The following is a 72,089-nucleotide window of genomic DNA, read 5'->3' as shown; positions in this document are numbered from 1 at the left end:
GTCAGCCCTGGTACGCAAGTGTAGCGGAGAGCATCACCCATTGGTGGAGTAACGTGATTTGAATAAGTAAGCAACATAGAGATTGGTGCTGCTACTGGACTTGCATTCCTTCTTTTGGGAAAAGGGGAGGAGGGATTGTAGGGTTTATAACTAAATACCCGTGGGTATGTTCGAAGGTTGTCACCGTCTTCACCACTTACTGGGAACTGCCGGAATTTAGTTGAGAGCCTTTCCGGTTATCGACAGGAACTGCAGTACTATCAAAGATTATAAACAACTCTTTTCTGATATAAAAAATTAAATATATTTGCCTTTTCCTTAATGATCTGGTGATGCATCTGCAACACCTAAGGGAGGTGTCTGAACGTTTAAAAAGGTTGGGGTTCACCGTGAGCCCACAAAACCACTAAAGGTTTAGTTTCCCTGATACATAATGATGTTTTTAGGCCCAGTGGTGTCAAGTGAGGTAATCTAATCCTTCCAGAGAGGATAGAAGCGATTAAGCAATTAAGCAGTTTCCTTAGCCATGTAATGTCAACGAAGTAGCTCGATTTTTCGATGTAGCTAGTTTTTTTTATCAATTTGTCAATGGTATTTTGGGTAAAGCAGCACCACTGAACGAGAAGTGGAAAAAAGACTGCAAGTTCGCCAGGGATGCATCCCAGCAGGCCTCCTTATTGGCGCAGTAGGAAGCCTTACAATCGGATCTGGTATTAGATTTGCCATATTTCAATGCTGAGTTCATATTGCAAACGGATGCCTCAGTCATAGGAATTGGAGCTGGTTTGTTACAGGAGCTAGGAAGGGCATGGGAAGTTCCTGCAAGTGTCTCACAGGGGTTACATCAGGGAGAAATGAGATATTCCTTCTATGAACCAGAGGCACTGGAAGTCTTGTTTAGAATGGAAAGATTTAAACACTATCTAGAACACTGGCCATTCACCTTAACAATCAAGTCCTCAGTTGGGTGCTAGCTCGACCTAGAGACGTGAGAATATTGCCAGGCAGGCTATGAGAATTTTAGACATTCCCCGTGAATGATGTTAATGGATTTGAAAATGTGGTCGCAGATGAGTCGGGTCTTCAGTGATCACAAGGAGCGCGTAGGAGGACATCAAGTGGAAGGAGTTGGTTTAACTCGACTAGTGATTTGTAACGTCAGGCATATACTTCCATACTTACTTAGAAACCATGTCTGCTCCTAGACATAACCGAATTGCGGGACGGGGTGCCCTTATTAGAGTGATTAAGGAAAGGCTCCAGAAAGGGGATGCAGTCAGATCATATGTCGTAAGAGATAACGTAGTTAACTTCGAGGCATAGGGTAGTGGAGGACGTACGGTGGTAGTATCCTGAGAATTCGTTCCTCTATTATTTAAGTACTTCGTTTTAAAACCCGAGAAAAAATTAGATACCAGTTAATATGTACGAAGATGAACGGATAGCTACGAAGCAGTTTAGCTAGATGCGAGGCATGTGCCATCGTCAAATCTAGTTAGATTGGCAAAACAGGGTACCCATGTAAAGAAAGTATACTGACTTCATAGGACTGTTGCCTGAATCGAAGGTGGTAAATAAGTTAATTCTGGTTTGAGAAGACACTTTTACTAGGTTTTTCTGGTTATTGCCCACCCCCTTTACAATCATGCAGGTTGTAAGTCAAGGTTATTTTTGCCATCTTGGGAACCTCACAAAGTATAATCACGAATAAGGAGACTACATTTATAGCTCATAAGTCCAGGCCGCCCGGCTTGGAAATTTATGTTTCTGATCGACCAGCACGGCATATCGCAGTAAGAATCAGAGTGAGTGGGACAACTCTCTTCCACCACTAACTATGGCATTCAGTACCGCACGCCATGAAAGTCATCTATCCACATCTGCCAGTTTCCGAATAGGGTACTGCGTGGCAACTCCACAGTGTCACTTCTGGTCCATCATTGTCCTTCCGCCCGAGACGCGCGATGCTCAACAGTGGTTTCACAGTCGAGGTGGACTAAGCAGAATGCAGAGAAGACAGCAGGTATAATGAGGAGCGTTGGCCAGATAACTACTAAATTGGTGGTAGGGGTGTTTGTATGTAGTTTTAAAGGTGTCTGTAGGGCCTATAAAAATTAATCGAAAAATTGCTACTCAGCGTTAAGCGTCTATAGTAAATGCATGAATTTCTAACACCAGCGACGTTTCTATTAAAACATCTGAAAAAGCACATGGTGGTCAAAGCTCACTTATCACAACTCGAGCTGGGTTCTCCAGACAGACTGGGAGTTGCCAGCTGATTGCCGAATAAAAGAGGGGAATATGTGTACGGCAGGATGGCCTAGGTTGGCACTGGCCGACCTGGGTTGACCGCTTCTCTACGAGGACGTGGTTTACATGGAGGTCGGGCATGCTTGGGAATAAGAAGGAAGTCGGAGTAAGTAACAGAGTGCCGACGGACGGAGACTAGAAGAACCGTACCGTTGTGGTGACGCTACGGTGCTGTTGTTTACTTGGTCAAGGCTAAGCTGGGGACAGCATTTTGCTTCCTGCAGTGGGTGTGTAAGAGGCACTGTGACTCGAAGCAGACGGCGAAGGCTTGCTCGGCGAAGCGTAAATGCGGCAGTTGTGTTTATGTGAAGGGTTGCATCGTGCTATCACTCAGTACTAATGTATTGTCAACATTTTCGTGGAACACTGCTGAACCCTGTGGTTAAGACTTGTGTTCTGTTGATCGTGCACGCTTTTACGAGGGGCGTTCAGGAAGTAATGGAACACATTTTTAGTCTCTGATAATTTCGATTGAGAAAACATGGAAATTGTTGAGAGTCATCATACAATATACCCGTTGTAGCCGGATATGTGGCGGGGCTATATGTAGCCTTCAAAATACCGTCTGTAGTGGAGGTGTATCCCAAGCAGAGAGCTGTCATTTTCTATTAGAGGAATACCAAAGCAACATACTGTAGATGTACACAGGCGCTTGCATAGTGCCTACAGAGACCTGGGAGCGAAAACAAGCTCGATAACTAGTGGCGCGAGGCGACTGTCACCGTCAGACAGTTCTTCGTCGTCCATCCTACAGCACAGATCTCGCAACTTCCGACTACAATGTGTTTGGCCTAACGATGGATGCACTCCGCAGCGAAAAGTACCTGTAAACTGTGGAGGTTACTGATGCAACAAGACGTTGTCACCGACATCAAGCAGCCGTACTATGAGGGCGTACAGGCCATCCCAGTAAGGTAGCTACGGTCGTCGGGGATTATGATGAAAAATAGGGTTTTGTAGAGTAGGAAATAATTTCGTGTACTGACATACTGAAGAAGCCCAACATGCTTTCAGAACAAAATGTTTTCCACACTTGCGAAATAACCCTAGTTTTTATGAACTAGATAGCTGTCTAAGTACGTGTTTTGCAAAAGGGAATTAAGAAGTATGGGTCGTTACTATTTGTGGAACGGCTGTATTTGATGCTCACTTTTGTCAGATTATTTATTAAAAGCTCTGGTGTAAGACATCTGGCCCTATCTATAGTGTCAAGCGGCTGAAGTCCAATTATGCCTAACCTACTTGGCTTTGTAAGTTGTTGTTAGTCTGGTCTCCAATACTGAGCTGCTTCAGGTGCAAGATCTGGTATTGGCTTGTAGTTCTGTGGGCAAGACGTGCACAGACTGATGGACACATTTTGTGACGAAGCATGTGCAGGGATACGACCGAATGTTACTAAAAGGGAATCTATGTTCTATTTCATATTATGTGCAAATGTATTTCCATGAATATCACTATCAGCTACTTGCCGTTTATTCCTAGACGGATTGTGAAACAAATCTTCTGTCTGTTCACTAGATATTGTGAGTTATGGTTTGTAATCTTAAAGATTTTGTCTTTGGTTTGGTTATGCTAATTTGTGACTTGTGAGACTATGTGGGAAGAGGCAGTTAATTACTGGTTTACGTAAGGTGGGAGCAATTGAAATTTATTTAAAAACTGGCATGAGGAGTTGAGCCTTCGATGTTCAACCATGAATATTTTATTATGATTATTGGTATGGCGTTGTGTGATGACAGCATATACGTTATCACATTGACTACACTCATGTATTTGGATACTGCTGCAACGTAAGCATTACATTTTGTGATGCAGTTTAGATTATTGTGACATCACCTATGACGTAAGGTAATTAATTTGAGCCTTAAGTCAATTTCTCTTCTATTTAAGCTCAAGTAGATAGCAGACAATCGATGCAAACATTGCACTTTTTATGTTGCCAACGTATACTGCAGACATGTTGAAGTAATGTCATATCTTAGCTGTGGAAACTAATCAGTTTAACCCTGTGCTTATCAGAAAATCGGCGTAGCTTTGCCTACCAATCGGGCCTTTCAGGCCTGTGTTGTTTAAATTGACATCAATGGATACTATTTTGACTACTTGTGAACGACTTTTGAGCTGTAAATACCTTTAAAATAATTTTATTTATTTAATGTTTACATTTAAAAAACACAATTTTTATACTTTTTATGGTGGCTTTTAGACGTACGGCAAAATTGCACAGGGTCTACCGACAATAGCAGAATATTTCGAGCATACAGGTTTTCTTCTCTACACACTATGACATCATCTCCTTTCCTTAGTTGATAGTTTCACTGCTCTTCCGGGATCCGGTATTACTAATGAATTCACTGACTTCTCTACCCTAGATAGTTATTTTCCCAAATTGATGATGGAAGTCCGACGTCTCATTTTGTATTGGTAGCCAGCATCATTTAAATTATGTATGCATTCATTATACTTACAGTGATCGTGTTGAGGAGAACCACCAATGGCCAGCGACTTATTTTCCTCTTCACATTGTAGCAGAGCGTCTTCTGGTCGATGGTGTCAACGCCGCCCTTAATGGCGTCGTATACCCTAACTTCAGGCTTCTTTCTTTGTGGTGATGACGTCGTTGGTTGGTCATGAAGAAAGCTAAGACGCGAGCAACTTTGCTTCTCTTAGTAAAATAAGAGGTAAGCATCAAATATGATTTAAAGCATAATACACACCGTCCACCTTTGTGTTTTCAGATATTACCAACTAGTTACAAATCTCTTGATAACAAATAAGTTAAATTGAGAGATGTAAAGAAAAAATCACAGGTGATGTTACGTCCAAACATTTCAAGTTGAATAACCAGGGCTTTTACAACATTCTCTCGAAGTCTCACGGCTCTGGTTTCTTCCTCCATAATACACTTCCATCTTCCGCCAGTAGCTTGTGGCACTCTCACTCACAAATTGACCAGAACTTTATTTCGTATCTACCATGTTATGATGGGATATTCTGTCGAAAAGACAGCAATCTTAAAATGTGAGCAACTGTTGATCCACGGCTATTCACCATCCTAGGATGCAGACATTCCTAAGGGTAATTTTCCACATTTCGAAAATTGTTCCAGTTTGCCACTTGACCTATGTTCAGGTAAGGCTGTTCCACTTTCAGAGCTCAACACACGCAAGACAGCATGGAAGCGCTTGCGACAGCTAATGTCATTGAACAGAGGTTTGTCTTTCTCAACAGTTGAGAGTTGATTGTGTTTTGTTTTGTTTCTTGACTTGTAAAGCCATAGTAATTGATAACGCCTTTTTTCGTTAACCACATTTTATCTGCATTCGCCGGATCAGGATAACCTACACTATTGGCCATTAAAACTGCTTTACCACGAAGGTGACATGTTAGAGACGCGAAATTTAACCGACAGGAAGAAGATGCTGTGATATGCAAATCATTAGCTTTTCGGAGCATTCACACAAGGTTGGGGCCAGTGGCGACACCTACAACCTGCTGACATGAGGAAAGCTTACAAACGATTTCTCATACACAACCAGTGGTTGACCGGCGTTGCCTGGTGAAACGCTCTTGTGAGGCCTCGTGTAAGAAGGAGAAATGCGTACCATCACATTTCGACTTTCGGACTGTAGCCTATCACGATTGCGGTTTACTGTATCGCGACATTGCTGCTCACGTTGGTCGAGGTCTGATGACTGTTAGCAGAATATGGAATCGGTGGGTTCAGGAGGGTAATACGGAACGCCGTGCTGGATCCCAACTGCCTCGTATCACTAGCAGTCGAGATGACAGGCATCTTATCCGCATGGCAGTAACGGATCGTGCAGCCACGTCTCGTTCCTGAGTCAACAGATGGGCACGTTTGCAAGACAACAACCATCTGCACGAACAGTTCGACGACGTTTGCAGCAGCATGGACTATCAGCTCGTAGACCATGGCTCCGGTTACCGTCCAGGCTGCAGCACAGACAGGAACCATTGCGATGATGTACTCAGCGACGAACCTGGTTGCACGAATGGCAAAAGGCCATTTTTTCGGATGAATTCAGGTTCTGTATACAGCAACATGATGGTTGCATCCGTGTTTGGTGATATCACGGTGAACGCTCATTGGAAGCGCGTATTCGTCATCGCCATACTGGCTTATCACCCGGCGTGATGGTATGAGGTGCCACTGGTTACACGTCTCGGTCACCTCTTGTTCGCATTGACGGCACATTGAACAGTGGACGTTACATTTCAGATGTGTAACGTTCAGTGGCCCTACCCTTCATTCGATCCCTGCGAAAATCTACATTTCAGCAGGATAATTCACGATCGCATGTTGCAGGTCCTGTACGGGCCTTTCTGGATAAAGAAAATTTTCGACTGCTGCCCTGTCCAGCACATTCTCCAGATCTCTCACCAATTGAAAACGTCAGGTCAATGGTGGCCGAACAACTGGCTCGTCACAATACGCCAGTCACTACTCTAGATGAACTGTGGTATCGTGTTGAAGGTGCATGCCCAGGCGGATCTAGACCTTTATTACGGCCAGAGGTGGTTGTTCTGGGTACTGATTTCTCAGGATCTATGCATCCAAATTGCGTGAGAATGTAATCACATGTCAGTTCTAGTATAATATATTTGTCCAATGAATACCCGTTTATCATCTGTATTTCTTCTCGATGTAGCAATTTTTCTGGCCAGTAGTGTATTTCCCTACCATTGTCGCTACGACGGCGTCATGGTAAGTAATTCATCTCTCATTGGCGACCCTCGGAAAGTCCTTTGTGGGCTGTAGGACAGGTTGTTCGAGATATTTATCATAGCATGTATTTAGTAATCCTCCACAGTAATATTAGTCATAACCCTAGATGGCCTATACTTAGTTCTCCGTCCATACTTTACAAGTTCAAGTCACCATCTACTACTTAGCGCATATTTCCGTATTGTCAAGTTTAGGTTAGTACTTCGTTAGATAAGTGGAGGAATGGAACATGGTTTGCACTTTGTTCTTAATTCCTGTTCAGTGCAGTTTGTGCCCCATCATTTCAAGTGATGTACAAAGAATGTTCCCAAACATCAAGAATAAGATGACACACCAAAGAAAGGAATTTTATCGTAGAATTTCCGAAAACATTTATCAAAATATTGTAGCAGACGTGGCAAATAGTCGTACGTATTTGTTTGGATAGTATCTCCACGTAGGCATGGCACAAGGAAGCCAGTAGTGTATATTTTCCCCGAGATCAGGAGAGGGGCTGATGAGCAGGGCACAGCGGTGCGGCACGCCTCGCGATAACGCATGTGGCGGTCACTCTCCCGCAGCTACCAATAAATGACAAAATGTGTCCGAGTTCGTACGTGCCCCACTATTTGTCATACATACTTGCTTACTGTGAAATAACAATTAATTGTCAATCATTATTTGTGTTATCTACAGCGTCCACTACGACCAAAAAACTGTAAAACTAAATTCAGTGACGCAAAAACCTTTAATAGAGGATGTAAAGGCTATCCAGGCATTGCCAATGCTTATCCTTTCATTGCTTCTTTTCATAGGAATAACACTAATCCATTATTCAAAACAACGAAAGCAACGGGAAGCAGGAAGTCATGGCACATATTACAGAACTTATGAGTTTCCGTAAAAGAATAACAAAAGTTGTTTGTGTCTGTCCTTCGAAGCTAATTTTAGAAATGGACTCAGTCAGCTGCACGGCACGGTCGTGAGCCACGATACCACGGTCCTCTGACCCGCCCGCATACTTCAGCGTCAGCTCTAATGGTTGTGACAGCTTTTTGGACTCGCTTCATCGTCGCTGACGTCGTAGAGGAGCTCATTGCCGCGCCCCCAAGCAGTGAACATCCAGTGGATCTAAACCGATGGATATGAGCGGCCAACACGCATTGCTTCCCTGGACAACTAATATGTTGTGAAACTGGCGATCTAAATACCGACAATCTATTCTATTCTCATGACAATGGCCTTGCCGCAGTGGATGCACCTGTTCCCGTGAGATCACCGAAGTTAAGTGCTGTCGGGCATGGCCCGCACGTGGATGGGTGACCATCCAGGCCGCCATGCGCTGTTGCCATTTATTGGGGTGCAATCAGCCTCATTACTCTAATTGAGGAGCTACTCGACGGAATAGTATCGGCTCCGGTCAAAGAAAACCATCATAACGGCCGGGAGAGCGGTCTGCTGACCACATGCCCCTCCTATCTGCATCCTCACTGAGGATGACACGGCGGTCGAATGGTCCCGATAGGCCACTTGTGAAGACGGAGTGCATTCTATTCTCATGAGGAGGTGCCTCATACTGCATAAACTACATCTCGAGACGATCTTGAAAAGGAATGCCATCCAGACTATTAATAAAGTCTGTAATGGGTGAAAATGTAGGCAGCTGTGATGGCACCAGCAACTTATCTGCAACGACCCCAACCCACATGTTTAGAGAAAATCAGGCTTTAAATCTGCCCAGTTGATGATGTCAGGTTTTCATCTGCGAGATGTGCAAATTATACATATTTACCTGTCACCAGTGCTTTGCAATAAAACTCTGTATTGTTTTCACACAGTTCCATAAGCCAGGAGCAGAACGTAGCGCATTGTGGGTAGTCACCTTCGTGAAGATGCTGAGCTGGCTCGTACTAAGCATGCAGTAACTATTCACGCTACGTGCGTCTCAAATGAGATATTCCTGACTTGCCGCGACAATCGGTTGTCCTTCAACTTTACGTAGAATTTGCTCCTCACGTCATAATACTGCAACGTCACGTTGCGACCCACGACCTTCGCACATAGAGAGATCCCGTGTCTCTTAGTCGACGGCGCTCTGCAACGAAGGTTTTTGTTTTCGGAATGCAATGAGTTGGGAACCTGAGATGATAGGATAGATTTTCCTCGCCCGTAACGCAGATTGCCTAGCTTACCCTTAAATTGTGTATCAGATATTGTGCAAAGTTCTACGCGTCCATCAAGTCAGAGTAGCGTTTGCGAGCGTTCTACTAGGCTAATGACGCTCAACTGTGGATGGTCTATACTGCGCGACGTCGTTCACTTTGCGGCCCAGCTACGGCCTTGCAGAAAAATATCACGTGGTACAATTTTGACCAGTTTGTGGGAAGACTGCTTGACGCAGGGAAAAGAAAGGACACTGATGTGTGCACATACGAATGTGTCGCATATGAAACTATCTGCACTTACACCCATCACACACCGTATATCGGAATTTTTGCGCATATTTATGGCTTCTTTAGTGTACACATGCATGCGTGATTCGTTTACTTCAGCAAAAGTGCTTTGCGTTATCAAAATCATTTAATAATGACTTGCGTTCTGTACTCCGTATCAAATGCATTGACAGAAAAAAATCTCAGCACCAGAAAATAATATAGAGTTATGAACCATAGGGGATTGACTAGGTAACATATTTAAATGATAAACGCTGCAAGATCAGTTTATTGTAAACGCGAGATAAGCCATTGCTGACGTGAAATGCTGATATAGTAACTACCAGCGTAGCCGCCAAAATCTTAAATGAAAGTACGCAAGCATGTATGCATTCTGTTGTACAGGAGCCGGATATAGGTTTGCGGGATGGAGAACGATGCCTATTGCACATGGTCGTCTACACAGGGACGGTTAATTCTTTTTGTGGAAAACACTGCAGTTGTCGTCCGATGAGCATTTCTAGGCGCTTCAGTCCGGAACCGCGCAACTGCCTTGGGCATGGAAGTGTGTGATGTCCTCAGGTTAGTTAGGTTTAAGTAGTTCTACGTTCTAGGGGACTGATGACCTCAGATGTTAAGTCCCATAGTACTCAGATACATTTGAACCATTTGTCGTCGGATGATGTCCCATATGTACCCAATTTAGAGATAGGTCTTGTGATCGAGCAGGCCAAAGCCAAATGTAGCAACACTGTACTGCATGTTGGATTACAACAGCGGTATGTTGGCGAACGGTATCACTGACGGAAAACTGCCCTGGAATGCTGTTCATGAATGGCAGCACAGCAGGTCAGATCACCAGATTCACGTACAAATCTGAAGTCAGAGTTCATGGGATAGTGAAATAACTGACTCTTAACAGTTTGTTTTGTCATTCCGGTGCCAGCTGCTGCTCACATTGGTGATTTATGTCGCATGACTCCTTAATTGTAATGTGAGTTCTCTCCGTCAGTGTAGATGAGTGGAAACTAAACATTAATATTGCGAAGTTTCAGTTTTACACAGGATCAGCCTTATCTTCTTAAGGATCATCCCAGTAACTGCTCCATATTGAACAAAATCACACCGCCTGCCCAAAATGGTCCCTGAGATAATAAGGAACGAAGGGGGTCATACAGGCACATGCTCGGAAATGCGCTCCAGGGCAGATGTACCAAGTTGTGGTTGAAGATAAAAGATCACTTGACAGTGTAGGTTTCACCGATTTAAAGCATCCATGAGAACACACCAGGTAAGTAGGAATTTTCTGTGTGCAGTAGTGTTTTAGTACCAAACTAAAGATAATCAATCTTCTCAACGCCAACAGCCGAGACCTGCATCTCTTACGGACTTGCCTGTTCGGCTTTTCTGCAGCGTGGACAGTATACACGCTCTTTTTAGTGCGGAGTTGAAACACTAGTATAGGCGGAAAATTCTCACTTTCCTGATGTATTCTTACGTGAACTCTGATACCTACACTGTCGAAGATCATATATCTCCTCCTTCAAGTGGGAGTATGCATTTCCAGTCATATGCTCACATGACGATTTTTTACTTCTTGTCCTTTCAGTTGCCGTTTCCTGCAGTAATATGCATTTAGCATAATCAACCTAAAAATTTAGGCACAATTTGTTCGCATAGTTTTCATAAAATTTCAATTTGTAAATTAGTGATGACAGTGTAATTATTTCATTCTACTGTATACTTTGTGCTCTGCTTCTCTCCGTTCTTCGACGTGTTCTGAGAGGTTATAGTCCTACAGAAATCTACAGGCTCTTCTCAAAAATTTTAAGGCGACTCTATTATGAGGTACTCTTGCATGAAATTAAATAATATAGTCGGTAACTTAATTATTGTCTTTGTTGCAGGAACGATTTGTGTTTTTTTTAATTTTTTTTTTTTACGTGGAAAATTTCGATTTCTACAATTCGGTAAGTGTTAGTTCTAATTAAATTCTTAATAAATATCCTTACATGTAACTGATTTGCTGTGAGAGATATTCCATGAAGACGACGGCCTTGAATATTTGATGTTAGCAGAACTTAGGAAAAGTAACTCGAGACTACATTTAACCTGAATTACAATGGTGTCTAAGACTTCAGGACGAAACAAATTTTTGCATGTTGTGTTGTCTTGACAAGTAAAACAGCTCAGTGGGACTTGCGGCATGAGCAGCAATAACTGATACAGTATAGTACAGAAGGTAAAGGAAAAAAAGTGTACAATGTAACGAATAGAAATTATATTTTAATTCAAAGGCAGTAGTTACCCTGAAGTCACTACGATTCATTATGGGCTTCTGGACAGTTCAAACGGTGCGACATTAATAATATGTGTGATCACTACGGACGGCAATGCATGCCCTGCAGTGTGTTCCCATGCTAGCAGTAAGGTTCCTAAAGAGTTCATAGGTAAAACTTTACATTCTTTCACCAGTGTGGCTGTAATTCATATGATTGCTGGGATTCGTTTTCCCAACGTATATCTAGACATCCTCGATGCGTTTTAATTCGGGGAAACTGGCAAGCTGGTCCTTTCAACAGGTCTACTTCCGTTCCATAGCTCTTCCACCTACGCAATTCGATGCAGTTCGCGAACTGTCACCCATAACTTTTAAACTCGGCGTCGAACGCGCTACTGAAAGGGTGCGCTTGGGGGAAGCAGAACAGTTTTGCACTAAATTTGACCAGCGTGTGCCGTGTTCAAATATTTGGAGGTCGGTACACACATACAATATTATGCTTCTCCACAGAGTAACACCTGGACCACTAAAAGTATCAAGTCCGACACTGCCTGGAGTAGACTCATTTGACGAGAGATGTGATGCACCAGAGAATTGGAACCTTGTAACATGAACGCTTCAAAATTTATTGAATTATTGGGTCTGACATTACCTTCGAAATGTAATATTACCTTCTTCCTCCCACCCCCCCCCCAACCCCCCATGAACCATGGACCTTGCCGTTCGTGAGGAGGTTAGATATAGTGGGAATTAGTGAAGTTCGGTGGCAGGAGGAACAAGACTTCTGGTCAGGTGACTACAGGGTTATAAACACAAAATCAAATAGTGGTAATATAGGAGTAGGTTTAATAATGAATAGAAAAATAGGAATGCGGGTAAGCTACTACAAACAGCATAGTGAACGCATTATTGTGGCCAAGATAGATACCAAGCCCACACCTACTACAGCAGAACAAGTTTGTATGCCAAGTGGCTCTGCAGATGACGAAAAACTTGAAGAAATGTATGTTGAAATAAAAGAAATTATTCAGATAGTGAAGGGAGACGAAAATTTAATAGTCATGGGTGACTGGAATTCGAGTTTAGAAAAAGGGAGAGAAGGAAACATAGTAGGTGAATATGGACTGGGGCCAAGAAATGAAAGAGGAAGTCGCCTGGTAGAATTTTGCACAGAGCTAATCATAGATAACACTTGGTCCAAGAACCATAAAAGAAGGCTGTATACATGGAAGAAGCCTGGAGATACTAAAAGGTATCAGATAGATTATATAATGGTAAGACAGAGATTTAGGAACCAGGTTTTGAATTGTAAGATATTTCCAGGGGCAGATGTGGACTCTGACCACAATCTATTGGTTATGACCTGTAGATTAAAACTGAAGAAACTGCAAAAAAGTGGGAAATTAAGGAGATGGGACGTCGATAAACTGAAAGAACCAGAGGTTGTACAGAGTTTCTGGGAGAGCATATGGGAACAATTGACAGGAATGGGGGAAAGAAATTCAGTAGAAGAAGAATGGGTAGCTTTGAGGGATGAAGTAGTGAAGGCAGCAGAGGATCAAGTAGATAAAAAGACGAGGGCTAGTAGAAATCCTTGGGTAACAGAAGAAATATGGAATTTAATTGATGAAAGGAGAAAATATAAAAATGAAGTAAATGAAGCAAGCAAAAAGGAATACAAACGTCTCAAACATGAGATCTACAGGAAGTGCAAAATGGCTAAGCAGGGATGGCTAGAGGACAAATGTGAGGATATAGAGGCTTATCTCACTAGGGGTAAGATAGATACTGCCTACAGGAAAATTAAAGAGACCTTTGGAGATAAGAGAACCACTTGTATGAACATCAAGAGCTCAGATGGAAACCCAGTTCTAAGCGAAGAAGGAAAAGCAGAAAGGTGGAAGGAGTGTATAGAGGGTCTATACAAGGGCGATGTACTTTGTCAAATTTTCACGCAATACCATATCTCCCATTTCATCTTCATCTACATCCTCTTCCATTTCTATAATATTGTCAGAGCAGTGAAAGATCTGAGTCGAAACAAGGGCCCGGGAGTAGACAACATTCCGTTGGAACTACTGACGGCCTTGGGAGAGCCAGTCCTGACAAAACACTTCCATCTGGTGAGCAAGATATAAGAAACAGGCGAAGAACCCTCAGACTTCAAGAAGAACATAATAATTCCGATCCCAAAGAAAGCAGGTGTTGACAGATGTGAAAATTACCGAACAATCAGTTTAATAAGCCACAGCTGCTAAATACTAACACGAATTCTTTACAGACGAATGGAAAAACTAGTAGAAGCCGACCTCGGGGAAGATCAGTTTGGATTCCGAAGGAACACTGGAACACGTGAGCCAATACTGACCTTACGACTATCTTAGAAGAAAGATTAAGGGAAGGCAAACCTACGTTTCTAGCATTTGCAGACTTAGAGAAAGCTTGACAATGGTTACTGGAATATTCTTTCAAATTCTGAACATGGCAGGGGTAAAATACAGGGAGCGAAAGGCTATTTACAATTTGTACAGAAATCAGATGGCAGTTATAAGAGTCGAGGGACATGAAAGGGAAGCAGTGGTTGGGAAGAGTAAGACAGGTTTGTAACCTCTCCCCAATGTTATTTAATCTGTATATTGAGCAAGCAGTAAAGGAAACAAAAGAAAAATTCGGAGTAGGTATTAAAATCCATGGAGAAGAAATAAAAACTGAGGTTCGCCGATGACATTGTAATTCTGTCAGAGACAGCAAAGGACTTGGAAGAGCAGTTGAACGGAATGGACAGTGTCTTGAAAGGAGGATATAAGATGAACATTAACAAAATCAAAACGAGGATAATGGAATGTAGTCGAATTAAGTCGGGTGTTGCTGAGGGAATTAAATTAGGAAATGAGACACAAAGTAGTAAAGGAATTTTGCTATTTGGGGAGCAATATAACTCATGATGGTCGAAGTAGAGAGGATATAAAATGTAGACTGGCAATGGCAATGAAACGTTTCTGAAGAAGAGAAATTTGTTAACATCGAGTATAGATTTAAGTGTCAGGAAGGCATTTCTGAAAGTATTTGTATGGAGTGTAGCCATGTATGCAAGTGAAACATGGACGAAGAGAATAGAAGCTTTCGAAATGTGGTGCTACAGAAGAATGCTGAAGATCAGATGGGTAGATCACGTAACTAATGAGGAGGTATTGAATAGGATTGGGGAGAAGAGGAGCTTGTGGCACAACTTGACCAGAAGAAGGAATCGGTTGGTAGGACATGTTCTGAGGCATCAAGGGATCACCAATTTAGCATTGGAGGGCAGTGTGGAGGGTAAACAACAGAGGGAGACCAAGAGATGAATACACTAAGCAGATTCAGAAGGATGTAGGTTGCAGTAGGTACTGGGAGATGAAGATTGCACAGGATAGAGTAGCATGGAGAGCTGCATCAAACCAGTCTCAGGACTGAAGACAACAACAACATATTACCTTCGTATCATATCGCTGCTGCCTGGAAACGTGCTAAAGAAATAAGTATTTGCACCCTAAGAGCGGCGTTGGAAAGCGTGTGCTACTAGCAAGAACAATACACTCATCTCGACATTAGTGTCACAAACTGTTGGTATAGTTCTGATTTCTTCTTGTGGCGTTTACGTGTACTTTTAGGCGATAATTTAGTGTCCGTGACAGATACGGCCACCGACTAGTCTTAGAAAACTAATCTCATACGACTCCATGCAAAAAATCTTACTAGCTACTCCTATGTTAATTCACAGCCTGTAATATCTTCTCCTTTTCATAATTGGTTTATTCCTACCCGTTCAATATTTGGGTATGTTGTCAAGAGTTCCTGCCTTGTATGTTAACTAGTTAGGAAGTCTTTCTGGTATTAGGAATACAAAATTTATATCTCCTCATCTACTTCTGGTATTCTTCCAGCACCAATCTAAATGATCAGAGAACAGCATTCTAAACTTAGTCACTCAAGAAACGTATTTCCCTTCAAGAGTTGATAAGGTTGAGATTGTAAATCGATATATTCAGGGTATAGTCTTTAGAAACTTGATATAGCAAATAGTGTATTTCACGCACCACACATTCGCAGTGTCATCACACTGCACATGTTTAGGACCACAAAGATCCGCGTGACAATACTGATACCAATTATCGAACAGTAACGCACCTGCGACAGTTTGGATGTGCACCATCATCTGAAGAATCACAATATTTTGTCATTAAGTCACAATGTGCCCACTATAAAACATGAAAGTGGTCATTTTAACGTCTCAGACTGAAATAATTGTTATAGCTGACAATTCGTACGTATTGATTACGTCAAGTATTGCGACCCGTTCTGGAAAACAATGTTAGAAGTACTTGGCAGGCAGACCAATAGACGCCATCGCATTTGATACCGGGGTTGTTAGGTAACACCAGCTTTGCATTGCCAGCATGGAAGTGTCACCAATGTGCAGGTTACTAAAATGCGAATATTCTTAAGGAACACAATCTCATTCTCGTGAGACACTTGTGATTTGTTATGAGGAACCAGCTAAATTATCAAGTTCCACTATGCAAAAACTCTACTGTAACTATTACTGTCTGTTTGGCATACAGGCAAACTTAATTCTTCCCCTATCTCAATGGGGTGTAACATTGGACTCCGCGACGCACTTCCTCGTGATTTGGTGTGTGTGTGTGTGTGTGCGCGTGTTAGTAATAGTATCACCTGGTATTTATTACTTGCTTCGTTTAATTAAAAACAGACAGAACAGTAATTTATTGCACTCTTTGTCACGTAAAGCTTAGTAACTTCCTTCGAAATAGCTCTAGACTGTAAAAATTAATGTTACTCCATGCAAAGCAATATATGTATGATTATTGTAATATAAATTATTTACTTGTTGTAATATGAGATGTTCTTTCGTTGTCCTGTAAATTATTGACTTTAAAAGCAACTAATTTTAAATTTATTTATAGTCATCGTATCGGCTTTGAGAAAATTACGAAGATTGGAGAAAATAAAGCGTTTTTGGTTGCAGTATTGTTTATTTTTAACTCTAAATAGCAAGCCTAAGTCACAAACGTTGTTTACTAAGTTTGCTTCTTTGGCTACCACTTTTTCCTTTTCAGTAACTTATAAGTTTATTCATATCCGTTTGTTTGCATTTCTAAAACTATATCCAAATTAAGCAAGCATTGTTGCCGCGTCGCTTTATCACAGCACCTGATTAAGTGAAAAGTATGCGGAAATCTAACTCGAGCCATCGCGGTAGTAATAACAGTACGGTGAATTTTCTGGTTTGTTGTGCACATTTCAGAAATTTTCGCAGCGAATAGCGCCAACAGTCAGTAGTGCACGAAAAAAAGTCTCAAACTGACAGAATTTTCATTTAACCAAATTATCGTTCTGTTCAGAATTATAATGCTGAAGAAAAGGTGATGCTTTAATATTAGTGAAGGCGCATACAATATCTACAATTTGGTCATTGGAGAGCATGTTGAAAACTACGGACATTGTGGGGGCAAGGGCACTTGCATTTGTCTGCCTGGGATATCCTTTGACAATGTTAAACTGACGACAGCGACTCATAGGAACCTGATGATGTTCATTTTCATCACGACTTTGCCGTAAATTCATCTCCTTAGCGGAATCCCCACAAGATGTTTCACCGTCAATGTCACACGTTTCTGAAGTCACTTCCAGGTTACCTACAGATTCTGCCGCAGCTTGTTCTGGGGTAATTTCTTTATCAGGTTCGCTTCAGACACCTTCTGGGTCAGTGTGGTCACATTCATCCAGCATCCCAAAAAAGCCATCATCTGGGATTTGCTTCGAAGCGATTTTTTAAAATGTATGGCATTCACACTATGGAAACTAAATATATAAACCTAACAAACTATGTTAAATTGAACTTTAATGAACCTGCGAACAGCTGTTAAGTGAAGATTTATTCACGACCGGTTTCGCAGAGTTAAAGCAGTATCTTCAGGTGGTCACAAATGTATCATAGATTAGGACACAGAGATGCTATCAACATTCTTAGTCACTAAGTCCAACTCCATGAGGAAACCTCTGAGATGCTTCTTTAACGCAGCGAGATTGGTCGTTAATAAATTATCACGTTACAGCTGTTTATGGTTTAATAAATTACCACTTGACAGCGAGTTCAAATTACCACTAATTTCAACGGCTAAGGCTGCCCATATCATAAGACGCACGTGCTAAAAAAAATATGTAACATAGTAATCGAATTAGGGTCTTGTCATGTCCCAAAGTGTGTTTAAACTTTTTATATATTTAACTAACACACCATAGATTAAAGATGTAATATACATCATGTATCAAAAAGAATCATCCGATTTGTCATGTTTATATTTCTGAAATTAATAAACATTCACAATGAACTTTGTTTTTTGATTACGTGGAAACTGATAAAGTGTTTTGTCATACCTTTTCATAGGTGTTCACTATGCTCCACTTTAGATGAAAGGCGCATGTCATAGTGGTATTGATACTTTTCCTATTGTGTACCGAGTACGTCTCTATGTTACGCGGTGTCTCAGTTCATTCATTGTCTGTAACGGAGGAACATAACCAGAATCCTTTATAAACCCCACACAAGAAACAATAACATACAGTCAGGTAAGTAGACGCTGGAGACCGGTAGTATAACTCTAAATCATTCGATCCAGTACGACCGATCCATCGTTCAGAAATCCTCCGATTTAAAAATTCCCGCACTTCCAGATGCCTGTGTGGCGATGCTCTATCCTGTTGGTAAATGAAGTCGTTCGAATCAGTCTCCCATTGGTGGAAAAGGACGTTCTCAAACATATCAAAGTATGTGCTTCATGTAACAGTGTTCTGTGCAAAGAATAATGGACAACACACCTTTTCCCGTGAAACACATTTTGAAGAGCACCTCTCAGTTCTAAAACTCAGTGTGGTTGTTCCGTTAATTTTTCCATTTAAATGGAATCTTGCCTCGTCACTAAACACTAAACGTGGAAGAAAACTGTCATTCTCTATCTTGCCAAGAACGAAATTACGGAACTCCACAAGTTTTTGTTTGCTACATTCACGAAGAGCTGAATTTTGTATGGCTTCATGTGTAAACGTCGATGCAACACACGCCACACGGACATCGGGGGCATGATGAGTTTCGAACTGCACGGCGAATGGATTTCTGCGGACTCCTTGTGGAACTATTGCAGATGCTTCCGACGTCAATGTGAGACACTCGGGAATGGCCTGGCCATTATCCTTCATACAAACAACGTTTCTGGGAATTGATCACGCAATCGTCTAATGCTCTGTGCTGTAGGATGATCCCCACCGTAGCTGGTACGAAAGTCACGCTGAGCAGTTGTTACCGACCCGCACTGCCACAAAAGTATTACACAAAACGCTTTCTGTTGTCCCGACACCATTTTTATTAGAACTAAAGTGAGCGCACACTGCTCCTACCTGGAGTTTAACCATGTAAAACTCTTGAGTCTGCGCTTTCCAATAGTACGGTGTTCACGTAAGTATCTCAAATAACATAACAGTTACGAATTTTTAAGTCAGATGATTATTTTTGTTACACCCTGTGTGTCTTAAACACACGCAGGAGAGACAAAAATTAATAAATATGTTCTTACAGGTGCAATAGTATCACCAAACATAACTTTCTGGGGTTCCCAGAGGACCCTATTTGGTAAGCTGCAAACGTGTGACTTAAGTATGATATCGTTGCTGGTAAAGCACGGTCACATCTGTTATTAGTAATAGATTGGCAAAAAGTGAAAAAATTTATTTCTTTTCCGGGTTATCAAATAGTTACAGTGTAATAAAGTAACTAAATGTACAAAGTTAGTTAATTCATTTGGGTGTATTATTCTCACAATTTATTAACATATTAAAATAGGTTAATTACGATCGTTAGGCTATTTCTACGTGCTGTCACATGCCAGCAGGTGAAGGCCCTTCAGTGTTGCTTCAATAGCATTGCAAGAACCCTGGGTTGCTGAGGACAGCGCCTGTACAATAACGGGCACAGTCTCGCTGCACATATCGCTCCACTCTTCAATGAGAACGCGGTAGTTTCTCATGTCGTCCAGGACTGGTAACAGTGAGCCTCTCATCAGCTTCATCTCCGACTCCCAGCTGCTCACCCCGGCCACACTAGCGTCAGGTCGCTGAATGTAGTCCAGGAAGCGGTCTCCGGCTGCCGCAATGTGGCGGAAAGCGACGGTGCCGCGTGGCTGGTAGCTCCTCATAACGTGCAGGTCACGCCACGCCGCGTGCAGGGCTTGGCTCGCCTCCCCGTGGAGTCGAACCGCGTCCTCCGCGTCGCAGAGCGCCTCACACGTCCACTGTGCGGCGGCAGACGCTGCGTCGCTGAACCTGCTAAGCTCCTTCCCTTCCAACTTTTGCACCGCTTGCTCCATGATCCACGTCATCACTACAGCTGGTTCCACTACGTTCACTATAGTCTTTAAACAGTTGAGGATCACCTGACAGCTAATTTCTGTCCTTGCTACAATTTTCTCAGCTACAGCGCACAGCTTGAACATTTTCTTGCGCTGCCGTACGACTACGTTCCGCGATTTTCGAACAGAATTGGATGCCTTTCGTAAAATGTAGTTGTGGCGCACGTCTCCAACCGTGACAGCCCTCCTTACATCGTCTTCACTACTGGTGGCATCAATCCGTTCAGATTTGTCAGATGCAATTGGCTTGCGACATACCTGCACGACAGGCTCTTCATGGTCTTCTGATTTTGCCTGCCTTTTGCCTACACTGCACACGCCAAGCACGTAGGCCTTTACGGCTTCGAACCTCTGTTCAAATGGAGAACTTGTGGGTGCTTCTCCAAGCACTCTCCAACTTCGCAAGCCCTGCTTTACAATATTTGTTACGAATTTACGAATGGGAGCCTTGACGACGCTATGGAAGTCAGACGTCAGGTGAGAGACTTTCGTCAGGTGTCTACTAATGACTGTAAAGACGTGCTCTTCTCTTTCCTTTTCCAGCTTCACTGATTCTGCTGCTCTATCGTAAGATACTTCTAGTGCCACCAAAGAAAACCATGAACCTCCAATGTCTGATAAGCAGTCGAGTGCTTCACTTGCAGTGTCTGTCTCAGAGAGTGAATACTGAACAATCACCGCTTCATTCGACATAACAGTGTCTTTATCACTCGTGAAACTTCGCTCACTCCTGTTGCAGCTCTGAGGCGACCCACCGAGAAGGAAGCCATCTTTCTGCTGCTGTTCGTCACCGGACACATGTGCTGAGTGTCTCGGGGCTGACATCTTTCGCCATCGACAGCTATCCGTGCGCCATGTTTTCTCAGTGACCCAGTTGTACAAGTCGCTATCAATGATAGACACATTTGCGTATTCTGCTAAGATGCCGTCAGAACTTTCGGAATCCTCTGTTTCAACCTTTAAGTTTAGATCTTGTTGTGAGGTGAGAGTCAGTTCGACGCGGGTTTCATTGCAACTCAGACCGTATTTGTTAGTTTCCTCTGGCCTGTGACACTGTTCACGATCATCTTTCCGTCGATGTCTGACAGCGGTGAAGTGGCCTTCCATGTCTACGCGTCGTCTGACCGCTATAGGTTCTCCAGTAGAGGAATCTGACGAATGTGCTGAGGACCTTTGTCTGTCTCTAGTGTCCATCATGAAGTCGTCCTCGCGGCGGCTTCAGTTGACAACAGAGACCTGCAGATCATACAACTTGCATAAGTTTTACAGGTTGTGACAGTATTTGCGTATGTGCATGATATTGCCAGAGGGAGGGAAAAGAAGAGAGGAAGAGAGGAAAAGAGAGAGGAAAAGAGAGAGAGAGAGAGAGAGAGAGAGAGAGAGAGAGAGAGAGAGAGAGAGAGAGAGAGGACTAGAGGACTTTTAAAACATTTGGGAAGACAGGAATGTGCCAAATGTGTCGTAATCCTAAACAAAACATTTCTCTGTAATCAAGGCACAGTTAAATACCAATGCTAATTTTAAGATATTTTAACGCTTATTACTATCGTTTAAGTTTGTGTACTTGTAACCAGCGACAAGAACTGCCAAGAGATTTCTCATACGATTCTCGATTCTTGCGAAGTCAATTGCGAAGTGAAACTTCTTGACAGGTCAAACTGTGTAACGGATTGGATCTCGAATATGAAAACTTTGTCTTTCGCAGCCATGTGCTCTACCCCCTGACTCTTCCAAGCATGACTGACAACCCATCCGTTCAGCTTTACTTCAGCGCTTACTTCATCTCCTGCCATATAAATTTAACCGAAGTCGTCCTGCGTACCTTGCGGGACTAGCACTCATGGAAGAAAAAATGTTCCAGCTACATCCAGCAGGATTGTTTCCAGAATGAATTTACACTGTGTGCGCTGACATGAAACTGTCAGGATGTTTCTCATCAGCGCACACTCCGATGCTGAGTGACAATTCAGTCTGGAAACAAGTCGTCAGGCTGTGGCTAAGCAAAGTGTTCACCATGTCTTCGTGCTTTAAGTTTCTCAGGAGATATTCTGTGAAATTACGAAGGTATGAAATGAGATACTGGTAGATGTTAGTTGGTTGGAGATTAAAGGGACTGAACTGCATTGTTGTCAGTCCCTTTTTCCTCTGTCGAACATGTCTCAGGTTAAAACCATACCGTATAGGAATCTTATCACTTGAAATCTTGCGAAGGAACAAAATGTGTTAAAGTGTGTGTGCAACCACACTAAAGTATAAAACGACATTATCAAACCGAAAGTGGAAACGTTAACGAATAGAAAAACAGCGGTAAAAAGTGTTAAAATAAGATGGCCTTGACTCGCTGATCGTAAGAAAAAAATGTTCCAGCCACTATGCAACACACTAAAATCCCCAGTCCAAAAGCACAAGGCAAGAGAAAAACAAATGGTGACATGATGAACACCGAGTCGAACAGACAGCACCAGATGCCGCGAGCACGAGTTAAAATGCAGGTAAGATGAGGGCCTGAAAAATGAGGGTACGGTGCCTGTCCTTAAATAGATTGTTAAAAGACCCCTTGAAACTATGTTATCCACGGAGGCATTGTCACCTAAAAGTCAGGGAGAATAGAAGTCCACCGTAAGGCGGCCAAATGCGGACAATCCAACAAGATGTGAACCACTGTCAAGAGTGAACCACAACACAGACTGGTTCTCTTACACAGGTTATGACCTAGAGGCAGCCAAAATGGCTGACGCCAAACCAGTAAAAAGCATTGGAGTCTTTGTGATACGCTCCCTTGGAAGACCACACATTCGACGTCATCTTTACCATACGAAACACATTCGGCAAAGTCAGGGAGCGCCATTCTATATTCCAGAGCCCAAAAACCTGGACGCGTAATAGTGATCAGAGATCAGAATCCAGTATGCCGATCTCCAGACTCTGTTTACAAGTATCCTCTTTCGCTAACCTGTCAACTAGTTCATTTCCTGGGATTCCAATGTCCATAACTAGACCACTGACCGTCCATGTTCTTGGAGGACATAAACGGACTCTTGGGTGGCCATTACCAGAGGATAGCCAAGATAGCACTGGTCGAGAGTTTTAAAGGCTGTCAAGGGTCCCTACAGACGAGGAAGGACTCCCTGGTGCAGGGATGGACAAGCCTAAGACTGCGGGAGATGGCTACCGGCTTAGAAGTGAAAACACGACAGCCATCCGGCACGAAGCGCTGTTCAGTATGTCCCTCATGACCACAGGAGAACACAACATGGCCATCAACCATCAAGCAATCCTTGTAAACTGTTGGGATGGGTCAAGAAAAGAGAAACAGGCGGCAGAGGGCGGCAGGATGAACTGAGTTTTTTGGAACTTGTGATAAGTCAAGATGAAGCTGTGGTCGAGATGTACATCACGAATGTGACGTGAGTTGCCCTGGAGGAGAAGTGGTAGAGGGAAACACTCCCGTGAGACAGGACGAGACAAGGACTGCAATGTAATCTCCGATCTCGGCCGTCTTTGTGGGAGACGGTGCTCCGGATGTTTAGGCGAGCTGCGAATGTGTGTGGTATAACTGGCAAGAAGCAGTTGTCGCCTGATCTGCAGTGAAGAAACCCCAGGACTAGGCTGTTCACAGGGATCGTTCGGAAAGCTCCCGTCACCAGTCAAACTCCGCTGTGATGTATAAGGTCCAGCATCTGCAATGCCGAGGGCCATGCTGAACCATACGATACGCTCCCGTGGTCAAGACGGACCTATACAAGGGCTTTGTACAGCTGCAACAGCGTACGGCGATCTGTACCCCAGTCAGTGTGACTCAGGCGTCGAAGAATGTTTAGGTGCTACCAGCACTTTCGCTTAAGCTGAGGAAGAAAGAGAAACCAAATTAAGTGGACGTCGAAAACGGGCCCTAAAAAGCTATAAGAGTGTACTGCATTAAGGAGATGGTCACCAAGATAAAGTTGTGGGTGTAGTTTAACTGTACAACGGCGGAAGACGTACGCAACGGAAGTCTTGGCGGCTCAGAAGCCATGAGTCAGGGCCCTTAACTGCGTCTTTCGTATGGCCTCCTGCAGTCGATGTTCAGCCACACCAGTAGTAGATGAACAAAAGGAAATGCAGAAGTCATTAGCCCGTAAGAAGGGTGATACTGTGAACCCCACAGCTGCTGCGAGCCTAGTCAATACAGATAGTCAGTACAGATCCCTGCAAAACACCATTCTGTTAGGAATGGGGAAAACTGAATTACCAACTCAAACTAATATTAAGAGCGCCTGGGTTGGTACTGAAAGCGCAATTCGTGAAAATACTATGTACACCTGCAGAGCCTGTTATCCATAAAGACGTGGAGAGATTCGTGTTTCAGTGGTGGAGATTCACCATTCCCAGCACTCTTTCTTCTGTCGTTTGATTATTTCCCACGAAAAAAAATCCATTTTTCTCATACGATTTTGACGCTCTGTGAGTTATGTAGACACATCACAGGTCGCCGTTCATGGTGCACGTGACTACTATCAGATCATCGATCGTTGCCGTTGGGACAGGGGCTTCAGGGAACCTACTTTATCTTGTCTGCAAGATGACATCCACCACCTGCCTGAATACTTCACTGCTCGCTAGTAGTGTACATCACGTCATGTCGATTTTGCCGTGTCCAAACAACATGTACAAGTTTACACCGCGTCTACTTTTATCCATGCCTGAAGAGTCAAATGGAGGTGTTTCTGCCCTGAGAGGTGTGGTCAGCGACGGAGCAAGTGTTTCGTGTATCATACCAGCTTCTACACCTCGCGGTAAGTGATACAAACGCCTCTCCTCAATATGTTATCAGCTCAAGTGGGATGCAGGTAGCAGTTTCCACAGAATATATATATTCCGCGTACGATCTTCACAGGGTGAAGTGTGAGATATGTTGTGTTGCTGAGACCGAGCGTCCACTATCTGCTTCACCATGACGTCCTGTCGAACCTGGCTTTTAAGTGAAAAAACATTGGAATTTCAACGGATGAAAAGCCAAAACTAACGATAAACAAATGCTGTTGAAAACTGTGAGGTGGAGTTTGAATTAACCTTACAGCTAAACAGTTGTGTAACAACACAATTCACGAATATCAGCTCACAGTAACGATTTTAAGTAGGCTGTCATAATCAGAGTCAAGGATAGGTATATACTTGTAACCGCGGCTACTTCCCTCGCTACGTTCCGGCTACGTTTTAAACATGGATGTCCGATGAAAATAATTCCAGATATACCCTGAATTAAAGCAAATGGTCCGGATGTACAGTGATTAAGCCCATGAATGACGTACCGCAGTCGAAGGAGCATTACCTAGAACGAGAAAGCTTACGTTGTGCTACCATACATAGTCGGAATAGCAGAAGTAAGTTGAATTTACACGTAATCGCAATGAAAATCAGACTGTCTGAAAATGAGCATGTCATGACCATTTGGACGCCGCCTGTTATGGTACCACATCACTACAACAAAACAATCAATCATATTTCCTACACCGAACAACCTACTACTCGGCGAGGTGACTCAACTCTAGCACGTACCTGTTACAGTGAAAATCATGCATAGAAACGTTAAGATAATTTTCACAGTTTTGGTATCAAATACATTAGAAACAGTAGAATAGTTTTACCATTGCTTAAGGCATGTAGTACGCTCCGCATCGAGAGCTTGTACATCAGCTGCGGTGGGCAATTTAGCATAAATTCGTGTACGTAGGACAGTGATGGAAAGAAAAATCGGTGCAGTTGTCTTCGAATGTAGCAAAACCACTATAGTACGTACAAAAAAGTTCTGGAAACAAGTTCCTCACATAGTTCTGCCAAGAAAGAAAATCAAAGGGTAGTCTATGTTACTCCCTCTGTTGGTAGGGAGTGTGACAGTTTAATTGCACTATTGTTCCGGTAAATTAACAGCAAACAGTCTGTACCAAGTACCCAAAACTATTCTCCTTATAAAGGCACAAAGACCCTATCTGCAAATGAAGTCGCATCTACAAGTCGTGAAAGATTCAATGAAAGCTAAGGCTGTATCTCACCGCTCCGCTTAACTACAAGCCCTTCTGCCATCAGTTAGGTACGGGCGCTGATAACTTCGATGTTCGGCGACCTACACATACCACCACCACAAAAAGAACGAGAACTGCAAGCAGCAGCCATTCCGCCAGATCGAGTCAAATTTTCAGAAAAACATAGCAGTGCGATCCCGCTGCTCAGTACGAATTTAGACCATTCTGGTTTCCGTTGGGAATGGTCGTCAGATATACAATAAATTAACGAGAGGCTTTCATTAGTATCTCTGATTTACTTTCATTGGAACAGCAAGCAGGTTTCCCTAGATCAAGATCTTTTGGCGATGTTTTCACACTGAAAAAAATTATGCATAAAATACAAGAATCACACCTAGTACTTATCGACTGTGAAAAAAAATTGACAAAATCCGTTTAAAAAGCTCTATTCACTGATGGAGAAAAGATTTCTCCAGGCAACTGATAATAGTATGCGAAGGTTTATACAAAAATACCAAAATACGAATATATACTGATACAATAAAAGTTCATGCAACTCGCAAAGCTCTGACAATACTCCATTGGTAGAGATTGTGACCGACTTCAGGTTATTACCATCCGTATGAAGTAACTGTAAATAGATTTTACACCAAGCATCAAAACCTGTTCTGCTTACAGAAGAGCAAAGACACAGCCTCCGTGTAGAAATCATGATAGACATAGCGAAGTACTAAAGGAAAGTAAGGCTGCAGTATGTCACCTACATTGTTAAACGTCTACGTCAGCGACCTGGTCAGGGAATGGAAGGAAGGAGGAATCTCATGGTATACGAGTAAGGCCAGTTGAATCACGAAAAACAGTGCTTTATTTCGATGGCCCCATAATCAGGGTAATAACGAACAGTGGAGCATAGACTGAATAATACAATGAAGAGCCTAATATCGTGAAGGGCCGCAGCGAGTACGCAGAAATGCCGCAACAAGATGTCGCATTGACTCGACTAAAGTCTAAAGTATTTCTGGAGGTAACTGACACCATGAATTTTGCAGGGCTGTCCAAAAATCTGAACTGCACGTTGCAGGTCATCCCAGATATACTCAATAATGTTCATGTCTGGGGAGTTTGGTGGCCAGCGTAAGAGTTTCAACTCAAGAGTGTTCCTGGAGCCAGTAATTTTGAACATGTGGGTTGTCTCCTTGTCCTGCTGTAATTGCCCAAGTCCGTCGGAAGGCACAATGGACATGAAGGGATGCATGGTATCAGACAGGATGCTTACGTGTTACCTGTCAGAGTCGTGTCTAGGCGTAGCAGGAGTCCCATATCAAACCAACTGCATGCGCCCCACACCAGTACAGAGCCTCCACCATCTTGAACAGTCCCCTGCTGACATGCATTCATTACATTGACCTCATACCCATACACGTCCATCCTCTCGATACAATCTGAAACGAGACTCGTCCAACCAGGCAACATGTTTCCTACCATCAACAGTCCAATGAAGGTGCTGACGGGCCCAGGTGCCGCATAAAGCTTTGTGTCGTGCTGTCATGAAGAGTACCGACTGGGCCTTCGGCTCTTAAAGCCCATATCAATGATGTTCCGTTCTATAGTCCTCTCGCTGATACTTGATGGTCCAGCATCGAAATATGCATCTGTCTGCGAAGGGGTTGTACTTCTGTCGAGTTGAACGATTCTCTTCAGTCGTCGTTCGTCCCGTTCTTGCATTATCTTTCTCCGAAAGCAGCGATGTTGGAGATATGTTTTACCGGATTCCTGATACTCCCGATACACTCATGAAATGGTCGTACGGGAAAATCCCCATTCCATCACTACCTCAGAGATGCTGTGTTCCATCGCTCGTTCAAACTCATGTTTCCGTTGTCACTGTGCGTGTCGCTGTCCATGCTGTAGAGATTTTTACACAGAGACATTACAGACGTTGGCTGTGTCTGTAATTCCTCTGTCTCTGGTTTATAATGGCTAATGGATCTAAGCCGGCCGGGGTGGCCGAGCGGTTCTAGGCTCTAGTGTCATGGTACTCAGAGCCATTTAAAACATTTTTCTGGACCAAAATGGTGTCTTCTTTCGGAAAAATGTATGTACAAAGGCATGTATTTCACATCGTGTCTAGTATCCCCATCTTTCACCAGTACCTTGCACCTCTGTATTTAATAGTGATAGATATGGAGCGTATTCCGAGCGCCACACACAGTTCATCCACTGAGATGGTGCCGAAGGCTTCAGACCGCTTAGAAGGACATATCTCTGCCTATGACTGCCGGATGCTTTGCTGGTGACGATGCAGAAACTATGGTCCTTACAGCAGACAAATTGAATGAAACGGTACTGATAATGCACCGTCGACTACCATCATAAAATTGGCTCGCTGCTAAAAGACCCGGCCTACAGGAAGTTTGATAAGGAACTAACTTCGGCGATGACCAGCAAAACCACGGCCTATAGAGACTGCCGAAAATTCAAAAGTAAGGGTGTCTTTGCAGTCAATAATCGACATCAATACACACAATTGCAGACTAACCAAATGTCTGGCGACATTGGTCCGTATGGTGCACTGTAGTCATCATATTAAGAATTTAGAGGATTACGTGAAACTACATACAGTTGTGTGATTGCAAATAGATGAGTTGATCTTGAGTATCGACATTACATCTGCGAGACTCCTTGGTGCTGCTGTCTCAGAATTTAGATCTGCAAATAGTTACGCTCTTCGAACATTTACCGATGACTAACAGTTTCAAATGCAAGGGGAAGTTTTATGAATACATGTATGGAGCGGCCACGGGATCCCCCTAACTCCAGGGATCTAACATGGAACTCTTTCAGGAGGAGGTAGAGTTTCAAACTGCTCATAGAAACACAAACACTCCTTAGGCTATGTCTTAAACACTTTTGTAGTGTGTAAGCATGGCAGACAGGTACTGGACCAGTTTCTGTATCATCGTAACAACATCATCCGTAATATTGCTTTCACAATGGAACTACAGGAAAATGATTGTCTCCCTTTCCTGAGAATATGGATAAGGAAAATAGCAAACGGCATGCTAGGCCAGTACTTAGGAAGACATCCAGCGCACGGCACGCAGTTCAGACCACACCACTACATAGAGCGCACGTCATCTGCGATAAAGAAATCCTGCTGGTGGAAGTGTTCCGCAAAAATTCGTGTAGTGGAGCGCAGATTAGCGGGGCACTGAAGAAGAGACAAGATGCTTGAAGCCGGAAAGAGGAAGAAGACGAGAGACTCGCTTTCCTTCCTACCGCTCTTACCCAATACTCCGAGTCTACTCGAAAAATCAAACATGAAAACGGTCATCCGACCACCGCCGAGGCCAAGAAAGTGGCTTGATATTGTGAAAAACCACTAGAAACAAGCGTACCACGAATATACAGCATTGTCTGCGAATGTGGCTAACAGTACACTGGGCAAACGCAGAGCTTTATTTCGAAACGCTTCTACGAGCACGTCGGCATATGCGACGCTGACTGACAGGGAAGATAGCGATAGAGCACAGCCTGAAGGAAGGTCAAACCTCTGACTTTCGGAAGACCAAGGGTTCTTTGCCTAGCAAACACCTATTGGGGTTGTGTCATACAGGAATGTATTGAAATATAGATTCACAACTATCTTGTTAACATACAAAAGAGACCAATCAAAAGCGGAAGGGAATCCAGCATTAACGGGCGTAGGACCAGAGCGCAACTAGTACCATCCAACTCGCAAGATGTGGCTGAAATTGTGGCGGTTGTGGCGGTGGTTGGTTTTGTTGGGTCCAACTCCGCGGACATCAGCACCTGTACAAAGTCCCAATTTTTCACACAATCCAGTTTCTTTCCTCAGTCCAATTTAGCCACTGTCACGAAGAAGATGTTGGTAAAATGATGAGGGCAACACGTAGTCCCCGAGCTGGGAAAAATCCCCAACCCGACCGGGAATCGAATTCGGGACCGCGGCTGAAATACCCACACAGAGATGCGAGGAGAGCACCCACTATCCCTACCAATGCAGCCTTATGCACCTTCACGGTCAGGTGCAGGGGGGCATTCCACTACTGTGAAGGACAATGCATCCGCCTATCTCTACACTTTTCCAGAAGGGATGAGTAAGCCATCGAAAAGTCGTCGTTTCTTAACGGTGTCACCTGGCTGGAAACCCGAGGTCTCTTCACCATGAGTAGTTCCTTAAGTCAGTAAACGGCTGCACGATATAAAACAAAATTTAAAAACTGAAAAGGGAAAGAATTGGTGATACAGCTATTACCTGAAACAGTAATACAGCAAACGCAGAACTCGAAAGATCTATCGGGTATCACCTCAGATAATCCGGCGACAAGCGACGTAGTACAATCCTACAGCCAGGAACACTGTGGCATAATTGAGGAAGCGGTAAGTTCTGACCAGGCCATAAGGCTTAATACTGCATTAGCAGCAGCAATGGCAGAACACAGACAGAAATCCACGGGTGGTGCGATATGAGACTACTTTCACAGAATGCACAGTTAACTAACAGGAGTCAGACAGCCCGGGAGGAAGTGCTATACCTCTTCCCTCGGTATCGTTCCCAATTAATGGAAGACGTCGAAGCATTTTAGAAATGTGGTGCTCGAAGTGATGCCGGTTGTTTCCATCATTATTAGTTACGTAAACTTTCTGAAGTGAAATAACATTGGATATGTAGCAACAATGGAATATTGTGCCATACCGGGATTCGAATCCGTATTTCGTGGTCGTCACGAGCAGTAGCTCGAATATCGTGGCAGGTAAGTAGGTACCTCGGAATAAGCACAAATTCTGATTAGAGTAAAGATACAATATAAAGTTTCAACTGTCATTACATACTCCGTACTTCGCAGGTGCAGTATACCTCAACAGTTTGCAATGGTACCACTAAGTGTCACTGCATTCTCATTTATTAGAATGCCATCCATCATCACTCTGATCGGAGACAGTGCTGCGTCTCTAACTAGTCCTCGACGGAACATTAAAGACTTCATTTCCTTCTTGTGTTACCTCATACGTCAGTATGATGCAATTTTTCAGAAGGATAAAGCTCGTCCAAACATGTCACGTACCTCTGAACGGTCTGGGTGCTGATGTATACTATCGTGGCCAGAAAGATGCCAAGATCAGTCCCTGACTGAACACGTAAGGGACCAGCTCGGTCAAACTCCGACCTAGTATCTGCAAACGGAATATCGAGAATCAGAAACCTCGTGCATCAGTTTGACTCACGAAAATGTGCAACGGCCTTAGCACACCATTCCCAAAAGAAACAGTACAACCAACCACACCTATCCTTTCAAACTGTGAAGTTTCGTTTCATTTCCTCCTGTATGCTTCACTTGTCTGACTTTCTTGTCTGTCTAGTTTGTTATCTCATGATAAAGACGTTTGCTAGTAACATTCATTCATATAGTGGCAAAGATTGAAGATTGTAGTAAGGAAGGCGAATGGTCCACTTAAATTTATGTGGAGAATTTTAGGAATGTGTGGTTCATGTGTGAAGGAGATCGCACATATGGAACTACTGCGATCGATTCTTGATACCTCACGGGTGTTTGGGATCTGCAACAGATCGGATTAAAGAGAGGCATCGAAGCAATTCATAGGTGGGCTGCTAAATGTTTTGCCAGTAGGTTCAAACAATACCTAAGTGCTACAGAGACGCTTCGGAAACTCAAATGGGAATTCTTGGAGGGAAGGAGCCTTTCTGTTAAAGGAACACTCTTGAGAAAATTTAGAGAACCTATATTTTAGGAGGAATGCAGAATGAGTACACAGGGCCCCCTCCGCCAAGCACCTTGACGTGGCTTGCGGAGTATGCATGTAGAGGCAGGTGGATGATGATCAGTTTGTGGGGTGCTCAACTGCGAGGTGGTCAGCACCTGTAAGAAGTCCAAATGTTCAATCATTCCAAATCAGATACGGTGACGAAAGGTGATTATTTTGAAGACAACACCAACACCCAGTTCCCGGCAGGAAATATCCCCAATCCGCTGGACATCAAACCCGAGACTCCTGCATCCAGGCGTGAATGTATGGATGTACATTGTGTATTTTCTTATTGTTTTAGTCAGTAAACAATTTGGATATTGCTTAGTTGCCAATGTGACTGCTGTCTCTCTTACACACAAAATATATATATATATATATATATATATATATATATATATATATATATATATATATATATCCACTGAGAATGACGTGATACCTAAACTTATTTACTGGCTACCAGTCATAAATAAACTATATGACATTTAGCAGCAAACGTGCTTGGCATGTGTTAGAAACCAGTGTATTTAAGATGCCACTGACGGTTATGGGGGCCTGATACTTGTCCAAGAACACGTATACAAAAGTAGGTTATACCGGGTAGCTTATGTCGCTGGTAAATAGACATTTTCTGTTGAGAATGTGTACGTAAATTTCTGATAAACTGTGGAACTATTCTATAGCCTTCAACTTTTGTTTCGCCGACGAACTGAAAAGAGAAAACTGATTAGTGCTGGCATACCGAAAATCATTTTTTCCCTCTTTCCATATTTGAGCTGCAGACGAAATGACAAACGGTAGTATGAAGTGGGCTGCGCCTTGCAGTGCACACCAGCTTAGGCAATGCGTCCCCCTACCCCGATGAACGTTGTATTGTTGATAATGAGAACGGGAGGAGCGATCTATCAAAGTGGGCTAAGAGGGTGAGGGGACTGGGGTTGGGTGAAGGGTGTTTACTCCGCAACGCACACTGTCCCCAATTACAGATATGGGCTATGAAGAAACAAGACGAACAACGCTACTTGATGTCTGTGGTAACTGCCAACAAGTTCTACGAAATGCAAAACGAAAATGTGATGTAGTCTGACAAAGGAAACTGCAGGAAAAGAAAATTGTGTGTTTTGTTTGAGCTAGACAAATTGACTATTGTACGACTGCAATGCAGTACTTGAGGGTGTGACGGGCGACCAAATGAGTTGTTTCTGCCTATGCAAGAAATGAGCACAATTTATTCCTCTTAGCAAAATGGAATGCATTTTTAAATAGAAGTTCGACTGCTGCAATTTTACATTCTATTTATGTATTTCTTTTTCTCCCTTTACTGGTAGGATCGCGAAAGGAACTGGCTGATTACTTTCCAATCATCTCCGCCCCTACCTCATAGGAAGGGTTCCCGCTTGACAATGGGCTTAAGACACCAGAAATAGTCTCAAAAAATTAAATATTAAAATATAATAAAATGTGTAGCTCTGCCAAGTATTTTTGAACTGAAATGCCTTATCAGTTTCTGATCCACAAACAAAATTTTTACTCCACAGGAACGGAGAGTATGAATCACTACGTGAAAGAACTGTGACCCAGACCAGCATTACTCCGTATCAGCGGTGTCGGTAAGGAAGAGAAGAGAAGAGGGGGCAGGGATGCGGGCAGTTAGCAGTTTCCCCTAGTGAGACTTCAGTAAGTTTACAAATCTGAAATATGGTGGCCAGGTGTGAATAAGACTTCCGCACTGAGGAATCCTTACGAATTAAGTATGTATATTTATGTTTGACTTCAGGAAAAAATGTCGAAAACCTACTATTTTTTCGTGATACAATTGCAAGTTACCAATTTTCTAATTTTTTTCTGCACTTGTACTGTGAAACGTTGCTTCTTGCCAGATTTCATGATTCAACTTCAAAGGTTGAACATCAAAGTTTTCTTGAGTGAGTTTGCGAATATCAAAATTATGCCACAGATGGCCGATACTTCTGTGTACAATGACGCAGAAGCTTAAACTTTTACGCTGCCAAGGGACTGTGGACTCTGCAAATGACCAATCTCATGTCGATATGTCGATTCGTTCCTTAGAGAGTGTGTGTGTGTGTGTGTGTGTGTGTGTGTGTGTGTGTGTGTGTGTGTGTGTGTGTGAGAGAGAGTGTTTGTAGCAATCGGACACCGAGTGAGTGACACAGTAGTTAGCGCACTGGACTCGCATTAAGGGAACGACGGTTCAAACCTGCGTCCGGCCATCCTCATTCAGGTTTTTCGTGATTTCCCTAAGTCGCTTCGGGTGAATGGTAGGATGGTTCTTTTGAAACTGTACGTTCGACTTCTTCCCCCATCCTTCCCTAATCAGTCGGGACCGACAACCTCGCTGTTTGGTCACATCTCCTGAATCAACCAAGAATCGGACGGACAGAAAGTGATCCAATAAGCGTTTTTACCTAATAAGGTATGGACCCCTAATGACCAGTAATCGATGGATACGGAATTTTATGACCGAAAATACCTCAAAAAGTATGTCTAAAATGAACTGAAAGTATTGACAAAATCACGGAAATAGCATACAAAAAGTAGTAAAGTAACTTCTAACGTGAACTAGAATAATGGAAAACTCCGACCGAATTTTGAATTGCAATTATCAAAATGGTAGTTAATTTAAAATCACTGTTTTCTCTTAATAAATCACGTTCTCTACGACATCTTAGAGCTTTTGCTGTATTCGACAGTCTTCAAAATGAAGGAAAGTCTTGTTAGATCAGGCAAGCTTGTAGTAGTAAAATCGTTCACCATTTGATGAAACATTTGATGCATGCATTGATAATGAACTTTAGTTTCAAAACGGGTATAATAGAAATGACGAACGAATTTCGAATTTCACAAATCGGCGTCAAGGCCGGTCCACACGGAGCGATCTGCGGAAATGTTTGCATGTTACGATGTTCCAAATCTTGAACGTTTACACAACACGGTTTCATTCTGCTGCTGGTACATCATCTGCATATCTAGGAAAGCAGCTATCCTCCCTCGAGAGATACTTCAGTGTAGGTCACCAACTGATAATGCAGGGGACTCCGCTGTACTGTGTGTTCTCAATAAGGCTTAAAAAAGCTAATAAAGAGACAGAGGCATGAAGAACGATGCAAATATTGAAGACAGTGTCAAGCGAGTACAGGCTATACTTAATTGACCAGCTACACAGTCAAATGGACATCGAGACAACTATCTTTTTACGCTTATACGTCCTTATATTGTGGTTGTTTTTGTTGTTGTCTTCAGTCCTGAGACTGGTTTGATGCAGCTCTCCATGCTATTCTATCCTGTGTAAGCCTCTTCATCTCCCAGTACCCACTGCAGCCTACATCCTTCTGAATCTGCGTAGTGTAGTAACCTCTTGGTCTCCCTCTACGATTTTTACCCTCCACGCTGCCCTCCAATACTAAATTGGTGATCCCTTGATGCCTCAGAACATGTCCTACCAACCGATCCCTTCTTCTGGTCAAGTTTTGCCACAAACTTCTCTTCTCCCCAATCCTATTCAATACTTCCTCATTAGTTATGTGATCTACCCATCTAATCTTCAGCATTCTTCTGTAGCACCACATTTCGAAAGCTTCTATTCTCTTCTTGTCCAAACTATTTATCGTCCATGTTTCACTTCCGTACATGGTTACACTCCATACAAATACTTCCAGAAATGTCTTCCTGACAAATCTGTACGCGATGTTAACAAATTTCTCTTCTTCAGAAACGCTTTCTTTGCCATTCCCAGTCTACATTTTATGTCCTCTCTACTTCGACCATCATCAGTTATTTTACTCCCTAAATAGCAAAACTCCTTTACTACTTTAAGTGCCTCATTTCCTAAACTAATTCCCTCAGCATCACCCGATTTAATTTGACTACATTCCATTATCCTCGTTTTGCTTTTGTTGATGTTCATCTTATATCCACCTTTTAAGACACTGTCCATTCCGTTCAACTGCTCTTCCAGGTCCTTTGCTGTCTCTGACCGAATTTCAACGTCATCGCCCAACCTCAAAGTTTTTATTTCTTCTCCTTGAATTTTAATACCTACTCCGAATTTTTCTTTTGTTTCCATTACTGCTTGCTCAATATACAGATTGAATAACATTGGGGAGAGACCACAACCCTGTCTCACTCCTTTCCCAACCACTGCTTTCCTTTCATGTCCCTCGACTCTTATAACTGCCATCTGGTTTCTGTACAAATTGTAAATAGCCTTTCGCTCCCTGTATTTTACCCCTGTCACATTTAGAATTTGAAGGAGTATTCCAGTCAACATTGTCAAAAGCTTTCTCTAAGTCTACAAATGCTAGAAACGTGGGTTTGCCCTTCCTTATTCTAGCTTCTAAGATAAGTCGTTCCAACATTTCTACGAAATCCAAACTGATCTTCCCCGAGGTCGGATTCTACTAGTCATTCCATTCGTCTGTAAAGAATTCGCGTTAGTATTTTGTATTTTGCAGCTGTGTAATTTTCACATCTCTCAACACTCGCTTTCTTTGGCATTATATATTACAGCAAAAAACTTGTATAAAGATATTAACTTCACGACATTAATGGTTCATAGCAACATTGGGACTTTACAGCAACCATTGAGCGTAACAGTGTTCACACATGCCAACCTGTATTACCTTCCTCAAGAATGTTTCCATTAAGGCACTAAAAGCATCTCAGTCAGGTAAAATATGAGTTGTGATAAGCTATAGACAACATTCATTCACTTCAAGACATGTTCTGATCTCGACATATTCTAATAAACCACAGGATTTGCAAGTGAGGCCTCACTTTCTGCAAATACAGAAATTTTCAATTCCCTATCTGAAGACTACCAGAAACCTGTTATAAGATTTTGCACCAGAACACAGAACCCCATTCTCAACTCTATATAGGAATTCATAGTTTGTATACAAAGTTTTAGTTTTAACATTGTACACCTGACTAACTTCACTGTTATGAATCACGTATTCCATTGCGAATTAACACAGAAGTTTAAGAATCCCTTTGTCCGTGGAGATCCTGCCTGCAAGATGTTCCTTATCAACTCAAGAATAAATTATTTAATGTTCTCTACACTAATAAAAAATTATAGCACAGGATAGTACTGAGAAATATCATGCTATCAATCCCTTATTCAAGTCATAATGATAGATTTCTAAGCGCATAGGAGCAACGGCGCCTGTACCGCGGTGCAATGGGTGGCTAGTTCTCAAGGAAGAATAGAAGATATCTTGTAGCCAGAAAATTATTTAAAAGTGACCATTATGCAGGTTTTTAACATGGTCTTAACGTGAACTTTTTGCGGGTACTTAACGTTGCTACTCGTCATTCACAATATCAAAAATACTACAGACCCACAGGTACAAACTATACTCTGAGCGCCCTTACACAGGAGCCTGAACTAAAAATTTTGGTTAAGTCTGCAACGACTTTTTCATAATTACTGTTTTTCTGTCCACCGTAGGGTAAACTGTTCGTTCTACCGCTCGTTTTCCTTATTAGAGATTTACAAGCTGTCTTCTACAAGCATTTTTGACTCCTATATATTCAAGTACATCCAGAAGCTAACTCCCTAAAGCACTGACGCGCATCAACCATCTTCGAATTTAATCTGCACACAAAGTTGAAAACATTAGACTGAACAAACAGAGAACACAAATATATTTTGGGCGCTAGATCTGCGGACGTTTCCCATCCACACACAACGATCTGTTTGATGGTATGTGACATACGCCCACAGATTTGAGCAGTTTTGCCCAAACATCCAACTTCCATATGTGTAAGCATCTCGTAGCCGGACAAAATATTTTGCGTACGTGCTGCAGTCTTTCTGCGCAGATGCGGTATGTGCAGAAACATCGTTGGGTGGGGATCGACCTCCACGGTTGGTACAAACTCGATATATTTGTTTTATCAAGCACACACTGTGTTAACTTCAAGAGGGTCCATTTCGGAAGGGGGAATTGAGAGCGGTGCAACAATCGTGACCCCTTCAAAGACTGTCACAGGTGAGGAGCCGCGTGGGACGGAAAATGCCACGTCCGCCTTCTGCAGTGCTGGCACCATGAACTGCATTTAAAGCTTCCGCAAAAGCAGAAATCGTGCAAGGAAGTAAAATAGCTTAAGCGTTGTTCTTAAACAAAACTGAAATCGTCTTACGTATTGAGATGCTTAATAAAGGTCATAACAGCAGCAATTTTATACACTTATCGCAAGAAAAGGAAACAGCAAGAAAGACAGCGAAGTACATGTAAATAACAAAGCACACAACAATGGGTACCTTACAAAAAAATGGCTGTAGCGAAAACAAATTACCAGCTAAAGCCATCCAACTTTTACCGACATCTGGCGATTAGCGTCGAGGGACGACGGCCCAACCATGGTAAGACATGCTGTACGTTACGAGTTAACAGTAGTAAATAATGTGGTAATTACAAGCAGAATCAGCACACATTTATGTCCAACACTTAAGAAAACATTCTATTGCAAAATTGTTACGTTTTTCCTACAGGCACGTGCCGTGTTTTGTGCTTGCAAACAGCAAAAGAATGAGTTATTTGTGTCTTAAACCTTAACACGAACAGGAAAAGAACTAAGGAAAATTTTAAAAGCAGCGTCCTTGAACAGCTACATACTATACGGTAACTGCACGATGCAAAATACAAAATTAAATTAACATTTCTGTATCTATAATGTTCGGTATTTTACTGCTTACCAACAGTGGGTAGCTTAGAGAGAAAGATTACACTTCAGTCAACTCTGAGCATTACTAATAAACTCTAATATAAAATGAAATCAAATGCAGGTGCCAGTCCACTGAGTGTTTAAACTACAGCAAATGTAGGTGGTACCGTTAAGGAGGAGAGCCATTGTGTTAATTCCGTCTCTAAAACGTTTCCCTTGGGATCGAATAAGTCTCCCGAACGCTCGCAAGTCACTAGTTACGCCCGTCCTCAAAAATCTCCAATGGCCAGTGGCAGTTGATATTTACTTCAATATTGCATTCCAGTGTATGGCGTTAGCTGTCCAGTCATTGACTGATTAGTGATTGACGATTTGCGAGATATTTATGGCCAGAACTTCATAGGCTGAAATGGCGATTACTTGGAAACGAGTTGTCTCAATCCATTAGTAGCCACTAAGGCCATCTGAGTTTCCACGCAACGTTCCTGTCATACTAAAGAGTTCCGAAAGTACTGGTTCCGGAACCTACGACAAGAAAGATAAAAGCTGGTTGCCAGCATCCTGTATCATTGGAGGAATGGCGGAACCATGGGATGTCCGCTTCACCAGCAACTCAGCATGTGAATTTCGTCACTACCCTGTGTTGCGTCGCGCTTGCAGTTTCTTGATCTCTGAAGCATCGTGGGGCCATTACGGAGACGCACACTCCAAACTGAGGCACTATCACTTAAAACAATCAATTACAGTTACTACACAACCTAATTTTAGACGTTATTGTTAGTAGCTTTTAACGAAGCTTTCACTGCACTGTAAGTGAATTTGGAATTACATTTTCCCGTGTACATATTAGTCTCAACTTTATCTTCGGTAAGAATAGAAGCTGAAACAATAAATTAAGATTTTTGTCCAGCCAGGGCGTTAACCTGAGCCTCCTGCTTAGCAGGCCGACGAGATAGCAACTACACCACTGTAGCACTTTTGCTACCACTGTTGTACGAACTATCCAAGCCCAGTGCCCCCTCCCCCCTCTCCCCCCTCTCCCCCCTCTCCCTCCCTCCATCCCTCCGAACACAAACTTCAATTTAAATCTTCAGCTAATTTTCCCTTCTCACATCGTCACTGTTGCCAAGTCCCTGTGTCATTGGAATAGGATCCCAGATTTCTACATGTTAAGCTGGTAACAGCAAACACGGATTCCAGTACCGGCTGCGGCACAAATGTTAATTTATTGCTTCAGCATGTCCTTATCGAAGAGAAAGAAAATTTCAACAACTTTATAGAGTTGAATGTAATGATATGTCTTTTTTTATGATCTGTTAATTTAAATCCTATTGTCTTATACAATTAGATTATGGACAACCAACATTAAAATTCATTTCTGTGTTGTAAAACGATTTTCAGTGTTGGTTTGGTTTGTGGGGGTTAAAGGGACCAGACTGCTACGGTCATCGGTCCCTTTTTCCAAATACTAAAAACACCCACAGAGAATAAAAACGATCAACAGACGATAAGAGAGACGACACAGAACAAGAGAAACGTAGACAAAGACCAGACAAGACGAACTAAAATCACAGAGAGTATGACGGTGGTTGGCCGGCCATACAAACGAAAGGGGAAAAGCCAACCACCGAGAAACACATGAAAAAAAATCTGACAAATCGTAGGCCATAGGCCAGAATCAACACAAAAGCTCACACTTACATTAAGCGATAAAATCCCCCTGCCCGAATAAAACACAAAAGTATGTCCGCTATGGAAGATTTGTCCGATAAAAGCGCAGAGAGCGTATCAAGCAGCGCAAAAGTCTGCCTGAGCACAGTGAAAAGGGCGCAACTCCAACAGAATATGGACCACCGTCAAGGACGCCCCACAACGACGAAGAGGGGGATCCTCACGACTCGGTAAATAACTGTGCGTGAGTCGGGTGGGGCCAATGAGGAGCCGACAAAGGACGACTGATTCCCTGCGGTTGGGTAGCATGGATGACCGCAAAACAGTAGTCGGCTCCTTGATACGCGGAATTTGTTTGGCACGGGCAGGTTGCGCCAATCAGTGTCCCATAAATCGAAAACTTTGCGGCGTAATAGTGCCCGCAAATCAGTCGCCGGGAGGCCAATCTCCAGAGATGGTGCACTGGTGGCCTCTTTCGCCAGGCGGTCAATGGTTTCATATCCGGGTATCCCAACATGGCCCAGCGTCTAAACAAAGACCACAGATCTGCCGCAACGGGCAAGAGTATGCAGGGACTCCTGGATAGCCATCTCCAGACGAGAACGAGGGAAACACTGGTCGAGAGCTCGTAAACCGCTCAGGGAACCGCTACAGATAACCAAGGACTCACCTGAGCAGGAGCGGATATACTCTAGGGCACGAAAGATGGCGACCAGCTCAGCAGTGTAAACACTGCAGCCAGCCGGCAACGAACGTTGTTCGGAATGGTCCCCTAGAGTTAGTGCATAACCGACACGACCACCAACCGTCGAACCGTCGGTGTAGACAACGCCAGATGCCTGATACGTGGCCAGGATTGGAATAAAAGCGGCGTCAGAAGGCGTCCGGAGGGACTGAGTCATTCGGGCCATGTGCCAAGTCGAGTCGAAGGCAAGGGCGAGGCACACACCACGGGGGTGTACGCAGAGTGGCCCGGAAAGGAGTTGGAACAGGGAAATACCCAAGCCAGGAAAGAATCTATTTGACACGTACCCCGATCGGACAACCCAACTGGGGCCGACGTTCTGGCAGATGAACGACTGACTGCGGGAAGAGGACACGATAATTTGGATACCCGGGCAAGCTAAAAACATTGGCAGCATAAGCAGCCAGTAATTGTTGGCGTCGTAACGGCAGTGGAGGGACACCTGCCTCCACAAGTATGCTGTCCACAGGGCTGGTTCGGAAGGCACCAGTCGCAAGGCGTATCTCGCTGTGGAGGATTGGGTCCAGCACCCGCAACGCAGATGGGGATGCTGAGCCATAAGCCAGACTCCCGTAGTCTAGACGGGACTGGATTAACGTCTGGTAAAGCCGTAGGAGAGTAGATCGGTCGGCGCCCCACCTGGTGTGGCTCAGGCATCGCATTGCATTTAGATGCCGCCAACACGCCTGTTTAAGCTGCCGAATATGAGGCAGCCAAGTCAACCGGGCATCAAAAACCATCCCCCAAAAACCCATGTGACTCCACCACTTTAAGAAGCTCGCCGTCAAGATAAAGCCGCGGCTCCGGGTGAACAGTGCGTTGCCAGCAGAAATGCATAACGCAGGTCTTGGCTGCGGAAAACTGAAAACCATGCGCTACAGCCCAAGACTGCGCCTTACGGATTGCGCCCTGTAGCTGACGTTCAGCAGCTGCAATGCCAATAGAGCTGTAGTAAAGGCAGAAGTCGTCAGCATACAGGGAAGTGGAGACAGTATTTCCCACGGCCGCAGCGAGCCCGTTAATAGCTATTAAAAACAGACACACACTGAGAACAGAACCCTGTGGCACACCGTTCTCCTGGACTTGGGAGGAACTGCATGAGGCCGCGACGTGCACGCGGAAGGTACGATAAGACAGAAAATTGCGGCTATAGATCGGCAGAGGGCCCCGAAGGCCCCATCCATGAAGCGTAGAAAGGATGTGTTGACGCCATGTATCATACGCCTTCCGCATGTCGAAAAAGACAGCAACCAGATGCTGACGGCGTGCAAAGGCAGTACGGATGGCCGACTACAGGCTCACCAGATTGTCGGCGGCAGAGCGGCCTTTACGGAACCCACCCGGAGACGGAGCCAGAAGGCCCACAGACTCCAGTACCAAATTAAAGCGCCGGCTCACCATCCGTTCAAGCAACTTGCAAAGAACGTTGGTGAGGCTAATGGGACGGTAGCTGTCTACCTCCAAAGGGTTCTTCCCCGATTTCAGAATGAGGGCAAAAAGACTTTCCCGCAATTGCGGCGGAAACTCACCCTCGACCCAAATGCGGTTGTAAAGGTCGAGGAGGCGTCGCTGGCAGTCCACTGAAAGGTGTTTCAGCATCTGAGAGTGGATGCTATCTGGGCCAGGAGCTGTATCAGGACAAGCGGCGAGGGCACTGCAGAATTCCCACTCACTGAATGGAACATTGTACAATTCACGATGGTGGGTGCGAAAAGAAAGACTCCGACGTTCTATCCGATCTATAAGGGAGCGGAAGCACAAGGGGTAGTTGGCAGAAGCGGAATTCAGAGCTAAGTGCTCTGCCAAGCGGTTTGCAATGACATCCAAGTCAGTACAAACTGCTCCAATTAGTGAGAGCGCAGGGACGCTGACAGAGGTCCGATAGCCAAAGAGGCGGCGAATCTTGGCCCAGACCTGCGATGGAGTGACATGGAGGCCAATGGTGGACACATACCGCTCCCAGCACTCCTGCTTGCGTTGGCGGATAATGCGGCGGGCTCGCGCACGCAGCCGTTTAAAGGCGATAAGGTGTTCGATTGAGGGATGTCACTTGTAACGCTGGAGCGACCGCCGCTGAGCTTTAATCGCTTCAGCGATCTCAAGCGACCACCAATTCACAGTCCGCTGCCGAGGGGACCCAGAAGAACGGGGTATGGCAGATTCGGTGGCAGTAACGATGCCGGTGGTGACCGATTGAACCACTACATCAATGTCATCCTTAGAGAAGCTCAATAGCGGCAGTGGAGGAGAACAAGTCCCAGTACGCCTTATTCAGAGCCCATCTGCTAGGGCACCCAGAGGACTGACGCTGTGGTAGTGACAGAAAGATCGGAATGTGGTCACTACCACACAGGTCGTCATGCACTCTCTATTGGACAGACGGTAAGAGGCTAGGGCTTCAGATCGAAAGGTCAATGGCGGAGTATGTGCCATGCGCCACACTAAAACGGGTGAAGGCACCATCATTCAATATCGAGAGATCGAGCTGCACCAATAAATGCTCAACGATGGCGCCTCGACCTGTTACCACCGACCTACCCCACAGATGGTTATGGGCGTTAAAGTCGCCCAGTAACAAGAAAGGAGGTGGCGATTGGGCTATCAGAGCAGCCAGGACATGCTGCGCGACATCACCATCCGGTGGAAGGTAAAGACTGCAGATGGTAACAGCCTGTGGCGTCCAAACCCGAACAGCGACTGCCTCTAAAGGTGTTTGGAGAGGTAGAGACTCTCTGTGAAGAGAGTTCAGGAGATATATATATATATATATATATATATATATATATATATGCAGACGCCAACAGACACCCTTTCACAAGCTACCTGGTTCTTATAATGACCCCGGTAGCCACGAAGGGCGGGGGTTCGCATTGTCGGAAACCAAGTTTCATGAAGAGCAATGCAGAAGAAAGGGTGAAGACTGATAAGTTGGCGGAGATCAGCTAGATGGTGGAAGAAACCGCTGCAGTTCCACTGGAGGATGGTGTTGTCCATGGCTGAGAAGGGCGTGGCGGGACTGGGAAGGGAGATTACGCCGCTGGGTCACCTGCTGCCTCCGATTTAGCACCTGTGATAGTGCTTTCCATGGCGTCTGATGGACCGGCGAGATCGAGGTCCTCAGCGGACACCAGAATCTCCACCACATCCTCAGACGCATGGCTGCCACCACGATTTCCTTGGGCTGAGAGCTCTTCTTGGGTTTCTCACGCCGTTCCTTGGGTCGCACCGACTGGGAGGGCATCACCGATTCAGTCTCCGAGACTGAGAAGGATCGTGAAGCCCTACGACCAGCTGATTGCGGGCACTTACCCCACTGTCGGTCGTCAGCCTTCTCGCTGGCGGAAACCTGGGAAGGGTGGGACCCAAGGGACCCCTTGCGAAGCCGAAGAAGTTGGACACTTCTCCGGCTTAGAAGTGGGATGGTGTTGCTCCTGAGGTAGGTGGCGCAGGAGCAACCCGGTGGGTAGAGCCTCCGACTGGCGAGGGGGCAGGAGGAGTTGTACTACTCGTCGATCCGGCCAAAATTGGAGAAACAGACGGGGCTAGCACAGGTGTCGTAGCAGCAGCGTAGGAAGATGTCATTCTCACAGGATGGAGTCGGTCGTATTTCCTTTTGGCCTCAGTATAGGTTAGTCGGTCCAGGGTCTTGTATCCCATGATTTTACGCTCTTTCTTGATAATTCGGCAGTCTGGCGAGCAAGGTGAATGGTGCTCCCTGCAGTTGACACAGATGGGAGGCGAGGCACATGGAGTATTGGGATGTGATGGGCGTCCGCAATCTCGACATGTGAGGCTGGAAGTGCACCGAGATGACATATGGCCAAACTTCCAGCACTTAAAGCACCGCATTGGGGGAGGGATATAGGGCTTAACGTCACATCGGTAGACAATCACCTTGACTTTTTCCGGTAATGTATCCCCTTCTAAGGCCAAGATGAAGGCACCGGTAGCAATCTGATTTTCCTTCGGACCCCGATGAACGCGACGGACGAAATGTACACCCCGGCGCTGTAAATTGGCGCGCAGTTCTTCATCAGAGTGCAACAGAAGATCCCTATGGTAACTAAGTCCCTGGACCATATTTAAACTCTTATGGGGTGTGATCGTAACAGCCACATCCCCCCCAACTTGTCACGAGCGAGTAACCGTCGTGACTGGGCAGAGGATGCCGTTTGTATCAGGTCTGACCCAGAGCGCATTTTTGACAAGCCCTCCACCTCCCCAAACTTGTCCTCTAAATGCTCGACTAAGAACTGAGGCTTTGTGGAGAGAAAAGATTCCCTATCAACCCTCGCACAAACTAAGAAGCGGAGCGAATAACTGCTACTGCCATCCGGAGACTTACGTTCCTCCCGCGGTGTGGCCAGGGAGGGGAACGTTTTCCGATCGTACTTCTGAGCGTTAAACTGAGCCCGAGAACGCTTAGAGACTGCTGGCGGCTGTCCACCAGCGATAGACGATGTACCACGCTTCATTGCGAGTCATCCGCCCTGAGGGCACCTACTCCGACCAAGGGCCCTCCCCATGGGCGTCACCCAGCCACGGCAAGAGCCACCTGCCAGGACGGCCATTGCCGGGATTCCCGATACCCCAGGAGGATAGGCATCTACTCCTTGGCATACGTGAGGTGTTAACGGCGCAGGCATCAGTAGAGCGATCCCTGTGTTGTCAGGGGGCTACAACCAACAGGGTACATGGCGGCCCCACCACAACGGACTGGCTACTGTGCTGGATGTTAGGTAACATGTGGTCCATGGTCGCCGTCGGTGCAGAAAGAGGCACTGCACAGTGCAATGTGTTATCTGCACGCAGAAAGTCATGCCCAAGAGATGGAGAGCGGACAGGACTGCAGTTAAACGGTGTTTAAGCTGGCGAAAGGTCTGATCGCAAGATGGACACAATGCACCAAGTAAGGCGCCCTTCCCCAATCGGCTCGCTCTTCGGAAAATTTTGAGAGATGGAGGTCAAACCCAACAGGGGACCATCATGTAAGGCCGAAAAGTTTGAGACTCCTTTTAGTTGCCTCTTACGACAGGCAGGAATACCGCGGGCCTATTCGAACCCCGGAACCCGCAGGGGGCGATTTTCAGTGTCAGGAAGACCTTTTATAGAGGGAATAGGGCTCATGATGAACTAACAAATTAACATAAGAGGTAGGGGAACTTAAAATCTGGGAATACAAAGAAAATTTTGTAGCTCAAAGGTTTTAATGACGTTAGTTGCGTTTGAGCTTTGAAATGTATCAATGGAAACAGGTGACAATTTGAGCCAGGCCGGGATTCAAACCAGGCTTTTCCTACCTTACGAGAGCGTTCGCCGTATATTCCGCCTCCATCGGAGTATGCTTCCCTTCCGACCGAAATTCCCAGCCTGTTACCTACCAATGAACCTTTTACTCTACACCCAGGTGTCTCTCCTTTGGTTCGTGTGACGCATTTTCTCTGGTGTTTCGGCATGTATGTGCAATGCAGTTTTTGAGGCGGGTAACTGGAGTCAGCCCAAACAAATCATGCTCTGCCTGTCTTAGGTAAGACACTCAGATGACAGAAAGCGTCGGTTAGTTTTTAGCTACAAAGAAAATGATTTTAAAGTGGAATTTTCGGAGCCCATTTGTCAAAGCAGTACAAAACAATATAGTGCGCTATTCGTTTAATCTATGTGTGTCAACAGAAACAAAGTAACACGAAGAATAATCAGCATTGCACCACAGACTGAGCAGCGCTGCTGCATATCGGTATCAGCGCTGTCACTGCTGGAGTACCGATTATTGTCCGTGTTTTACTGCTCCTGCTAACTCATATATCGATCAAAGGAATATCACACTGGACTAATCTGTGTCCACTCTGTCGAATGAACACGTAAAATTCCGCTTTCAAAGTAATATTGTTTGTATTTGGAAAGAAATCGACGCTTTGGATCGGCAATGGGCATTGAATGAAAGGCATGATGAACAGTATTTCTATGGGCTGAATCCAGATCTCCGTTACAAAAAAGAAATGCAAGTGTCCGCCGACACAGAAGAGAAAATGATTCTGACGGCCTTTAGGAGATATAGCCTGTATATAGGGGCCGTGGTGCTCTAATAGGTAAAGCAACAGATTGGAGCGCTGGAGTTCCAGGGTTTAATCCTAGGCAGGTGCGGGGATTCTTCCTCGTTCAACTCCTTCACCCCAAGACGGCCCCAGGTTCACTCATCCTGCTGTCAAAGTGAGTACGAGGGATATTTCCCTAGTTTGAAGGCCAGGCATGACGAGGGATGTCTTCCTAGTGCCCCAGCGAATAGAAAGGCTCCACCCTGCCTAGTCAGCTATATAATCGCCCTCCAAATCCAATGAATGGGGAAAATGTTTCGTCCCAACTCCGACGAAAACCTGCGGCCACACCTGGCCCGTACCCTCCCAATTTGCAGCCAAGTTGGCCCAGCGACACAGGATACGCTCTATACATTCATATAGGAGCTACGAGCCAAGTTCAGTTTTTAGATGACCAGTGAGGAATCGCTGGCCTTCTACAATTAAAGCACTGTCGCCAAACGACGAGAGAGTGTGTTAAATTCCACGATTGTAAGGATAAAAAGGAAGATTAGAGTTCAGATACACGTAGAAGACAATTTCGTCGAACCCGAAACACAATCTCGAAGGGTGGAACCACTGAGAAGGAAACTAGCTGCGCCCTTTCAACAGAAACAACCAAGTATTCGCCTTGACAAACTTAGGGAAATTTCTGAAATGCTAAATTTTGGTGGGTGGAGGAAACTGAATCGTCGTTCTCCCGAATGCGAATTCTACGTCTTCGCACTAAGCCATTTCGAATACTCTACTGTACACAATTCAGTCTGTCAGCAGATATAACAGTGCTCAATCCGCTGCAGAGCAGTTTCGGGCAGTTTGACATAAAAGTAAGATAAAAATACTAAAAACTTTATATAAGTCTTTTTACACTTTTGGAGATCAGAATTCTTTCATCAACTGTACTTATATTTTATTTACTCTTGCGAATGGATTTATAAGAGTGGACTCATTAAGATCTATCTATAGAAATTAAATATCCGTAGTCTTATAGAATTATCGCACACACCACACTTTTGGTACGCGTATTGTGCCCGTAAGGCACCAATTTCCATTAACCATTCAGTCTACAGAGATATTTATAGACTACCGATTACGGAACCTCTTAATTTCAACTTTCATGTCTTTCTACACTCGTACACGTCGAGAAAGCATTTAAATGCGGCACAAGGCGTGCAGTGCTGCTTATTTTCCTCCACAGTGAAACCAAAAAACGTGGTAAACGCATTAATTCTGGAGCACCAAGTTGCCGGACTGTCCCCGATAAAAAAAGTTTAAGGACTTCTATGGTATATAGAAACTCAAAGCTAGAAATTTAAATTCTATCGAATGTTTTAAAAATAGAGTGTAGACCGCAAACATTTTTTTTATGGCAGCCGGTTTGGGCCAGTTATTGAACATCTTCAGATCCTCGTATCACGACGATAGGAGGTGGTAAAGACTGGAGTCGGTATTTTAACTCCATGAACGTTAACTGCTGTTTGGGTTAATTTATGAAATACTTTTTGCCAGACCGCTGTCCTCCATGATAATGTTCTCAAAACTTATCGAGTGAGTTTACGGGTTACTTTCCATGTGCACAAAAAGAAAATCAGGAAATTCCTCAGTCATGAATACTTTGCTACTGTGTGAAGTACTGCAGACAACGTCGTCAGCGGTATCAAAACCGTACACTTGATTCAGGCAGTCATTGTTGAATCTGTGTGTGTTTTCATGTCTCGTGGATAACAATGTGACAGCTATCCAAAATTTAGAAAGTGTCACAGTGTGTGGGGATGTATAGTGACTACATTGACTTGAGAGTGTGCATTCGATGTTCACTTTTGCAATTACATTGTATTTAATATTTTGAAAAGAAATTTAGTGCACTAAAAATGGAGCAGATGATTAATTGGAGAGCAGTGCAAAACTACTCCAAACACGATAAGAAATTCAAAACCGAACGAGTGATCATTAGCATATGTTGCACAAGGATGAGTAAATAAAATCTGCAGTGGCCTGCGTGATTTAACTATCTGAGCGTTCGCAGTATTACAGGGAAATCGTTATGTACCTAATTGGGGATGTCAGACCTTTTCCTCTTGAATATGAGTTGAGCACAATATCAACCGCTAAATTTTCCTCAATTTTATTTTGAATGTTGTGAAGTTCCCAACAGCCCCGAACCCATGGGAGCGGCGACTATCTTGTCTGAGCATCTGTCATTACTACTGATAGTGTTCTCTCACCAGTCAATTACGAAGACTTGCACTTGCGAGCCATTCTGAGTCGTCAAGCACTGCACTGGTGATCTCTTGCACGCACTCTGAAAATGCTACTGACGATCTAAATATGTGTAACACGTATGAAAATTGAATTCCTTTTCCAAGAGATACGAATATTCCCTTCAGTGGACAAGATCTTTTGACACAAACTGTAAAAAACGAAAGTAAATATCTCGAGTTACAGAACTTACAAAAACTGTGCAGAAACACTCATAAGTTAGAAAAGGGATTTTGTCTGCACATTGTGCCGAACTGTTTTAATGATGGGGATAAATTTGCAGCAACTACCTGTTTCTAGAGGTAACTAACGACACTATAAGAAGACTTTGGTCCAATTGCCAGTGTCCTCAAACCGATAGCGTTAATCATTACAACGTAAGACGTCAATTATAATTTCATTGTTCTTTATATAGCGCACGCTCACACACGCGCAAATGCTAGATCATCATCATGGCACAACAGAAAGCAAATCTTTAAGAAATTTGTTGAGAGCTTGGGTGTGGCCAGATAAGCACTGAGATCTAGAGTGCACTTCTGAAACGTACCGTAATTCCTAACTACAAGCAATTTGGTACATGTTCCGTTACGAGAGACGAAACTCTGACAACACTCATTTCCACATGAAGCTACAGACAAATTTCTCTCTGAAGCAATCGTGAAGAGCTCTTCAGCTTTAAATCACGAGGAAATGGCAACCAAACAACACAACTCAAGTTGGTGTGTAGAATCAATGAGACTGGCGATGTACCACCATACTTTAGGAAAAATGTCTACTGTGCAATTTCTAAGGTAGCAGCAGCAAGTGCGAAACCTAACCACAATCAGCTTAACACTTCACATCATGCATTCAGATTTGTGACTAGCAAAATGTACAGAAGCGTGAAAAGAAAACTGACGACCTGTTAGACGATACATTTGGCTTCAGGAAAAGTGCAGGCGCCATAGAGGCAGTTCTGATTTTGAGCTTAATAATGACAGTAAGGTCGAAGAAAAATGAAGTCATGCTCATAAGATTCTTCGGCCTAGAAAAAGCTTCTGAGAGTGTGAAATGGCACATCATGTTCAGAATTCTAAGAAGATTAGGCGTCAAGCTGGAGGTAAATGCCGGTGATACAGAATACGTACCATAACCATGAGGGATCAATACAGCTGAAAGAACAAAACGAAGTGCCAGGAATAAAAAGTGGTTAAGACAAGATGCAGCCTGTCGACCATAATGTCCAATGATGGAGATAAAAGTAATTTTCAAGTGTGGGACTAAAATCTTAGTTCAAAGAATATAAAAACAAAAGTCGCTGATGGCATTGCTGTTCTCAGTAAAAGTGAAGAATTACAGGATTTATTGAATATAATTAATAGTCTAATGGTAACAATAGGGATTGAGAGTAAGTCGGAAAAAAGTAGTGAAGTGTACTGAAATGAGAATAACGAGAAACTTAACATCAAAGGAAATGATCACAAAGTAGAGGAAGGTAAGAAATTTTGCTACATTTAAAGCTAATTAACGCATGACGGACGTAGCAATTAGGGCATAAAAAGCTGGCTAGCACAAGCACAGAGCATATCTCATCCAGAGACGTTCACTGGTATCAAACAAAGCAGACAATGTCAGGAAGAAATTTCTGAGATTGTGCGTCTGGAGAACACTATTGCATAGTCGTCAATCGTGGACAGCGGGAAAACCGGAACAGAAAACACACGAACAATGGAGAGATTCTCCTTAGAGTCGCCAAAGAAAGAAACATATGGAAACAAATAAGAGGGACAGGTTGCAGGACATGTGTCGAGACATCGGGGAATAACCTGAGAAAGCTGTAGAGGTTAATAGCTGTAGGAAAAGGCGGAGACTGGAATACATCAAGCAAATAATGGAGGGCGTCGGGTTCAAGTACTGCTCTTAGATGAAAAGATTTGTGCAGGAGTAGAATTAGTGGCTGAACCCATCAAACCAGTCTGAGGACTGATGGCTCATAAAAGGAATTAAAAATTATACCAGTAGAACTTTTCTCCTATTGGCGTGAACAACAGAAAGTGGTATAACTTGAGTGGCCTGTCAACAGCATGTTACATTACTCGAGAACAAAAACCATATGGAGTACCACCACTATTTTAGCAATTCTGCTGTATCTAAGGTGGGAACCTATTTTACACATTGGTTACAGATGTTAATCTACAGTATACATTGAACAAATGTGTCCTCAATCTACTTTTTCTGTAAATGGAGCTTTACACAATTTTAGTTTAGCTACCTCTTGATTGAAAGCTGATAGTGATTTAGCAGACGGTTTGTTCACTGGGATACATTCTGTAAGAAACCTCGAATTTCTGATAACCTCAATTGTTTCTGGGGCTGTCAGCGCTTCGCAGACTTCCGATTCACAGTAACAGAACTTCCGGTCCCCGATTTCTAAATGAAGTGTCGAAATAAACTTTCTAAGTGGCAAATCTCTCATCTGCTGGGGAATCAGAAAACAGTTTGTCTTTTCTTGCAGAAACTATTTCTATCCAAAAACTGAAGTTTTCTGACTCCACAGAATTACGCTGCTCAACCCAGCAATGTAAATCATGAAACAAATTAAATTACTTATTAACAACGTTCATAGTCCCGCTTAAGGGAACCGATTTGTTGTAAGTGCCAAAACGAAAGGTTTTGTTCAAGGGCTCCGTTTTATTTGAGATAATACGTGCGAGTTAAATAGTGGGTTTCTAGTCACCAATCAACATTTTCTACAAAAATTATATTTTTTGCTAGAGAATAAATACAAAATTATTCGTCACACAATCCACTTTTACTGTTGCATTCTCAGTGCCGTTGAAGTAATGGCAACAGCGTCAAGAGGTCGTCTTGCCATGCAATCAACCAAAATTTCTGCTGTTTCAGACGAAGTCCTGTATAACAGCATATTAGCCATGGTCTTTCCTGTTTTGAATACAATGACATTTTGTCATTCTTCTGGTTCATAGTAAGAATTTTTAATAGCTCTTTCGATATTTACGAGATGCTGAGCATACTGCGCTTCTAGACCTTACACGCCTGTTTCAGATTCAACAGCTTCTTTAAAATCAAAGTACTTAGTCCACCGAATGGGTTCATTGCATTACCGAACTCTACTTTCTTGAAACAATTTCTCCATCATTAACACTTCGTCTAGAGACAGCGAACAGTGCCGAGAACCTATCACAAAAAACGTGTGTGGAAAAATAGCACTTAAAACGTTTTGCATCCACATTGTTCTAGTAGTCGGTTGTGAAAATTAATATTAACATACATTTTACGAGAAGATTTCACGAGTTTTGGAATGCCAGTGAAAGGTTACATCGTTCCATTTCAGTGGTTTATAAATGTTTTCATATGACGGTGAATACAAACATAACGCTAATGTTAGACATATGACAAAATATGTACGGTCACTTAGCGAACGTGGAATTCGGTAGATGTAACCAATGTGGAAATCCTAGGCTATCAACATTAGGCGAACCACGCTGTATAACACTGAAATTTAGATGGTGCACTAAACTACCTTCTATAAGGGCTATGCTCATGTGTGATGAGGCAAGCATCGGATTCTGTGGAAACCAGGTGCGATGACTCACTTTACTTCAGACGTTCCAACAAAATATTTTTTTCTTACGTTTGCATTCATCTAACTTTGAGTAAAGTGTTTACCGCTATTTACGAGTTCACTAGTATGTTACGTCAATTAGTGAATTACTTGCGGCATTGTACCATTACAGAAACTGTTAAGAGCAAAGAAGTAAAATTTACTATAGCACTTGCGAATGTAGCTACAGACTATTTTATCAGTAACTGCTGACACATTAGACATGAAGACGTGTACTTGGAAATTTCCATCACGACTCTGAATGTATACTAGATTAACTACTAGACGTGAATAATCACCTGTTGTCGTTGATCCTCTACGCAGCAACATAAACAGCACTGCTCTTCCGTGTTACTTCGTAGACTCACACGGCCAAGAGAGACTAATGGCACCTCCTTGCGGCTGACGTCCGAACTGTGACTGCTAAACGTGTTATTGCGATAAGAGAAGTAAATAAACTTCGGCGTGTATTTGTATCCACATTAGAGTGAGAAAACATCGTCGATGGAAATGCTCTAAGTGGACTGACAACAGGTCATTGCAGATTGCTCTTTAAAGGAAGTGAATTAGGGTTTTTGGTTGAATATGGAAACAACAACTAGGTTATTTGGTATTAAAATTACCATCTGACTCTTGCATATTTGTAATATTACATGCTAAGTGGCAGCTAACTCACTAAACGGTTTTGTACAGATTCTCGCAAAGTCTGCTCCAACAACGGCCCTTGGTAAGTCATTACTATAATTAAACGGAAACATTTTACATGGCACTATGACCTTTTCTAAATCATCTAACGTGATAGTAGTGACGTCGAACAACAATGGTATCTACGATCCGTTGTCAGGATTTCGGTACTTTCTACACGACAATATACTGATAGTGTTAGTAAGAATGACGCCCCAAATTGTAGGCTACTGTGTACAGCTTACAACTACGTTTCAATGCAGAACTGACAGACTCATAGATAGTGGAGGAAACGATGTTTTTTTTTTAATTTTTTATCCAGACTTGAAAATCGCATGACTCCACTGTCTCTTGTCATATATTTCGTTTTTGCGTCATCATTCTTTCTACTGAGTACTTTCCTTAACTAGTCGTACTTATTAATAGCTTCTGCTGATACTCTGATGTCTACATATTCGTTTCACATCACATCCTAGATTTTCTGTTTTACGTATTATAATCGCAACCACTAACTTCTTTTCCACCCACAATTTTTCTCATAATCTTGCTGTCTATTTCTTGTTTCCTTAGCAGATTTGCATTAACTTAGATGTTTCTCAGGTGACCTTTTTTGCATCTATTTTCTCCCATATTCTTTCGAATATATGCTCTATTCACTTTTAGTCGAAACTCATCTAGCACCATTTCTTCAATGCGTACGGTTACCGCATAACATACCAATGACGACAAACAATTTTACACTGATGTTTGTGGCAAGTGAATCACCAGTAAGGACTTACGTTATTGAAATGATATCTGTACTTCAGTACTTTTCATTCCCTAACCGTAGAAATAGAACGGGCTGCGCGAGTAATGATCCATCGAAGAGTAAATGACTTTTCCGCCAAGTATATATATATATATATATATATGTGTGTGTGTGTGTGTGTGTGTGTGTGTGTGTGTTTGTGTGTAATTGTGTAAAGGCCACAAACTCCATACTTCCTCGTTAAGCACAGTTTCTTCTTTATTCAATGTTTTTGAATTATTGTAGTATCTGGGATACGACTGTCTGTTGTCTCAAATAAACTGAATTTTGTGTCTGACCATTTGTACAGGTAAGTATGTATGTATGTTTTGTGGTATGCATGTTTTGTGGTATGTATGACAAGAGTTACCTACAAGGCCTTCTTCTGTTTTTTTTTTCACTTTGCATTTTCCCCGTACCACGGATTATTTTTAGTTCTGACCGATTGTAGAGACACGTTTCTTTTCATTCAAATCCAAGGCGAGCTGGTAGTGGTCAAGAGGAGACCTCAACTGAGAGTAAATGTTAGGAGTTCACCAGCTGACAATTAAACAACAAAAACCTCCCTTACGCCTTGGTCGGTACTATGAGGGAGGGGGGTGGGGTGGAAGGTAGAGAACCTCTTAAATTTATATTGTACACTATTCTGATGATCGTTCCCATGTAGACAGGACAGGTTGCTTAATGCAAAGGTAAATTTAACCGTCATTTAGAGCACCTTTCTACATGTTATAAACAGATGGAAAGAACATCCTTATTTTTACCATTTGTCTGTAAGCCTGACGATAATTAACTTTCAGCGAAACTAGTCATACTGTACAAAAATGTGTAACATAGACTGCAAAGTAAACGATATAAGATCGTTTCAGACTTTCTATATTTTTTGTTGGCTTACTGCATCACTATACAGTCGATCCCTAATAAGGTTTCACAATTTCATTTACTACAATTTATTACAGACAAAACTGCCTTTTGTTTAAAACTTAAGTACTAGCTTCCGATGCAACAAAAATCGGTGTTAGATGAAAAACAGCGGCGCTCTAAATTTCGACCATCAGAAAACGAATTAGACAGGGTGGAAGGCTTCGATTGTGGTGAAACTTATTTCTGAGCGCTCTTCGCTGTCAGTTAAGTAGTTGTGAACTCTGAACAAGACAAAAGCGTGTTTTAAAAGTAACATGCTATGAGATTATTTGTTTAGAACGATGTGCCTTACATAGTATTCTTCCTGAAAACATTAGAAAATTACCATTAATTGCCTACTGATACACCCAGCATGGATAAAAATTGTCAGTGACCTACTGGCCCGGAGTACTGACATTCAATTTGACACTGCATCGAGAAAGCAATGATACTACAGCTGAGGTGATAGCAGAGGGCATTAGCAAAAGAATTGTGTTGTTCCGTTCGCTACTGGGATAGGTGTGTTCCACCTTTACACGATAACCGGACGAAATACGACTCAGTGCCTATCAACATATTTTCATATCTAAAATGTTCTTGAAGAATAATGCATCGTTTAAATCACAATTACTGAACACATCTTCCTAGTTCTTTCCGCAAAATGATGCCGCTTTATATTGCAGGATTCGGTAAATGGCTCCCCATTATATATGTTTGTGTATCTCAGATAAATATTATCTGACACACGCGATTCATTAACATAAGAATTCTCTTTTGTTAAAATCTGGTGCGAGTTTGGCTTCTGAACACGTCTCCATCTGAACAAGGTGTGCTAGACGATTAGCAGCACTTTAAGCACAATTAGCTTGTATCAAAACGAAAGTAGCTACACGTGCTAATTCAAAGAATTTTACAGGGTTTGCTTTTACCATTTGCTACCGACCTCCCTCTACCTCTGTCTTCCCTGCATGCACTCCTTGTTTTAGTTCTGATGGCATACGAAACACAGACCTACAATTGCAGTAGAAGGCTGAGGACATAAATCTAGAAATTTTAACTTTATTGAATAACTACCATTCACATTCTTAGCTACGCAATAATGAAGATTTTCGTAGCTCTGCGCCGCTGTTGTGATATTATGCTGAGCAGGTGTGTTGTCCAAACTCTAGGGTGTGAAATATGTCTGATGACAGATTATTTAGTGCAATAACCTTATTGCCTTCACCATAATTTCTGCAGAAAAAGCGTAGTGAGATGCTGTGACCGAATGCATCAGTTACCATAAATGGCACTACTAGTACATTATTGACACCAAACTGCGGTTGATGCCATTCGCCACTGTACTCAAAGCTGCACAAGATCCTTCGTCAAATGTCAATCCAACGAACAATAATGAAAATATTTAAACTAAAACAGTGCTACAGCGAAGTGCGGATAGCGCTACACGAGACAGTAGGCCAACAAACACACAGGAAACAAAACAATGACATTAAAATACCGTTAGAGTATATAAACTTGTGATGGTAATTTCCGTCACGCTTAAATACTGGGCATTAGCTTCATATCAGCAAACCTTTTGGTTAGTTATCCAGGGTTCCAGTGCTACGCTATGGCAACCTTATTTGCCGATTTTTTACTGATACAAGTGTAAAATGTGAATCAATGTATGAAGCTGTACGAAACGTATTAGGAAATGTATTTCCTTTATAAAATTTAGTTTAATGTAATTGTGCTGAATGTATGTAGGCCAGCGCTACGGTTACTAGATCGTATCATTTGTCTTCTGTAAAAGGGAGACGGCTGACAGTTGGGAGACAAAGAAGAGTGATCGCTAAGTTTGGAGGCAGATTTTTAAAACAGTGATTAGTGGAGGGAATGCGGAGAAAAATATCTGAAAGAAGGAAAAGGTGCATCGGAATTTAGCAAAGTACGGCAGAAAATTAAGAAAAATAGTCGAAGAGAATCTTATGATGTCGAGGTAAAGCAGGTCAATAAACGTTTCGTCTGAACGTTAAATATATATACTTTTCGACAAAGGTGGAGGCGTCTAGGTAAAGAAGAAAAGAAGACTGGATGGTGGGAGAATGAATTAAAACTGTCGCAGAAGAAAATTTGCAAGTGAGAGGAGAAGACAAGAGAGATTGAGAATAGTTAACAGTGGACGGCAACGCCATCAGGTTTGAAGATCAGTGATTATTTGAACTGTCGAAACGTGTGGGTAGAAGGAAAAGAAAGAGCTGTGAAAGCAACATTACTCAGCAAATTGTGGTAAACTGTATGAACGGTAAGGTTTATGAACTATGGAAATACGCATGTACGCTGGGGTATGAGGTATGAGGCAGCCAAAGAGGTGTCCTCAGGGAAAACAGTCTCACTTTCAAAAATGAAGGGACAAATTAATCTTTATGTGAACTTTAGGAATTCTACACTCCTGGAAATGGAAAAAAGAACACATTGACACCGGTGTGTCAGACCCACCATACTTGCTCCGGACACTGCGAGAGGGCTGTACAAGCAATGATCACACGCACGGCACAGCGGACACACCAGGAACCGCGGTGTTGGCCGTCGAAGGGCGCTAGCTGCGGAGCATTTGTGCACCGCCGCCGTCAGTGTCAGCCAGTTTGCCGTGGCATACGGAGCTCCATTGCAGTATTTAACACTGGTAGCATGCCGCGACAGAGTGGACGTGAACCGTATGTGCAGTTGACGGACTTTGAGAGAGGGCGTATAGTGGGAATGCGGGAGGCCAGGTGGACGTACGGCCGAATTTCTCAACACGTGGGGCGTGAGGTCTCCAGAGAACATCGATGTTGTCGCCAGTGGTCGGCGGAAGGTGCACGTGCCCGTCGACCTGGGACCGGACCGCAGCGACGCACGGATGCACGCCAAGACCGTAGGATCCTACGCAGTGCCGTAGGGGACCGCACCGCCACTTCCCAGCAAATTAGGGACACTGTTGCTCCTGGGGTATCGGCGAGGACCATTCGCAACCATTTCCATGAAGCTGGGCTACTGTCCCGCACACCGTTAGGCCGTCTTCCGCTAACGCCCCAACATCATGCAGCCCGCCTCCAGTGGTGTCGCGACAGGCGTGAATGGAGGGACGAATGGAGACGTGTCGTCTTCAGCGATGAGAGTCGCTTCTGCCTTGGTGCCAATGATGGTCGTATGCGTGTTTGGCGCCGTGAAGGTGAGCGCCACAATCAGGACTGCATACAACCGAGGCACACAGGGCCAACACCCGGCATCATGGTGTGGGGAGCGATCTCCTACACTGGCCGTACACCTCTGGTGATCGTCGATGGGACACTGAATAGTGCACGGTACATCCAAACCGTCATCGAACCCATCGTTCTACCATTCCTAGACCGGCAAGGGAACTTGCTGTTGCAACGGGACAATGCACGTCCGTATGTATCCCGTGCCACCCAACGTGCTCTAGAAGGTGTAAGTCAACTACCCTGGCCAGCACGATCTCCGGATCTGTCCCCCATTGAGCATGTTTAGGACTGGATGAAGCGTCGTCTCACGCGGTCTGCACGTCCAGCACGAAAGCTGGTCCAACTGAGACGCTAGGTGGAAATGGCATGGCAAGCCGTTCCACAGGACTACATCCAGCATCTCTACGATCGTCTCCATGGGAGAATAGCAGCCTGCATTGCTGCGAAAGGTGGATATACACTGTACTAGTGCCGACATTGTGCATGCTCTGTTGCCTGTGTCTATGTGCCTGTGGTTCTGTCAGTGTGATCATGTGATGTATCTGACCCCAGGAATGTGTCAATAAAGTTTTCCCTTACTGGAACAATGAATTCACGGTGTTCTTATTTCAATTTCCAGGAGTGTATAAACAAGTTAGAATTGTTTCCTTTCTGAGCACATAACACATGCTTTTGTTGGAATGTGAAGCTAAATAAATACTCACGCCACTTCATAAAGATAATTCAGCTGAAGTATACACAGTGTTAAGATAATGTCCCATTTTATCCTGACTTTACATCGAACCCCTTCCTGAAGTACTCCCTGAGTGCTGTAAAGGTCTCTTGTTTCTCATACTGATTTCCGTATTATATTCATAAACAGAACATAAAACAACATATACTCTTTCCGGTTACATAGTTAATTCTATCTTCTTCATTTTATCTTCTTCAGTCGTCGAGTTGGACCAATATTTAGTGGCATATTTGGAAGAAACAACGATTCCTTTAATTGGTGGGAAACACGAAAACTGCTATGGCCAACACTATATCAGTTTTATCTTAAAGTATTATGTATCACAGCAACATCAGTGGCCAGTGAACGAATACTTTTAAAAGCACTGAAAAGAACAGGAGATTCACTTCGGCTAAAATGGGTCAGGCCCGCCCGATTGGCCGGGCGGTCTCTCGCGCGGCTTTCCGGGTGGGAAGGAGCGCCTGGTCCCCGGCACGAATCCGCCTGGCCGACTTGTGTCGAGGTCCGGTGAACCGGCCTGACTGTGGATGGTTTTAGGCGGTTTTCCATCTCCCTCCGTAATGTGGGCTTGTTCCTCTTATTCCGACTCAGCTGCACCATGTCGGCGATTGCTGTGAAAACAAGTTCTCCATGTACGCATACACTACCATTACTCTACCACGCAAACTTAGGGGCTACACTCGTCTGGTGTGAGACGTTCCCTGGGTGGTTCACCGGGGGCCGAACCGCACAATAACCCTGGGTTCGGTGTGGGGCGGCGGAGGGGTGAAGTGGACTGCGGTAGTCGTCGTGGGGTTGTGGACCACTGCGGCTGCGGCGGGAACGGAGCCTCTCCGTCGTTTCTAGGTCCCCGGTTACCATAACATAACATAACATAAAATGGGTCAAATTTTATTTATAAATTACAATACTGACTAACTTTTCCTTTATGGGAACATATATGGCAATACTGACTGTAAATGATGACTGCAGATATACTTCAATTACCGTTGTTATGACTTTTCTGTCGTATTTTTTTCTAATAAAAGAAATAAACTGTAACAAGACTCAGTTTTCGTCATTAAAATCTTTTCACTTGTTAAAAAGTTTAGGATTTTGTTGTGATATTTGTAATTTTTGTAGCAGACAAAATTTATAACATTTTTATCTGAAAATGACTACAGACACAACAGAAAAACATTACTCCACTTTATATGCTCTTTCAAAACAGGACCATATCAGATAAAAATACAGGTTTAGTTACCTGAATTAAAACGGCAATCTACTGTTTTTTACTTATTTTTGTGTGTGAATGGTGAGTGATGAATCATGATAAAGAATTATTTCATTCCAGTGAGTGACCAGTTCTGATCCAGTCTCTGAATAGAACAGTTTTCTCCACCTCCAGTTTCATTCAAGACCTTCACAACATCTCCTGAGGGCTAGTCGCAACGATTCTGTGCAACTCAATCTCTTAGGTCTGGCCCTTTTCCTTTTTGTGACGTCTTTCTTGTCTCCAAGCCTGAGTGCGACGTCGCAGGAGGCCCCAACTTTGCATTCTTACAGAAGAAGACTGTCAACTGCTTCGAGTCAAATTTTGAAGTGCATTGCACTGATGTAAATTAAGGAATATAAAAAAAGTAACGCTTTAAGTTTTTTTCAGAAGCGTGTAATGTAATCGAAGCCCATTAATAATCCCACAGAGATTAAAAGCTACCCGGTACTCGATGGCCCATGAACAATCAAGTAGGCAGTAAGTGAGCTCCTACCTTAACGTCAGCTAACCTACTCGTTTTACACAACTCAGGTGCCCTGCTCTTCTAGGAGAAGGTACTCCATAGGACAGGCTTCACTTGACAAAAAGAGAAAATATGTGGCGTCTGTCGTTCCTTTTAGAGCGGATTACACTACCACCATATAGATTCTGGTTTCCTTGTTCCGCAGTACACACACCGGATTTTATATGGATACTTACAATGATATCATAGAACTACATCTTTTCGTTCTACGAAACTGAATATCTAATGACTAAACCCACAAGTCATTAAGCATGCAATGATTACCCAAGCTAATTCACAAACTTTTATTTCATCAATTTTGTTCCCGAAGTGTGTAAATCGACCTAGTTGGCAAGATGACTCTGTGGCGACATAAAAATATTTTGCTTTTTAGTACCAATCTCACCGATCGCAGTACCAAAGCCAGTAAAGGGCAGAATGGCGGACATTCCAAGAATCAGTGTTTTAGGAATATACCAATTCGGATGGTTCTCTCTTTTTGGGGAGAGAGAACGTATTGTCAAAGTGGACTGTGCGAATAAATGTAATAGGATTAATTTTTTAGTATTGCTCTGGTGTTCATTTCCTTTCATTGTTCGAATCAACGGATGAGAGCAAAATAGTTCCGAAGGGTGTTGCCATAGTTTCAAACAGCCACTTCGGTGCGTATCCTTTTTAGAGCTGTACTGTGCTGTCACAATGGACTGTTCAGTACAGTAGCGATCATAACACATATGTGAGATATGAAACTGGTCATTAAATTAAACATTAACAAATGTACAGAGATTCCGTCATATCCTTGCGTTTCGCTTGCTTTGAGCTTTTCAGCAATAGAAGTATTTATTTCAATGCCAGACAGTCGAAAACTTGTAAGCTAGTAAAAATTTGGCCCTGTAGTAGCGTTGTCATGCCTAAATAAGTTTTTAGATGAAGATGTTTTATACTTCCTATGTTTGTGTTCTGACTTCACTTCGGGACATCTGACCAAGCTCCTAGAGACAGACTAGAATGTATATATCTGACATCATGACCTATCTTTTTTCATGAAGCGTTGCTTGTGCTATGCTCCAGGATAATATTCATGGCGGACATTCCACCTTGGTAACTCGCAGAGCCGAACCGCCTGTGACAATGACCTGCAGACTGCCAGCTAGGGGGAAATACTGAGCGAATTTCGAGAAGTCCGGAAGCTATTTGCAACTCCAGGGAACGAACGAGCGCCTAAATCTGCAGAGGAAGCATAACGGCATCGTGGTAGCCGAGAGACACGGTCATACAAGTGGCAAATCAGAGTGTCGCGAGGAAGGCCTAGGTGCAATGCAACTACAAGTACTGAGGTGCCGGACCAACAGAAAAGACGATCTTGACGGTGAATCTGAGGAAATCTGAAGCCACTGTAAGAGCTGACAACGAGGGAAAACCGGGGCACATGACGTTATTGTCATCCTCGCTGCCTCAGAGTGCACAGAAATCGCCAACATAAATGCCCCACATTTCCTAATAAATGTCTCTTTTGCTGAGTGCTGATTCCTGCCTGCCCGGTGCGTAGCCCCTGTGTCACTTGCAGCTATCCAGTGAGAGGCGAGTCTATTGGAGTCTATTCCCGGTATGCCTAGCCGTCTTCCACAGTCAATAGAGTCACAAGTCCTGCTGGAAGGACTCTGCCACTGCCAGCTGCAGAAGCAAGTTTGAAGGCGACACTAATGGGGCCCAGAGACCGCTATTACCCTGCAGGCCTGCTGGAGGCTTGACCTGCATGAACAGGTCGCTGGCCACCACATCACTCCGAAAGAGAACGCTTCTGCTGCTGCTCATCCCGTCCCTGTGGCAGAGAGCAATGCTGCTGGCCCCCGTCCCCAAAGTGAGCGCTGAGGGCCGACCCTCATCTGACAGCAAACACTCCAGGTGTCAATGAAAGCACCTAGGAGAATGAGACGTTGAGGTGGAGGCCACCGGCTTCAGTGGGTCGACGGTCACACAGTGACATAATCACCGCCAACCGCCGTCTCGCTGCGCCAGCAGAACTGCAAGTCGAGCACACACCGACATCCTCCTATTGATGAGGCGACTACTGTGCCAGACCAGCTGTAGGACGGCGACTTGGGAGACAGTCCTGTATTACAGCTTAATAAATGTGTTATTGTTAATAATGTTTTCTGGGTGCTGCCGAGCATATCTGGGTACTCACCACTGCATCCCGCCCGGCTCTCTCCTGACAACTGTAGGAGTTTGGGACTGAACCCATATACCTGCAAAGCTTGGTATAATGTAAGGTGTCGGCAATGTATCAAAAAGTATAAATTCAGTTCATTTAGCATACTGACTCAAATATTGAATTGAATATTATATGTCAGTTGTGTTGAAAAATTAATGAACTTTCATATTTTAAGGTTCATTGATTCTTAAGATTTGTATTGCACATAAAATTATATCTAGAACAAATATTTGATCCTTCTGGAACCTCGGACACAGAACTTGGGACCTTACAGGGAAATAAGAGGGAACTTACTCATAGTGGCTTCAGAATGAAGGATGAAAGGAAGATAAGTGTTTAACGACTAGTCAAGAATGACGTCATCAGATACGGAGCACAAGCTCGATTTAAGGAGGGATGGAGAAGGAAATCGGCCACACTCTTCCAAGGGAATCGTCCAGGCATCTTCTCTAAACGATTTAGGAAATTCGCGGGAAAGCTTAATACGATGGCCGGGCGCGGATTTGAACAGCCGTCCTAACGAAAGCGAGTCCAGTGTGCTACCTCGCTCGATTTGCATCAGAAACATTATAATTCGTCATAGCGTCTACAGTTTACAACTGGTAAGTATGGTACACGTCATACGAAAAATACTTTCACTAGTTCAGTTACACCATCACCGTTAATGTGGCTGTCTTCAAGAGGTCGGAGTGACGTATAAATATTAAATCGTCTCACGTATTTAGTGAGAATAGAAGAGAAAGTGTATTAATCACATTCTCTATTTCTGTGCACTGGGTTTCAGCAGCTAATGTAGAAATGATTTCGTTAGTAATTACTGTGTGTGCAACTACAGAAAGCTTTCCTTGCCACGAAATGATTCATTTTTTCCAGTTGAAACACAGTCACTGGTAAGGGTTTTCCCGTCACCTTCCCGTCTTCAATGTGGACTTGGTCTCTGCATGCACATTTCACCAGATATTTCAGCTTTCTCACTCGCACTGCACGTAAAAAATATGAAAAACTACTCTGACACTATAAACAACGAACAATAAAAAACAGCGAGGCCTACAGTGAGGTCTCTTGGTAAGGCAATAATTCTCCGACGTGGAAGGGAAAATGGAGAGGGGCTGAGTGCCTACTCCCTGCCTCCCGTCTGGCAGGCAGTCTACACCTCTCGGGCCCCATTTGCACAGAATCGGTCGTCACGATGGCCTCTAATCAGAAATGAGCGCCCAGTACAGCTGTTTCATCAGACTCCAATGGCCGTGCCCGTGACCACAAACAGTGCTGAAACTTTTCCTTCTCTATTTAGCGTGCCATTAACGTTAACTGTTAACGAGATCATTAGAGGTGGAACTACTTGCCCCACAGTGGCACAGACATGGCAGTCCGTGGCAACACGCAGCCTTAATGCACTTCGGTGTTAACGCTGTTAGTCGTGCATTTGCTAACCAGACAATTGCTTTCGCGAAGCACAATTAAATTTGCGTGCCCTTCGTTATCGGTTCTCAGCAGCAGTCACGCTAGCTATGGCATCCTCATCTGTAGCACACTCTTTTACAGCCACGAGCACCTGCTGTCTCGAGGGGGCGGCGTAGTGTTTGATTTGAGCATGCATGCATATCTAATGTTTACCAAGTTTACCACTGTTGCCTCTAACATAGACTTCAGCGATTATAAATAGCCTGTGAGGTTCGTCGATGGTGTTGAGTGAATGATTCGGCACCGTGTTTAAGACAGTCGATATTCATTCGGAAAGATTGTGATTCGATTCTCAAAGATTTTCACTCGTTATTCTAAACCGTTGGGATGGTTTTTCACACACCCTCGTTGTAAAACGGACGGCAAGCCTTAATCTTTATTGCTGACGAACATCAGAATGTTTAGGAGAAGTGTTTCAGGTTTTGTCTTTAACATTACGTGCTACAGCAAGACCATTTATGTCAAGACTCTAGCACAGTTCGGCAACATGAAGATATTCAAAGAGCGAAACCGGCCGTAACATGCTAAGTAATTAAAAATACAGCTTAGATGGTTTTTGGCAATCATTAATATTACTATCATCTGTGTGCTCAACACGATCTAGATTGTTTATGTAACATACATAAGATAGCTGAGGCTGGAAAGCAGGCAGAACAGATTGCAGCATCAATAAATACCATACCGCAGATGTAAAAGTATTAAGAGTATTAAATTTACATATGACCCTGCAAAGGTGCGAAGGAGAATTGTTATCTCGCTAATACCTATAGTAGAAAATTTAAAGCTACATACAAAAATATTTTGTTCTCTTTAAGAAATATTTCTCTGATATGCATTAACAGATGCCCAAATCTTAAAATTACATAAATGTCTGTGAAGCAGACAGGGCTGATTATAACTCCAATAATGAGCAAACCCTATAGATAGAATTACCAGCACAAATTAAAAAAGTAGTTCTGTCAAAAGGATCTTCGCATCAACAGATATCAATCAGATAGTTCAGAAAAGTAATATGAAAACTTCTAAAAGTTCGGATACACTGATGGGAAGCAGCCAAAGAGGATTGCTTTTTCACTAATATGCGTAATCATAGAAAACAGAAACTTCAAAATAATTTACTCTTCAGTGAAGCTGACTGAGAGCTTTATCTACCAATTGTATGAGCAACATCATCCCAGGCAACCGTAACACCTAGAACACATTAATTAGGTAATTACAGAAAGGATGCAGTTTCGGCTAACCTCCCAGACAGAAGCTCGACAAATTCTAAAAGATACTCACAGAGCAGGGTACAATACAAATTTACACAGTAAGCGAATGAGAGGCAGTGAGCAAACAGCCAACCAACACCGAAACATGGGTGCATAAAACGTACTTTTAGCCTGGTAGTACCAACCATTTCAAAAAAGAAAATATATGTGAAATGTACTAAAATAAAGGAAATAGCATACAATAATATTTTTTTATCTGTTTTCCGTCTTTCCCATAGTTGCTCTAAACTCGTGGAGGTAGATACTGTCTGTGTAAAAAAATGAAGACAGTTGATTTATTGTCATTCGCGTTTAGCTTCTTTTATTGGGGAAGCATCATCAGTGGCCTGAAATACATGTTTCCTTTTATACAAAGAATAAATCAATTAATTCATAGATAAAATAGGCTGCTATATTACATTTTGTCGTGTTTTTCTCTTGATTTTTAGGTTAGATGCAAATTTTCTAGCACAATTTCCGTATTGTGAATGTTTCGTTTGATGTTACTTACGATTTGCAGAGATATTGATACATACGTATGGTCCTGGAGATGTGTTTGTTAGTTTTCACATTTTAGCTGGCCGAATTCTGGAGTTCTTTTATGCACATTTGTCACATCGCATGTTCCACATTTAACCTTCCCTTTGTTGATCAACATATGTGTGTTTTTGGTGTATAGTGTTGTCAGCTGTTGTGTGTTTGTCTGTCTTTCGTTTCTGTTGTGTTTGTCGGTTTTCATCTGTTGTCTGTATGTGTGTGTGTGTGTGTGTGTGTGTGTGTGTGTGTGTGTGTGTGTGTTTTCTTAATGTTAATTTGTGTGTGTGTGTGTAATTTTCTGTGTGCAAAAGTATTTTTGTAAGTAAGAAAAATGTGTCTGTGTGTGTGTGTGTGTGTGTATTTTGTTGTGTGTAAATGTTTTTTGGCTTACAAAATAAGTATGAGTAGATGAGTATGTATGTGTGTGGGGGGCGGGGGGTTGGGCGGTTGATGGGTGGGGGGAGAACAGAAATAGGGGGAGGAGATTCATTATTTATCCTGGTTACATTTCGCTTTGTTATTTTTTGGTGGCTACCATGATCAGAGACCTATTGTTCCTGTGGGTAGGGTCGTGAGTACCTTCCTTTCCCTTACAGTGGCTCTTTGCATGTGAAAGCTTTCTTGCAATGTTAGGAGCTTTTTGTTGTGATTATTCATCCTGATAGTTTTCGTATCACATTCCATGTTGGATGGTTCATGTCCATGTTTTATCAGTTGTTCAGCGAAGGTAGAATGGCTGTTTTCGTATTTCCAGCTTCTTATATGGTCTTTATATCTACTTTTGACGCTGCTGCTTCTCAACACGAGATATACAAATTTACATTCTTGGCACGGCACTCTAGCTTATATATAACTGCTGCTTGGTATTTATCCGAATTCTCTGTTATTTTTCAATGTGATAGGAGTGTGTTTCTTGTTCTGTAAGCTATTTGTAATCCCTGTTTCTTTAGTATATATGCTACCTAGTGTGTTGCATTGTGTTTGTATGTAGGGGTTTTGTGTTTCTGTGTGAGCTATAGTGTCTGTGGTGTTCTGTGCTCTCTGGTTGTTTTCATTTTTCTTTAGTTTTGTTTAAATTGTTGTTGATTATTTGTGCTATATGGTTGCTGTAACCATTGTTTGTGGCTATTAGTTGTATTGTTTGTAATTCTTTTTCATAGCTTTCTTTGCTAAGTGGGATGTTAGTTAGCCTGTGTAACGTGTGTCGTGGAGCCGCTCCTGCTTCTCAACTCGAGATACACAAATTTACAATCTTGGCACGGCACTCTAGCTTATATATACCTGCTGCTTGGTATTTATCCGATTTCTGTGCTATTTTTCAATGTGATAGGAGTGTGTGTCTTGTTCTGTAAGCTATTTGCAATCCCTGTTTCTTTAGTATATTTGTTACCTAGTGTGTTGCATTGTGTTTATATGTAGGGGTTTTGTGTTTCTGTGTGAGCTGTAGTGTCTGTGGTGTTCTGTGCGCTCTGGTTGTTTTGATTTTTCTTTAGTTTTGTTTAAATGTTTGTTGATTATTTGTGCTATATGGTTGCTGTAACCGTTGTTTGTGGCTATTAGTTGTACTGTTTGTAATTGTTTTTCATAGTTTTCTTTGCTGAGTGGTATGTTAGTTAGTCTGTGTAACATGTGTCGTAGAGCCGCTAATTTTTAATTTTGAGGGTGGTTAGATGAAGCATGTATAATTATGTTTGTGGCTGTTACCTTTCTGAAGATGTCAAATGTGTGTTTATTATTCTCTTTCTTGTTATATCCAAGAAAGGTATTTGCTTTAGCGTTTCTTTTTCTTAGAGATACTAAAGGAAACAAATGACGATAATACAGCCATGTGGGGCATTTTCCATCAAGTTATACAACAGTTTCAAGAATATCGATTTCAGACTCCACAAGACCATCCAACACATTAAATTAAGTCAGACCTGTAAAATAAACGAAGTAATTCCAAGTTATATTAATGTAAATGTCAGAAACAACTCTTTGATAGCACAAAGAACGAAATCATTTGTAGAAAAGACTTGGTTAAAAATGAAATAAAATCGCTTTATACTAAGAAATTCATACTTAATAGGATGTTACATGATCTACATCTTGAGTTATCAGTATTTATTAGCAACACAACAGTGATGATCAACACAATACAAAAAACTGATCACATCACAGCAAGAACACTGCAATACACCCACAACAAACACAAACGAAAAATGAGAACACTCATCATACGTCTCAAAATATCCACGGGTGTACTGCCGGTCTACAGTGTCCAACGGGCAGAATATTTCGGCGATCATACATGTCGCCATCATCAGGTGAACTGTCGGACTGAGTTCCTGTGAACGTGCCGGCACGGAGATCCGTACGCTATGGCTGCTCAGGGGAAACTGGGTTCGGTCGCGGCGGCGGCCAATTTAAATACCCACAGCCCGCGGCACGCTCCCTGCGTTGTCCGCGCCCCGCGCCACGGTCGCGCGTTGGAACAGATTGCGACGGCGTTTGAGATGACGTCGGTGTGAGGGCTCTGTCCACCGTGGTCGTCACAACTATACGTTTGCTCGATTTACTCTTGATTAACCCAATCGCTGGTTCCCAAGCCTTGCTAAGATTATAACCCCAGTCACGGTTTATGAGGTCGTCATTGGTGGGAATATCGATGGCCTCTCTAACAACGCTGTCCCAGTACCTCAACGTCTGTACCAGAATCCTCGTGCGTTCATACTACATAGCGTGTTTTCCCGGCAAACAATGTTCAGCGACCGCCGTCTTCCTCGGATACATCAGTCGAGAGCGCCTCTGGTGTTGACGGCATCGATCCTCGACGGTACGCATCGTCTGACCAATATACCAATTGCCACATTGACACGGAATCTGGTACACGCCAGTCTTCCTCGAATCGAGGTCATCTTTGGCGCTCCCCACCAGTGCTCGAGTTTTATTCGGAGGACAAAACACAGTTCCGACCCGGTGTTTCTTCAAAATATGGGCGATTTTCCCAGAGTGCGCCTGTATATGGAATAAACGCATTGCCTACATCCTCCCTCGTGATTTGATCCATCTCCACAGGTTGTGCTGTAGTGGTTGGGCGGAGAGCACGTTGAATCTGCCACTCTGAGTAAGCATTTTTTCGAAATACAGTTCTCAGATGTTCCAATTCCTGGGGTAGACTCTCTGCGTCAGAGATAGTGCGTGCCCTATGTACTAGAGTTTTAAGTACTCCATTCCTCTGTGAATGGTGGTGGCAGCTGTCTGTGTACAAATACAGATCAGTGTGCGTTGTCTCCAGATACACCCCATGACCTAGGGTGCCGTCAACCCTTCTCTTGACTAAGACGTCAAGGAAAGATAATTTACCCTCAGTTCCAGTGTCCATAGTGAATTTGATGTTGGGGTGTATGGAGTTTAGATATGTAAGGAAGTCAAGGAGTTTATCCATACTATTCGGCCAGATGACGAACGTGTCGTCCACGTAACGGGAAAAGCAAGTAGGTTTCCATTCGGATGACGATAGGGCTTCCTCCTCGAAGTTCTCCATGTACAAATTCGCTACCACCGGTGAGAGTGGGCTACCCGTGATGACTCCCTCTGTTTGTTCATAGTATTCTCCATTGAAAAGAAAATACGTGAAAGCCAAGGCATGCCTAAAAAGTTCATTGGTCTTCTAGTCAAACTTCTGGCTAATCAATTATAGTGACTCTCGCAGGGGCACCCTCGTAATCAAGGAAACGACGTCAAAACCCACTCAGCGAACCTGAAGCTATCAAGGCGTTTAACAAAATCCATGGAATTACGTTGTGATGAGGGCATTTACCCACATAAGGACTTAATATTCCCTCCAGGTATTTGGCCAACAAGTATGTAGGTGCCCTGATGTTGCTCTCAATGGGGCGTAATGGTACCCCCTCTTTGTGAACCTTCGGGAGTCCATATAGTCTAGGCGGTACCGGACCTTGGGGTACAATTTCTTAACGTCACGCACCAGTAAATCTGCGTCCTTGAGAAGCGACCTCGTCTTGTTCTCCACCTTCTTTGTAGGCTCAACGCTGATGCATAACCTTAGCAAAATTTGGAACAACATTCTCGGAATGACAGCGCTTTAGAAAGGCAAGAGTACTTAGCAAATGACATCTACAGTGGCGCAACTTTTCAAATTTCTTCATGCTGCGGTACATCACCTCCCCGTATTGTTGTATGATGTGATTCTTGAGTTTCTCCCGGCGTATCTGATAATCAAAATATCCACGGATATACTGCCGGTCTACAGTGTCCAACGGGCACAATATTTCGGCGATCATACATGCCACTATTTCTCGGAAAATCACGCCATGGAGTATGAACGCACGAGGATTCTGGTACAGACGTCGAGATACTGGGACAGCGTTGTTAGAGAGGCCATCGAAATTGGCACCAATGACGACCTCATAATCCGTGACTGTGTCTATAATCTTCGCAAGGCTTGAGAACCAGCGATTGGGTTAATCAAGAGTAAATCGAGCAAACGTATAGTTGTGACGACCACGGCGGACAGAGCCATCACACCGACGTCATCTCAGACGCCGTCGCAACCTGTTCCACGGCGCGACCGTTTCAGTATCCACTTATTAAGTACAGCTTAAGCTGCTGTACTAGTCTGCAAATTACGAATCGCTACCATTGCTATAAAATTTGAGGTGTGAGCTTTAATTGTCGATATATATTTATTTCCTGTAGGTGTCCTAATGAATGGTCCCAGGATATTGTGCCCAATCATGTGAAATCCAGCAATCCTTGCAAAGGGGTTTTTGGACGACTAACACCTCAAAAATCTATCTAAAACCTCTAGCAGCTCCTTTCCTGTAGTGGAGTACGCTTTGTTCAGCTCTCTTGTAGCAAATGCAGTGGATGTTCTGGCCCATTAAAATTCTCATTTAGGGTACAATCAAGAGCGCCATTGCTAGTGTCACATGAGAGCATCCAATTCTTCTGAAAATCGGGAAAGATCTTTACTTGATCGGAAATTAATGATGTCTTCTGGGTTTCTAATGACATTTGAGATTCTGCTGGCCACTGGGTGTACCACTCGTAAATAACCGACTAAACGGTTCTATAATCTGTTCAAAAATGTTTAAATATTATCGACAATAATTACATGATGAAGTTCCAGACAGTCTCTATTACGCAATAATCGATACGAACCCCTTTCCTGCTAATCATACGTCCAGAGAGTTTGCCTGTACCAGCGTAAAATGGCCTTTATCTACGCTAAGCAAAAGACACTCCGCTTGTTGTCTACTGAAAACGTCTTCCAAGCGTTTCACACACTCTGGACCATATTTAAAGAATATTCCAAATATCTTCAAATTTTCAGTGGTTGTTTTAGGCTTAAGTCCATGTCTCACTTTGGCTAATAAACTCTGGAACGCGGCTGGTGCATTTTTGAGCCCAGACAGCATCCTAAGATACTGCTAATAGTAGTATCATGAAAGCTGTCTTTGGTCATTCCTTTAGGTCTAATT

At 43.3% G+C, this 72,089-nt stretch overlaps 1 protein-coding gene across 2 annotated transcripts; it reads right to left on the bottom strand.

The window, feature by feature from the left end:
• Positions 1–19,065: 19,065 nt before the first annotated feature.
• On the bottom strand, positions 19,066–53,497 carry LOC126327485 (uncharacterized). Of its 2 annotated transcripts, none has more exons than XM_049995891.1 (2): positions 53,349–53,497; positions 19,066–21,450 (listed from the first exon to the last, which is right to left on the bottom strand). In XM_049995891.1, exon 2 carries the CDS (start codon positions 21,409–21,411, stop codon positions 19,675–19,677), a length of 1,737 nt encoding a protein of 578 aa, XP_049851848.1. In that variant the 5' UTR covers positions 21,412–21,450; positions 53,349–53,497; the 3' UTR covers positions 19,066–19,674. The 2 variants fall into 2 exon arrangements, with proteins under 2 accessions (XP_049851848.1, XP_049851849.1); XM_049995892.1 differs by lacking the exon at positions 53,349–53,497 and adding an exon at positions 52,969–53,346.
• Positions 53,498–72,089: the final 18,592 nt, after the last annotated feature.

The sequence above is a fragment of the Schistocerca gregaria genome, chromosome 2, assembly GCF_023897955.1.
Source record: "Schistocerca gregaria isolate iqSchGreg1 chromosome 2, iqSchGreg1.2, whole genome shotgun sequence".
Classification (NCBI taxonomy): domain Eukaryota; kingdom Metazoa; phylum Arthropoda; class Insecta; order Orthoptera; family Acrididae; genus Schistocerca; species Schistocerca gregaria.
The sequence above is the reverse complement of the archived record's forward strand: the minus strand, read 5'-3'. Positions and strand labels throughout refer to the sequence as shown.

Excerpts from the sequence above, each read along its gene's own strand:
- LOC126327485 (XM_049995891.1), bottom strand. The coding sequence starts at position 21,411 with ATGATGGACACTAGAGACAGACAAAGGTCCTCAGCACATTCGTCAGAT.